At 33.2% G+C, this 72,089-nt stretch overlaps 1 protein-coding gene across 1 annotated transcript; it reads right to left on the minus strand.

The window, feature by feature from the left end:
• Positions 1–13,739: 13,739 nt before the first annotated feature.
• Positions 13,740–44,043, minus strand: LOC119638962 (probable serine/threonine-protein kinase DDB_G0276461). Its single transcript, XM_038036120.1, has 4 exons — positions 43,780–44,043; positions 35,038–35,150; positions 18,251–18,425; positions 13,740–16,350 (listed from the first exon to the last, which is right to left on the minus strand). The coding sequence occupies exons 1-4, from the start codon at positions 43,981–43,983 to the stop codon at positions 14,626–14,628; spliced, it is 2,217 nt and encodes a 738-aa protein (XP_037892048.1). The 5' UTR covers positions 43,984–44,043; the 3' UTR covers positions 13,740–14,625.
• Between the last annotated feature and the right edge of the window lie 28,046 nt (positions 44,044–72,089).

Here is a 72,089-nt window from a genome sequence, read left to right on the forward strand (position 1 = left end):
TATATGTAATGATATACAGTGATCACTGATCGATATTTTTGCCATCTAGTTTGATATTGCGTATAAGAACCAAAGGGTACTTGACTTTCTTCTTTCTAATTAATTTCAGGCAGCAGAACATTTAGAGAAGTGAGATCTCTAGGGCTGCAGGCTGCAAAGGACCTGCCTTAAAGTGGGCCACGCCTGCATAATAATAAATTTTATATTTATTTTTGCTTAGCGGCATAAACGGACATGCCAACGAAAATTATGTTTTCTTTCTTCTCTTTGAGCATGTCGCGGTCGGTTTAGCGTATTCGTTCTTTTCAAAGAAATTTCAAAGTTTGCTTCCTCCGAAGTATGCAGCAATTCTTTATGACATTTTCTTGCCTTAATAAACAAAACCACAAATTCTTAGCATGTTCCTTTGCTTCCATCTCTTCGTTTTTCTTTTCATAATCATATTTTCTTAGGTGCTCTGTGCTTTCAATTAACTTTATATAAAAATTTTTCCTTTTTTCTTATTCTCATTTATTGTACATTTTCGTAGTTTGTTTTATCAATTTCGCTTTCGAAAATATCTTATTTATTATGTGTAAACTTCCAAAATGTCTACAATTTTGTTTGTAGCTATGAGAGCAGAGTTTTACCGAGTTTAGAGAGTTTCGCGGAGATGGTTTAGCTGTTTATGTCGGTCGTATAACTTTGAGAATAATTTTGGAGAGACTTCGACTGGAATATATATTAACGCTAACATTTTGGCAATCTTGCACGTTGCAATCGAATGAAATTTATTAATAAATAAATAAATTAAAAATAAATCCACTTCTACGACTTACTACGAGAATGCCAAGGGCAAAAAATCATGAGTTAGTCGGGAATAGCTATCCACCGCGGCACTAAAGCAGAAAGTTCATGGCCATATAGTATTGCTGCACATATAGTGGAATCACGACGGTTTAAGGTATTACAAGGTGCTAAAACCGAATAAAACTGTTACTCCATGTATTGTCGCGAAAAATACTAGCAATAACGTTGCAAGAGCTGTCAAGGATACAGTGTTGCAGCTCGAATAAGGTGTTCTGCGGTACCCAACGTACTCGCCAGGCATAGCGCCTTTTGATTACCTCTTGTCCAGATCGATGCACCATGGCCGCGGTATTCAAGTGATAAGAAATTGAGAAAACAGATCGAATGATTGGATCGCTGCCGAATCAATTTTACATGGTGTCGCCATGTTGCCAGAAAGAGCGAAAAAATTGTAGAAAATTTTTTTAATAAATGACTTTTTCAATTGAAAAAATACGTGCTAGGTAGCACCTTTTGTCAAAAATGATGTAGTATTTTGATCATTCAGAACAAATCGGTTAGCCAGTTAGACCAACTTTTGGATTGGAGTCTTTAACGATTCTTGTAAACGTCTGCAGTAAAGTTTAGAACAATATTGTGTTAAGCTTATAAATTGCAAATTTTGCGCCTATTGCTACTGAATGCGTTGCAGAAAATGTTGTTTTTTAGCGTTGTATTTGCTAGCGTCTAGCTTCCATTAATATATGAGGGGCGGATATGATATATATATATTGACGCACATCGAATATGTATACCATCCTGTACAACAATAGGCGAATATAACAACATTTGGCGGAATGTGAATGTTCTAATAAGACTAACGAAAACAATTTCCAAATAATGACAGCATCGTATATGCTTTCATTGGTAGACAGCAAATATGGAAACTTTTTGTTAAACTATACTCTGCGTACTTTAATTATAACTAACTGATAAAATTTCGTAGAAAGGAAAACCACTTTGTAGGAAAAAAAAAAACAGCTAAATACATATTTTCAATGGTATCTAAATAACTTTGAATGAACTGTTCATAGACGCCGAATGTATAGCTAGATTAGTAAACACTTTCAAAGTATAAAAGAATCGATAATACACGCGTTTGTAATGTACACGCTTATTGCTTATAAAGCCGTAAGGAAAAGAATTTTGCGCCGAGAGACTTATTAAATCGTAAACAGTCATGCGCCCATGAAGTACGTGTTACAATTGCAACTGCCTCTGTTTGGTGCGGTTTAGAAATCTTCGATTTAATATCCCTTTTGTTTCAAAATCATTTTTTGAACCATTTTTCTGTCAGTCCGCCCCTCTTGTGTTCTTGTACTCAATCTACAGGCCTGAAGTTTTTTAGGCAAATTGATCAAATTTGTTACATCGACATGTTTTGGCTCTAGGACGAAGACCATTGAAAACGATTCGAATCAAACCACTTCCCGATCACCCTACATTACTTTCAAATGTCATTACATGAAGAGCTTCACTCAGAGCAGTAATGCAGGGTATACAAAGCAGTGAATGTGAAAAACGCGCCCAAAAATTCGCGTTTCTTGTCTTCCTAAAGCGAATGATAATCAGAATAAGAGAGACAGTAACAGTAAGAAAGAGCGATTGGAAAGTATTGCCATACGTGTATGAAAACATATAAATTCTACTCATAATGTTCATCTTTACTAAAAGACTGAAGCATCTTTGCTCACCTCGTTTGCTACTCATTATGCTTACACTACTCATAACAATCATGTAAAAAGCCGCCCTCATATGGCTAATTCGAGAAGTAAAGATAAAGAAATGAAAGTAAACTTAAGTAATCAACATATGAAGGGTGAAAGAATAATTAAAAGTGATCATTTGCTTTTATTACTTATCGTAAATAGCAAATTTATCCTCTCAACTGAATCAATTATTTTAACGCCTATTCATTTTATGAAATACGCGGTTTTCGTAATAATATGTGACGTAAATGAATATGCAAACTAATATATATTATAAAAACAAATTAAATCGGAAGTAACGCCAAATCGTAGTGGGTAGGATTTTATCGTTAATTGTGGACGTCGGAGCCTTTTTGTACTAAACATGAAGATGATCCTGATGAATATTTGAATTACAGCTTCTCAAGAGTATCTTCATGGGATGGCGAGCAGTAGACGAAATGATGAAAATATTCATTTGAAATTTAATTGTAAGTAGGTGGAGAAAATCCTAATGTGGGTTAGAATAAACAGGAAATACATTGGAAATAAGTTGGAATTAAAATTTTGCCATGACTTATCGTGGTATTAGTAAACTGATCGGAACCGAATATGCAGACGGTCCTGGCGAATATTTGCTTAGCAATTTTTCAAAAATATATTCACGGGACCGAGAGTTACACACGATTTATTTTTTTCTTACATTTTCAATGTTTTTGTGAATAAATCACGCCCATTTTTCAAATTTTTACCTATTCCTATCTGTTTACGGAAACTTTGTAACAAATTTCAGTTTTCTCTCTTTAATTTTGCGATTGTGACCATTCATAAAATCATCCGTCAAACTGACAGGTATAAACAAAACGTCGATTAGTCTAGTGTTAAAGTAATACAATGTAGCAATAGAATTCGAAGACTAAAACTTATTAATATGAATCGCCCTTACCTCTTCTTATTTTTCCTTCTTTCTTCGCAAAACGATATGATTGCCAAAGGTGGCGAATTTTACTAAAAAAAGGTGATCAACTTTCCAAAGGCTATTAAGCCCGGACAATATATTATGTGAGAAGAAGGAGTAAGGAGTAAGACGACAACGAAGTAAACAATATAAAAAGTCTGCGACGTGTTGCAGAAATATTCCAGACCATCATAGACTGACGACTATCAAAACAATGGTTACGCAAAGCAAATAAATTGGTTTTTATACAAAATTTCTGCAAGAATCAAAAGCTTTAAACTCCTGTAGGAAGAAACGAAAAACTTTGCCTCATGGACTTAAATATAGCAAGAAAACAACCGATTAGCTCCAATCAGTGATTTTTCCATGCTTTTCCTTCCTCAGCTTATGGTGAACAGAGAAATACTTAGCATATTAGAAATAGCTAGCGAGAGAGAAAGAGATTGAAATATCATTTTTATTACATATTAGATTGTTTTATTATTCGCTTTAATTTTAATAAAAGAAAAAAGAAACTTAACAGAGAGCAATGATAAGTAAATGCAAGTAAATTATTAAAAATGTTGTCTTTAGCATTTTTCTTAAATGTAGGATAACTTACATGATTGAACACTTAATTTTAAAAATCCAGACTATCGTAAATATAAATTCGATTTAATCGTTTCTCTTTCGTTTATAATTAATTCTTAGTGTTTTTTGTTTCTTTTGTTTTTTAAATTAAAACATAATTTAAAGATAGACACATACTGAGAGAGAAAAGTGTGAATCATGTTTTGTCGTAAGAAAACCTAGAAGAAATGTTCGCTTTGTTTTAATTATTTGATATGAATAACACCTTGTGTTGTTGTTGCTTTTGTTGTCTCTTGGCTGTGTTTCATTTTAAGGGGAGTTTTTACGAGTTCGTTTGATTAGAATTGTTTATTTTTTTTTACAATAGATTTTAATTTGCACTTAAAATTAATGGAAGAAATTTTGTAAGGAAGAAGGGTTTTTTATTTTTGCTTTTTTCTTCTAATTGTAATATTTAGTTTACGCATTCATATGTACACGTATTTGTAATATGCTTATTTATATATACAGTTATAAAATATCAGAGAACATGAAATCGAATTAAGTGAAAAGCGGAAAAGCGGAAAAGCGGGAAATTTACGATAACTATAACTTTCCACGAGACAAAATGAAAACGCGAGGGACTTTTTGTGGTCTTTCTCTTGATACAAGCATTATGCAGGAGTCGCTTACCACGTGTTAGAAGATCTATAAATAACACTTATGTAAAGAAGCGCCAGTCAAGTCTTCGCTCTACTGTTGAAAGAAGAATAGTACACCCAACACCTTTTTACACGCATTTATTACATGCATTACAGAAATTCGTACAAAAAACATCCTGCAAAAAAATACATGCGAAATATGGTAAATTTGGCGCTATGTTGCACAACTTTAAAAAATCGTGTAAGATGAAAAATTTCTAAATATGCTCCCTAAAACTGTCCAAAGCAAGTAATAATGAAATCCCTATTGTACATCTATGTAACAAAACCCATTCATTTATATTACAAAAAACAAAAGTAAAATTAGTTCACAGATGTCTTTGGTGGTTTAACGTGGGTACATACCTTGTCGGTTTAACTCCACGATGCCTGATCGCACGGATTAATTTAGCGTAAACGGCGCCCTCCCGAAAGTTAGACAATCCCTATAAACTAAGGTCCTAAACTACACTGGAGAATCCAGATATGTTTATTGTGTATGGCTCAATAAACCCACTGTGGGGAGTGTTAAGGCCTGTCATGTTTGGAATGATAGAAGCCACAACCACAACGAAATCTCGCTGAAATTTATCTTCAACTGTTGTTGTGAGACACTGTCAAAATCGGAATTAAAAAAAAAAATGGTTTTGGTGCTCGTGTTAGAACAAAGAATTCATGTAAAAAAGTATCTTGGTGAACCGTGTTATTTCAAATCGTCTAAAAAAGAGCGCGTAAAATAGAATTGAGTGTAACTCTTCTAAATTTTTGTTATAAGGCATCAGAGAATGACCTAAATCGAAATATAAAGTTGGGCGAATGTTCCTTTTGGAAAAAGGATAAGGATTAGATGTCGTAATCGCAAAGTAAGAGAAGGGACTATATCAAGTGACAGCGCATTGGAAGTTAAATTGCCATAATAAGCAAAAAGAGAGACGGTCAGAATTGGCCAACAGGAGAGGTGTCGTGTTCCACCAGGACAACGCTAGGCCACACACATCTACAGTGACTCGCCAGAAACTTCGGGAGCTTGGTTGGGAAGTTTTAATGCATCCGCCATACAGTCCGGACTTGGCACCAAGCGATTATCATCTTTTTCTTGCATTGCAAAATTTCTTTAATGATAAAAAATTGGAATCTAGGGAGGATTGTGAAAATCGACTACTAGAGTTTTTTGCAAATAGAGACCAGGACTTCTATGGGAGAGGCATTTTGAAGTTGCCTTTAAAATGGGAACAAATCATACAACAAAACGGTGCATATTTGACCCAAATCGGACAATCCGAAGCATGTTAAATAAAGTCCTGAAATTCATATAAAAATAATGGATTTCTTTTTCCCCAAGCTAATATAATAATAAATAATGTACTTGCGATATGTGCCGATTTATTTGATTTCCGTTCTTAAATTGGCGTGGGGATAGAAAGAAAACATGCGATCGGAAGGCATAAGTATATAACACACTTATAATTTAAAGCTTAACGGGAAAACAGATATAATCAGATCACACCAATGAATCCTATAAACGAAGGCTTCAAATTTACAAATGTATAGAGGATAGTGATCTATAACTTTAGACAATTTAGAAATGGTGTAAACTTCACCTTGTTCTGGCGTTCTAACATCAAGCTAACAAATTACTTATATTATACCTGACTGAGAATAAGCTACTTTAGTCCGTTTTCTTATGGTAAAAAATGCAGTAATTTTAGAAAGAAATTGCATGGCTGGTCCTCTCAGGTAATTTTCGAATTCCATTTCGAAAATATGTCTCTTCATTTGAGTGTCTCTTGTGAATGCAAGCCATGCTCGAATAAAAAATAAGTCATAGGATAACAGCGAGTGGGTGGGATACCCAAAGTTTGAACGGCAAACATAAGCCTGTTGAGCGAATTTTTCTACCATGATTTTTCGCATACTAGGCCCATTTCGTATCGCAATTGCATCAATCATGTTTGACGGCGCAACTTGCTGATGGTTTAGCTCAAAGCAACAAGCTGACCTTTTTAAATGAGGCTGTCGTGGATATTCATTCGGCTTTATCGTCCATGTTAACGGCTCGCTTGCTCTGAATCGTTTTTATTCACACAGCTTTGGAAATCGCAGCGCATAACCTGTGATCACCCAGAAGGATCTAGCAATTTTATCCTTCAAATTTAGCCGGAAAACTCAAGTTTCCCGTAAGTACCTTTTTTTGGCACGACTCTACACTTTTTTAAAGGTTCAATTTATACTCCCATTAAAATAGAACAAATTTAAAAGTAGGGATTAAATTCCTTTCTCTTCCACGCTTTTCTTCTCTTCAGCTACCGTCTGTTCTCTGTTACAAGATAATTAAAATTTTTATATTTTTCTATTTACATAAATTTTCAACTAACGACGAATTAATCTCTCATTGTTCTAAAGTTCTTACGCAACTCTATTAAAATTATGTCAATAATTTTTTCGTTTAATCATTAGTTTTGTGGATTTCTCTGATCTATTTATATAATATAGTCTTTATTATTACTATTCTTTGTTTTCTCTGAATTTTGCCACAATACTATTAGCAATGATTGTTCAGCTGCAATGGATACATTTGATACATTTCTCATGTAATCCCAAAAAGAATTTAAAACAGTTTCAATTTATTTTGATTAACGAAAGGATGATAAAAAAAAGACAAACAAAGTATTTTAAAGCTCGTCTCATGTAAAACAAAGTCAAAGAAGACGAGAATTTAAGTAAGTAAGGAACTCATGTATACATATGTATGTATGTATATATTTTTGAAATGCTTGCTACACCTTAACTACCTCCATTTATATAAACGTTATAAACGTTATTCGTGGAATATTGTATATGTCTGTCCGTATATAGGTAGGTATGTATGTATTTATCATTAGGATACATGGTAATGTGCTCATTTTGTTTTCATATAAAAAGGGTTTAATTAATTTAAGTGAAGTCTTTTGCTTGACCAAAACAAGTAAATAAGTAAAAGCCAAGGAAGTACAAAATTTTCTTATATTAAATTTAATTATTCAAAAGTATTTATATTATATATTAAGCTAAATTATCATCATTGGATTATATACTTTAGCGATAATATAGAAAATATTTCTATTTCACAAAAATCACTATGTCTTTCATGCTATTATACAACTGTTTTACAACCTAATAGAGTTCCAGGATTCGAGTTTTAAAATTACTCTTAATTTTAATATTTTTCTTTTCTCTTTTATATTTTCGTAATACAAAAAAAAGAGATATTTAATTATGATAATATAAGTGTAATGTATATGGGCGTTTGTACATTAAATGAATATGAAAAGATGATTTAGGAGATATGAATGCTATCTAAAGATTTCTTTAGAAGAAATCATGTAAAGAAAACATTATTTATTTCTTTTTTTTTACATTCATCACAAGGAGTACATTAGATGTATCGATTGGAGATTCCATAAAGGAATGTTTTTAATCAACATGAACAACGGATATGATTTAGTCACGTTTGATAGTCTGTACATAAATCTGGATCGGGATTACCGCGCAAAATTTTGGCTGGAAAAAAGACATCTTGGTCTCAAGTTTCTTCTCATGTAATCTAGCAAACACCGACTGTTTCTCTCTTTTCCTTAAGTATTCTTTTCCAGTATTAAGTTCGAGTTAAGTACATTTTGCCTGCTTGGAATATTTCGATAATCAGGTAAAGCGGTGCAAGTATTCGCTTGTAATTATTACGATATCATTTTTAATTCATACGACTACCCATAAGATGCTGCCAAGTTGTATCAAAGTTTACGCGATGCACAGTATCTATGAAAGTAAACATACTCCATCTTGTAATGAACGATCAAACGTGATTTCCTTTTTTAATTTGGCGCAAAAATTATACAATAATTGTTGGTATTTAAGTGTCAGTTAGCAATTTTTTGTTAGTTCTTGTTGGGTTGTACGCGTACGCTATAATTGTTATAATTATTTACTGTTATACGATAACGGGAGGAGAAAACCTCGCAAGCCCTACGGTATGCAATGAAAATTGAAAAATATCCTATACCACGTGCTTGAAATTGTTCGCAACAAAAGAATTTAAAGAAAATTAAATGCGGGCCTTGATAAGATGCATATGCATAAGCATACACAGGCAATATAAAGGTGGCTTTTTTCTTAAATATAATAATATAAAAATAATATGAAAAAATGAATTTCTAAAATAAGCAAGTTACTTATGTGATTCAAAGATTTTATGACAACTTCGTCTATGCTTTGAAGAGGTTTTGCTCTATATTTGCGACCACATACGTCGCCAGAGCTAAACGGTCGTTTGAATTATATATATGTAAACTACCGTGCATAAATCAGAGGGACATATATATAACAATTAGTTGAAATATGTTGTATGTGTAGGGAAAACTAGAACGACGCCAACCGCATAAGGGTTTTATAAGTCGAAAAGCATTGAATTGAAAACATCGTAAATGCGAATGATTAGTAATTACTGCAGGTTTGTAATGATGACGATTTGCGTTATATGAGCAGAACGATCCATACATTTTTAAATCGGTACGCAGCAGCTCGCCTGTAATCTTTCTAGAAGATATCATAATTAATTAAAAAAAGAAACTAATAAACTTCCGACTTGTTTCTCTTCGACAGTAAAACTTTGCAAATACTTGCTGGCCCTTTATCTAATCGCTTCCTTGAGTTGATACCAATGTGGCGAACTGCGTTTTTCTTGTGTTTTTTCGCGTTAATATTTCATAAGACGTGTAATCCTTTTTCTGCTGTACTGTTAACAATTTCCGGCAATTTACACTACATAATAATGTGATCAAAAATTTAGATAAATTTTCAAGTTAAACTGCGCAGGTATACCGAATATAAGAAATTTTTTTTTTCTAAATTGGTAGTTCTGTGGCAGACATCTTTCCCAAATTTCACACTTTAAACGTGATCGGTGTTTCAGCTGCGTTTTGTACGACACAAAAATTATTTTTTCTGAATTTTATAATGTGTAACTTTGTGAAGGAAAGGAGGCGAAATGGAATTTCCTGTGCAGAAACGTTTAAGACGTTGCAGAGAGCTTTTGACTTTATCGGAAAAATATGTGTACAAGTGGTATAAGGAGTTCGAAGAAGGCTGAGAACAGGTTGAAGACGAAGAACATCTCGGACGACCGTCAACCATCAACTTTTATGGATAAAGTTTACGGTGGGTTCAATTCTTCAAAGCCGCGGATAAACAATTAGAGATTTTGCTGGAATTTTGTGGGAATATGGACGGTTGGTATTTGAAATTTGAATTTGTTAACAACATTTTAAAAGACACTTTGAGTCTGAAACGTGTCAAACCTCCAAAACAACTCAATTTCTGCCTTATCTCTTCACGAGCACCTTCTTTAACCTCATGCCTTGACGCAATTAAAGAGATACAATGTCAAACGAAGAAAATTATCAATATTAATTTAACCAGAGAATAGATATTCAGACTAAAATATTAAAGCACTAGCATCTAAGGAAGCTCGAAGAGAACTTTGAAGGCCATTCCGGAAATCGGCTATAACAACTGTTTCGAGGATTGGAAAAAACGTTGGCATAAGTGAATAGTATCTGACGGGGGAAATAAATTTGGGATAGTAAATAGATTTAAAAAATATACAATTAAATTGATTTTAATTCTTGATCACTGTATGAGGTTTCTCAAGCGTTTGTCAAAATTACGCTTCAGATTAGAACTTTTAAATGATAGTCAGTCCAACAAACCCGTTATACTAATGAGTGATCATTGAATCTTGTATCTGTTATTTATATTCAATTACATCATTCTTAAAATTATTTCCCCCTAGTGGTCGATTTTTCACTCGACGCCTTATTTAAACCATTTACTTTTTAATTTATACTCTCATTTTCAATTGAACCCTTCTCTTTCATTGGTTTATATCGGACTGATGACGTTTTTATTCCTTCCAAAATTGAAAGTAAATTTTGCTAAATTAAGCATTGTAACCTACATAGGAAATTAAGTTTAGTTTTCTTAAACGTGTACGTGTGTGTTATGCCTCCAAACCATGCATTTCATCATGATGTCTAAAAAGATTTTTGTACTTTGCAAAGTCTTTGATGCATACAACTTATGTGAAAATGCTTTACGCCGCGTTCCGCATAACTAACATTACAAAGGCAAGGACTATTAGCTGCGATGGAATCTGCTACTATAACACTGCAAGAAAGTAAATAAACTGTAAAGAAAAATTTATGAAGAGCAACAACTTCACTACTTCACTTCACTCTTTCAGGTAACCACTAAGTTTATTTTTGAACATCATTTGCGATTATTAGCTGAGAATACTTTACCCAATTTCGTTTATCTATTTACAAACTTACTTACGGTCTCCGTTTTTACGAAACATAGTGTACACATGATGGACGGACAAATGGGTAGACGAAGTTAGCAATGCAGAGACTAAGTCTAGCGCTAAACAAGAATGTGTGTTCTTTACGCTGGTTATGATATCTAGGTGTTGAAAACTGTAGGACAAATCTATAAAGACTGGCTCTTAAGAGAAGCAACACTCTCCCATTAGTAGATTCTGCACGCCCTGCGAAAAAGCGTATATACATGAGAAACTCTGCAAACTATTCTTTTTTCTTCTATGAGATAACTTGTTTTCAACTTGGCTGATATAATATTGCCTGGCTTTAAGAATTAGAATTAGAAGTTTTTCTTGGCCGGCCATTTATCACGTTCAGTAATTTCAAAACATTTCGCAGCATTCTTTTTTAAAGACTGAGTTTGATTGAGGTTGCTTAATTGCTTCCATCAACATATCAACTAAGTAGAAGGTGTTATGAAAGCTATGTGCCTTACGGGCAGCGCATTTATTAAATACATCTCGAAACTCGAAGGAAACACAAATTTCCTACGAGAGATCACAATCAGTTTTAAACATTCGTTTATGAACGCTCGGGAAGCTGTTGAAAAAAGTAAATGCGCTTAAAAAAAGCTTGCTCTAGGCAAACTCTCTCTTTATATTATCAATTGGTTTTAGATTCCTTGCGCTGATTTTAAACATTGGAATTTTAATTGTGCCCCTTTTTTTGGTTGTAGGTTACAAAACTAAGTGATCTGGCGACACGACATGATACGACTTTGCATGGTGTTAGAGAGGTCGCTTGAAATGTCACCTTATTACACTTGTTATATTCCTCAACTTATACCTACGCTTTCTTAAAAGCGAGAGAGATCAATTATTTGATAAACATTGAAAATATTAGTAAGAGAGAGAAGACACAGTTTTTTTTTAGCAATGTGCAGTGCTCGTTACACTTTCTCTTGGGAAATGGATGCCTCAATCTTGGGCCCAATCTTATACGCCAAATATTTTTTGGAGCAATCATAATTTTAAAGCTGGGCAAGGACAAGCGTGAAACATCGTCCTGCTACTACTATTACTGCTATGTGCTTCGCAACAGCGTTTTATAAAGACTAATCGCAGAAATATCTCGATCTAAACCATTTTCAATAGAGATTGTTCTTAAGTCAGAATATTTCAAACTTCTTAAATGAACTCTCGATAAATTGATTCAGAATAGGTTTCTATATCGACCAAGTCTTTCTACCTTTGAATACTTACGCATAAGCCGTGACCCGCGCGCTGTGGATAAGGCATTGTAAAAACAAAGAACTGGCATTCAGATAACACTGTCTTGACATAATCAGAACTATGAATAAATATTTCGTGTATTTCGTCTACAAAAAATATAGAGAGAAAATTTTATTACAAGGTTATCTGCTGTGGACTGAGCTATACGACTTCAGAAATTCTCTTAAGGTACTTTCGCAGAATTTCTAGCTAGTAAATGTTTGAATTCAAGATGACATCTATGCGCCACTTTAATTTTGCACGATACCCTATACCACTCGTCTTACAATGACTATATTAAGTTTGTGCGGTTGTATACAAAAGCCAGAAGAAACTGAGACAGACTGAGCTCTTATTATGTCGATGGATCCAGAAGCGCTTTCTGCATCGACCTAAGCTTCCTTGCCAGCGGAGTCTTGTTATGTTGTTTTCAACATACAGGTTGCCATTTTTGATATATTTTGATGAAATTGGATACACTGACGTGCTTTAGCACGTCGGAGCACTTCTTCGACTGCCTGTTCATATAAAATCGCACTTTGAAAAGTCTAACTCTATTAAGCGATGTGGTGTACCCCGTGGTTTAACTGTTATACAATAAACCAACTGTGGGAAGAAACTCCTCTCAACTAAACAAGTTCTTAGAAAACTTAAGGCTTCACATTGTCAACAAAGTTTAAATTTTACGTTTGCGATGGAATTGATCCCGAAGAGTGAATTGATATAAAGATGTAATGTGACAAATTTCGATTATATTAGCATGTTTTTCCTCCCAAAAAAGTTCGATTTTTGTGGCAAGAGCAGATGAAAAATCGTGTTACTCGGCTTTGCCCGGACACAATGTTTTCACTTATTCCAATATCAAAAGAAATCAAAATATATTTTTTTATATAAATATATATATTTTTTAAGGCAAGGAAAAACGTTATCGGTATAAAATCGGGCAAACGCATTGGTTTCGCGGAATCTCCAAGTTAACTTGAGGAGGTTGACAAGAAGAAATTTGAGATTCACTTAACGGCTTAGTGTTTCTTGAGCTGAGAAAATGAATGAGAAGGATCTTGAGATCCTAATTACTACGTTTTAAATGCAAGTTTTCCAAACATTTAAAAAATCGAATCTATGTTGAGCTTAATAATGAAGGAAATTAATTCAAGATTGCAATAATTCTGTTAGAAAAGAAAAGGGAATCTTGTGGTAAAGGATAGTGTTGTTAAATTAAAAATTGAATAAACACATGAACAGAAAAATAAAAATTAATTGGTTTTTAGTAATTAAAACAAAAGTTTTTCCTTTGTTATAAACTTGGTTTTTTAGTGTATTTTTATGTTTTTATTGGTTTTAAAGGAATTTTTTTTTTTTATTTAACGGTTTCAGAGTAAATAAATAAGTTGCCTTTTTGTTTGCTTTTCGTTTACTGATTTACGAAACTTAGAAACTAATATAACAAATCATGATTAGGGCAAAGAAGAATAAAAAGATAATGACCTTGTTGAAGTTGGGTAAGAAGTAAAACTCATAAAAAATTATTATTAATATAATAATAATGTATTAAGTTGGTATTGTTGTGGGTGGGTGCGTGTGTGTGTACGCCTAACAAACTAAAAATAGAAATATACAGAAGGAATTCTATAAAATAGTTTAACAATCACAATAAAGTTTTCTTCTTTCACTTTTAGTTTAGTTTGATTGGCTTTTACAGCCATAGACTAAAAACCAAAATATAGTTTTTCTTATGCATTAGTTTGTTTTTCTTAAGGAAATGGAATTTAAAAAAAAAATTAATGCTAGGGATTGATAACAATAGTAATTTTACTTTCCAAATAGTTTCTGTTTTGCTTGTAGTAGCTTGTAGTTTATTATTGCTTTACCGTTCGTTACATAGTTGCACGTTTGCTCTCTTCTTCGGCTATATAAACTTTTCTATATACAAATTGCGTTAAATGCGCTTAATGAAAAGATACAAAGCTCCTCGTTTGTCGAATTTTTAATTGAAAGTATTTACAATAGCTTTCCGTTTCAGTTAAGGTATTCCTTTTTATTTTGTATTTAATTTAATATTTTCATTGTTCCAGAAATTATTTACAAAAATCACCTAAACACTAATGATACGTTGTATTCTGTTGCGTTTATTTCCCCTAATTTTTTAAAAGTTTATTTTATTGTTTATTAAAGTTTTGGAAAAGGGGGTACGGGGTAGAGAGGGACACGTTTACTGCCTTTTTACAAGTGAATTGTCTGTTAACCCACGCTATAGTAAATCAATCAATTCAACTCTCACGTCTCTCCATGACTACTGCTGCCACAGACGTTACTACTGTTGTTATTGTTGTTATTTTTATTGTTACCAGTTGGATTATTTGCACCACTCGAGCAAGACGATGAGGAATTCGTGGTGCTAGTCGTATTCTCTAGACCTGAAGTTATCGTTGAACTGGCGCTGTTGTTGTTGGGACTTGAGACTTCTGCCGGGCTAGTGCTCGACAGTTCATTTCTATGTTTAGTCTCGGCTGGCTGCAAACACAGCAAATTGCTGGTATTTGTTTTTTTACGATTCCAACTGAAACTCAAAGCGGTAGCTAGTTTACTGGGCGGTTTTTGAGTGGGCGCCGGTGGGGCAGGTGGTATGGGCGGCATGGCAACGTCATAGTCATGACGCCCTATAGAAGAGGCAGGGGTATGATGACTGTAGCCCGAATCGGAACCAAAACTAGAATCACCGGGCGCGTATATTTGTGTAGAATTCTGATATGTGCCGGCTGACGTATGACGAAAACTGTTTATACTACCACTGCTATACTCGGGCACTATGTAGGCAGGATAAGCTAGAGTTTGTCCTAATCTTTGCTGTAGACTTGATGGCGTACTACAGGATTCATAGTGATAGTTATGATGATAGACTGGCTCGGCGTAGCCATAGGTTGGTTCTACGGTATCTGCCGCCACTCGTCTTCTACGTTCTATGGAACAGGGATTGGTGCGAGCACGCATAGAACTTGCTAGTAAACCATTACTGCCATTCGTTGCATAATAATGTTGAGGATAACGTCCACTGCCCGGATATTGTATTCGTTCGCGGAAAATAGTGGCTACTCCAGAGGTATTTTTTAGCTGAACATTAATCCGATTGCGACGTTCTACTTCACTTTCGATGGTATTGTAGAAATTAGTAGGTGTGTGATCCATTTGACGGTTGTTGTTGAGGTGTACATGATGCAGACTATGATGATGATAGGCTGGAAGTTGCGTTTGAGCGGTATTATAAGCGTGACCGGGTTGGTGTTGCTGCCCGTAACCCAAAGACATTAAATTACTGCTATTATCGTAGAGTTGCTGTATGGGACTTATGTCATTCGGTTCTGTTGTCGAAGTGGAAGTGTTCAAGTTGTCTGGATTTGTCGCTAAGGCCGGGGGTTTCCGTTCATTTTTACTACGTGCTCCGTTATTTAAATTGTGAAATTTACTACGAGCGGTAGTATGTCTTAACATTCCCGTTAACAAGCCGGCAGAACCAGTGCGCACACCGGACGATATGGCCGCGCAAGTGCTACTAGTGGATGCAATACCATTGCTGTTGTTGTTGTTGTGTGAGGAACTTGAAGAGGCGGCGGTGGCAGTAGAAGAATCCTGATTGGAGGATGATGATGACATTACACTGTGCCTTTCAGGAGCGTTGGCATTTGAATTTTGACCTATTTGATCCGTGGCTAGAGCCGGCGCACGTTCATGATAAATAGTGGACGCGTTATTAGCATTTTCTGGGTTATTAACTTTATTGAAAGAACGTTCGCCTGGCAAAGAAAGTTCGTCTTCAGCGAAATCATCATCCGAATGCAAGGGCGGCTCGCTTTCGCCATCCGAATCTCTACTTGGACCCAATTCTTCGTAGACATTATCATTCGAACGGTAAGGATCCGGACCAGGCGAAGAACTTACTAGAAATGGTGGCGAACGTGTCATAGGATAACCGCTTGGATAGTGTATGCTCTTGGCATGCAACATCTGCACAAAAAGGAATAAAAAATGAAAGATTTAAAAGTTAACATTTTCCGTAAACGATATAGTCAATGAAAGGATGTAGGCAAGCACATAAACACTGCATTATCACTACATCTGATATCTGTCAGAAAAATCACAACTTGCTTAATGTAATGGCACTCATAGATGGCACAGAGTATGACTACCGTTCAAAGGGTTATCCATACTTACTTGACAACGCATGTAAATTATTTAATATTTACATTTTCACTATCAGCACATTTCTCTTTGTCGATTCAACACGCATACACATACATCCCAAACATACGCATTCCACTTTCACACGAATGTGACGATGTTTGTTGTTGATGTTGCGATACTGCATAAATGCTAGCAACTTAAAGGTCGTTGGTGAAAAACATGTGTGAGCATGCATAAGAAAAACATATTTTCACTCGATTTTTTATAAGCCATACATAAACCGAAGAGATTTTCGTAAGGAAATATGAAAAAACTCTTCAAAAAAAAAAAAAGAAGAAGAAGACGAAAAGAAAATAAGCAAAAAGGTCATAAAAACCTTTCGTTCATACAATGTTTGGTATGTAAAAAGACTTTCATTTGCATATTAAATGCTTGGTACCAGCAAGAGCACATATATTGAATAAGGAAAACATGTCCGCATGGCCTTGCTGTGTAAATTAAATCCAAATAAATATTAAGCGTAAAAATATGAAGGAGAAAAACGGACAAACCGCTGAAAGAAAAACTCACAACAAGTCAAATGAAATAAATAAATGAATAATAATGGAAGAAAATAAGGTGTCCACCCTTAATGAATTACGCAATTTATAATGAAGAAAAAACAAAAGAAAAATTATATGTTTTACATTTATCTGCGAGAAAATCCTGAAAGATAGGCTTTATTTTCAAGAAAAAAAAAAAAAAAAAGGAAAAAAGAAAACACCTAAGAGATAGACTTTAATATTCACTGTTAAAGGGAAAAGTCGAAAAGTCGGCTTTTGATCAACAAAAACTTCAGCTAGTGAATAAGAAACTGGATTGCAAAATGAATTTAATTCGAAATTCAAGCAAAATACTTAAAATTACTTTTAAGTGTTTTTGAAATCATTGCTTCAAATAAATATGCTTAAAAAGTTTACTTTAAAAATAGAAAGAAATAAAACTTATTTTAGAAAATTCAAAGCACAAATGTTTTTATTTGCAGCAATTCAGTTCGTTTTCTGCTTTGTTTCTTTCATTTCCTTGTTTAAGTAGAGCAACTTAAAGACCAATAGACTAGAAAACTTGAGAATAAATGAAAAAGAAAAATTAAATTGAGTGATGAGTGGGCATTCAGGAAAAGAACTTTTCTCAGATGCTTGCTTCAAGATTTAAAAAATTTAAACAACAAGTAATTGGATATTTTATTATAAGGTAAGCAAGAAATAGTTATATATACAAAAAGCAAAAACAAAAAAAAAGGAAGACAGAATAAAAGGAATCTTTAAAGCGGTAAGAAACAAGAAAAAAAAGAAGGAAGAATATGACAATGACTTGACGCTTAAAAACCTGTAAAAAGCTTACGGAAATACAAATGTCATTATCGTTACGAAACCCTCAACATAATACCTTAATTGAAGAAAGATCTCTTAAATTAAAAGCGTGTGTGCAAGGAACTCAATATCTTTTTAAAGGTTTCCTATTACATTCTAACGCAAACCTGATAGACAATATTAATACCACAAACAGGATGTTGTACATTAATAGCAAACAAAAGACCGCTGATGACAATTTTGCTTCTTACAGCCTGACACTGAATAGACAACATTATCAAGAATACTGACATTTATTTTGACAACAATGTCGTAATGTTTTGAATAGAAGCAAGTTTGTTTTTTCCTTTTTTGTAATTTGGTGCACTTACCTCGGCATTGTGATAATGACGCATTACTAGAGGTCGATGGTGACCTAAGTGAGCGTCTGGATCTTCATAGGTGACAGCCGCATGGCCCGAACCTAAAGTAGCTAGAGCTCCGCTTATATGAGGTCCTCGAGTAGGTGTCTTACATGGCAAGAGATTTTGCACTTTTCGTTTGTTTCTGTAAATAGAAAGCACGAGAAGAACTCATTCGATTAGTTTTAATTTCATTTAAGGAAAGAAATTGCAAAATTAGAAGTGGAACTTAGTTTGTGGCAAGAACCCGGAGGTGCAACTTAATTTGTGGAGAGAGCCCGGAGTTGGAGCTTGACTTGTGGAAAAAACCCAGCAGTAAAATTTCAATTGAGGAATATTTAAACTCTGAACATAAAATGCTTTCGCTTAAAATTGGCTTTTCACAAGCGTCTGAAAATGAAAAAATTTAAACTCTAGCATTTTTTAAATTATTTTGTATAAAGAAATCTTTTGGCTTTTAGATTGTAATGAATCTATGCTACGAGTTGTCTTCATTCGACAATTCACTGTGTGCTGTTAACGAAGAATGAATTGTTTCCGAATTTCAGAGAAGAGTGACCACTGAAGATAAAAAAGATACATAAGTATCGTAATCCTTATAAAAATAACTAATGTCATTGTGCAGGTTAAATAAACATCATTCATAGAAGCTCGTTCACAACTCGTTCTAAACAAGGTTTTCTGGGCGCAATGAAATATGCGTTATTAAATTCCGAGCAGTGTATAGAGATGAGATTTAAAAATTATATTACCAAAAAAGGGCGACTCATTCCTGGATTATTTAATAATACGCAAACGATAAAATGGACAAAGTACCTAGTAATAACGCTGAACTGCTAGGACTTTGGATAAGGCACCACTTTGGTAAACTTCCTTAAGCAATACTTTGTAACAGTTTTCTCGGTTTTTTTCGTCGTCTCCACTGAGCCGAAAACTTAATAAAAATATATTGAAATAAATTCAACAAACGCCTCTGAATCGGGTTAAGTCTGTGCCTTCATCTGTCTGTTTAATAGATTTCCATGTGTTTTCTGCCTGCATAACGCAGATCGTAATTTCCGATATGCTCTGATTAAACTTGGTTTACTGAGCCCCACGGACGAACCTTATTCAAAATGGATTGGATCGAACTACTTCTACAACTATTTCTCACATAACGCGCAATCTTGAAGTCGCAAGCTGTTCACAACACTGTTTTTTTAAATGTTTATGTCGACTACTTTAGCGCACAGTATAAGAGTGGTAATAACTGAATAAGTGGGAGTGCATGGTACATGCCTACCGCAAGCATTTCAACAGCTGCTGCGGGTAAAAAATGCAGACACAGTGAAGGAAAAGAGAGAACCGGCACGAGTGGTAGCTGTGATGCTGCCAATGTTGGTAACATAGCACATCTGCAAACTGAAAAGAGCTATTGTGACACAAAATGTGCTACTCCATCTTATATCGTAACAATTTTCTCGAATTATGAGGTTATAAGTAGGATAGTCGCAAAAATTTTCCGGTAGAATAGATATTCAATGGGTTTTGTCCTTGTAGCAAAACATAGGGTTAGTGCATCCAATTATATGAAAATATCTCGAAAATATCTATCTGAAGTCACATATCTCTACATTGGAAGGACACAGGAAGAAAAAATCGAAAAGTATAATGAAGAGATCTACTTCGCTACGTCGTTGTGTTACCCACATTTGAAAACAAATTAAGGTAAAATATAAAAATTAAAAATATTGCAGCCGCGCGAGACCGAATGTTCAATGCTCTACACCACTTTGAATAATGTAATGTGCTACTATATAGCGATTTTTGAAGGATAACGTTAGATGAGGAGAGATCGTAAGAATGACCCAAATTCATTTCAACAGGATTTATTTTTTGACCAAAACACATCATTGAGATCGTGAAATCTTAAAAGTTGGGTCCTATAGACTGAACATAAAAGTACATTGTCGAATATAAGAAAAAACCGATTGGTACAATAAAAAAGTGGATTTATCTTAGGTTCCTGTTCGTACCAACTTAATATATCGTGTAAGGGAAGCACTTTAGGATATAAAATTTTACGAAAGCAGCAAGTTATCTTTGGTGTCATCACCACTTTTCTTGCAAGGATATCATGTATATATTCAATATTTATATAATTTTATTTATAAAACATTTCACAATGATTACCACGTTTAACTGTGAGTCACAATAAGATAGTTAAGAGATTGGCAGAAGACATAACGGACCGTCAAGAAAAAAACTGAAGTCTATTGCTTACAATAAAAAAAATTACTTAAGAGATTTTATTTGCTCGAAAAAGAAAAAAAATATATAAAGAATGTGCGCCAAGTCAGGAAGATAACTTTGCTCCCGATGTTCAGTGTTCGTCAGATCGTTTAAATTAATGCATTCCTTAAGTTATTTGTTTAAATTTTGTACAGTTTGAAATTTCAAACGTTTTAAGAAGTGTTCTCTATTTCGTAATAATTACATCATCCAAAAATTATGCCAGCAAAGGCAACGAAGAGAAGTAACAACAAACACTTGTTGCTACCAGAAAAGTTGACTTGCCTTGACATTCGCTAATGATTATAAATTTTCAAGAACTGTTTTCTCTTTCCTTCGTTCCAATTTCTTCTTGTTTTAATTTTACTTTTTTAAAATTAGCTTGTTTCTTATTCTGATCATCTTAAAGTCTATGTGACACTAATACTCATAAAATATTAACTTTAAGGCAAATATATTTACAAACACGTGCGCTCTCAAAATACATATGCTTCATGTTTCCTTCCTTTTTTGTTTTCTGCAACACCCTCCGGTGACATAAATAAAGCCCTGCTGCACTGACTTATAATTTATCTGTCAGTTTAGAAAAGCTCAGTCTTTTTCTTTTCCTCTGCTCAAGATATGCAAACATAATAAAAATTTAAATGTGCCAAGATGTGTACTTCACAAAAAGAAAGAAAGTGACTTGACATGAAAAATTATAACAGTCTATGCTTAGTTCTTGCGCGTAAATGTACCCTAAAAGGTAACGTATAGCATAGAATAAATGTTAAAGTGTGACTGACTGACAAAGACGTGGGATAATGACATGTAAAGACAATATTAAAATATACTACAAGAGGCAAATTGTTTCACAAATATTACATAACTTAAGGCAAGCAATTTAAGGTAACGTAGTCCAATTCTATTTAAAAAAATCAAATATTAATTAATCAGCAGGAACTTAAATTGTTTTTATTTGAAATTGTCCCGATTTTTAAATACATTCTGTTAAACTTTGCGATATTTTCTGTTTCTGTTTTTGTAAATTTCCACAATTGTACGCAATAAGAAAGAATGATTTGCTTATAAGTATTTGTGCGTTGGATATGAAAAGTAAAAATGGTTGAATTCCCATGAAAAAAAAACTTGTGTGCTCCACATAAGAAATAACGTTCAGTTTTTCATTGCTGTCAGATATGTTCGCTTAACGCCTTTTACTAGAATTTGATCTACGTAATCTTTAAGCAGCAGCTGATCACCATCACATCGTGATCATGTATTTGAGAGAGAAGAAGAAGAGAAATCCCCTTTTTGCAGCTAGACGGGTTCCCGTTCTTCGCATAATCCTTTGTTGCATGCAGTAAATACAAATGTACGAGAGTAAAAGAGTAGAAGATAGTTTTGGGAGTAATGGTTAACAAAATGACTTAATTGCGGATGAATCTTTTTGTACTTCACAAAGAGAAGTAGCCACGTTTCTACCACAGGAAGTATTTATGATTCCAATTTATTATTTAAAGCTTCGAGTAGAAAATAATTCGTTTTAAGCGCTGTGTAGAAAATTACCCGACAGATATATGGTGCACCCTTTTCATTGCTTAATGATGCAGTATTAACAATTTATTCATTTATACCTTACTATTGAAGGATATTTTGACGAAGGTCACGAACAATCTCTTCGCAAAATTAAAATCCTGAGATCACAGCTTAATAAATACTAGTACATATCTAGCTTGATTAATATAGAAGTCGATATGTAAATTAAAATGAAGTTTGTTATCGAACAACACCCCAAGATCGAGAAAGGCATTGACCTTCGCTAACATATTCAGATGTCAGAAGACTTCTTCTTCGACCACTTACTTAAGTTTACTTGTAAACAGCTTAGAGGGCAATGCTTAAATTACATTACATCATAATAATTTCCGCAATTAAACACAGATACCAATCTACTTCTCTGCTACCAGGCCTACTGGCCAGAACGAGGGTACGGCTGAAATACAAAAAATTCGAACATGAGCAAATGTAAGGCTACGGCAAGTTCTCCAATACAGCTTTTTCATTTAGTACATATAAATACCACGGGCTGTAATAAATAATCGGGCTTAAAGGGATTTAAGGAATCCTATTAAATAAAATTTAAACTTAATCCAGTGCCGTTATTAAATTGAAATCATTTCTGTTATAATTTGTAAATATACTGCAATGAGTTACGTTTACCTAGGTTCTTAAGTGTGTTTATGTGTAACAAGTTCACAAAAAATTTGATTCAGGCTGCAGTGTCTGTTTGCGCTTATACATATGTAGTAAAGTGACCGTCCGGTGTTCTTTTCTCATTGCTAAGGAATTCATCTTACATATGAGTGAAGAAAAAAAAAACATCGAAAACTTCAAATTTTTTAACGGCAGGAAATTAGCTAAAATGGTAGCTAAAATAAAATTTAGGAAGATTTTCGTCCATCTAAAAAGAGTAGATATCACCTATTGTGCGTATTCTCTTTCTACATAAAAATTCTGGTCACCTTAATTCAAATGTGATTGCATGAAACTTTCATTATCATAAAAAAAGCGGTTAAACATATACGTTAACATTTTTCCTTACATGACATGAAGTTCGTTTTTATGTTTACAACTCGAAAGTCGGGTGTGCTGAGCGTTTCGTACTGTTCGTCAACCACAAGAAATCAATTAGGGTCACGCCATAAAGCTTGAGAGGGGTTTTGAGAAAAATATGTGCATTCTTCTTGTCTGTTTGTTTATCCATTAGTTGTTTGACACGCAGCAATCATAAAAGTTGTGCTCCTTTCATGGACCGAACTTCAAAATTAATTAGAGATGCTGATAAATGCCGGCACAAGGGGTGAAAGATTGTAATCACTTTGGAAAAAATTCTGATGGCTAACGTCTTCTGTCTACATTGTAGGTTTCAATCGGCCACCTGGGCAGTGACATACGATTAACCAAACACTGAACGTCTATCATATAATTTTTCATATTTGTCGCATTGTTGGGCATTCAAGATTCGTGCTAAGGCGGATATATCTTTCTTACTTAATGTATTTTCCATTAATATCATTTTTATTACAATTCTTTTTTATAGACAGCGAATGTGTTGGCATCTAATTAGCATACATTGAAATGCAGGCAACATTGATTATTGACTAGATTGGAGCGGAGTGTTTTATTTCTTTTTTTTTTTTTTTTTTTTGCTTTCGTTTTTTCAATAGCATTAACCATACATACATAAAGGCTGATTCCGAATCTAAGGTACATGGCATAGATACGGTAACATATATACATGCATATGATATATAGTATTATCGTTTTTGTATTAATGTAAAGATTATGTTAATTAGAGTGGCAGCAAAATAAATTTAAAAATAAATAAATCATTAAAATATTTAGTTGTGCCAAAAGAAGAAAAAAAAAAAAAATATTAAATTAAAATAAAATATAATATAATATGGTTACTTTTAATTATGGTTTATCATCAGATGGTTTTTTATAAAAAAACTCCCAGGAAAAAAATTATTATTAATAAACTCTACAGAGAATAATTAAAGTAATTATGTTGAAACAACCGACAACTACAACAAACTGTAACTGATTTTTAATAATAGCAATTTTCCTACGTATTTAATATATTTGTTCTTAACTACAAAAAAAAGGAATTCACAAATACACACATTAATGAAATTCGTTTACCTGCCGTTATATCTATCAAAGCGAATGAAATGAATTTCATATATTTACCTACGTATGCACGTGCTTGTATATATGTATGTGTGTATGTCTTTTTGAACATTTTGCATGTATTAATAATTAAGTCAATGATTTACTGAATTGCTTATAGCGTGGGAGCCGCTTAATGCGTTCATTTCATTTCATTTTATTTCATTTCATATTATTTCGAGTTTTTTCCTTTTTTAACGTATTTAACTATAAGCTCAGGCATATATGTGTACGTATTTTTTCATTATTTAATTTTTATTGTATGTTTTTAAGTAAAGAGTATTTCATTTCTTTTTACTTTCATGAAATTTCAAGAGACTATTAAATCAATATCGTCTTCCTCTACCACAGAAGATATATTAAATTTGCGAATTAAATGAATGAATGTATGCAGAAGCATGGCAACCATATACATGTCTGATAAGTGCACATATTGAAATGTATATAATGATAATGTAAGTGTCTGCCTGTTGACGTCATTAGCAGTTTAAATTTGCTGTTCAGTCGTTTTATTTAAATGTTAAGTGGCCGGGATGCAGCATTTCTAATTTCTCAAAGCCATGTACGTATCAGTACGAAAACCTTATGAAGTCGGTAGGTTGGCTTAAACTTTGTCACAAAACGGTTAATGAGTGCCTTATTATAGCAAATATGCCATAAACAAACGCTAGAGTGCCATCAATGTAACGTTTCCCTGATACAGCACAAATTTGACCAAGCGATTTGAAATATTTAAATTCAACTATAGACTAAAAGTAAAATACGACTTGACTTCAAAAGAAATAAGAGAAAGGCGGACGGTTTTATCAAGTAAATCTGTTATGTGCGAACATTTAAACATTCGGTTTAAATAAAAGAAAAGATTTTGATTTCGTTACATTTGCTTCGATATCTAAAAGTTTGTATATCCTAAATCGTTTATGATACAGAGTATATTAAGTTTGTGCGAATGTATCTGTTGCATTTCAAAAATTTGAGACAGACTCGTCTTTTGTTACACCGATCGATTCAGCATCACTTTCTAATTAAATTTAAGCTTGCTTGCCGGTTTGTCTGCCAGTCAGCTTATGCCTTGGTCTAATTCTGTCTCTCTATCCATCCGATGTTTGAATCCCCTTGCATACAACCACTCCTACAAGTTCAAATATTTAATGGTCAGAATTGATCTATAGTAACAATTTGGCATACACATGAACTCTTTCAACGAAGGACAATGAGAATTTAATTTTTCATCCCGTGAGGGAACTCTCGCAAAAAAAACCTGCGTATAAATAATTTTTAATATTTTCTCAGAAAGATAAATGAAGAAAATTATACTAAGCGTATTGTTGTGGGCTATTTAATAGTTGGCGTCGTCCGGCTTTAGTGTTTTTACTTGTTTTTTCTTCCCTCCTTAAAACTACACTTAAGTGACTTTAATAGCATAAGTAATTGAAAATTAACATTTATCTGGACGTGTTCAACAACATTTACACTTTGTTCTTTCGAAATATGTCTTTGGATGAAATTTGAACCAACACTAATTAAAGTGAGTAAACAAACCGCAACCCCTTTCACGTCAATTGTAAAGGAGTTGCTCCGCCTGTTTTGTAGCTTTGATAAGTAGGCAATCATTTGTGCGTTGGAGTTACTTTACTTTACTGTTTACATCTTAATACATGCCCACGCTACTTATACATATATATATATGTATATCAAAATTAAATTGCAACTTCGAAGCAATTGTTTTGAAAACACCATTCGTTTGCTTAGCTCTAATAGTTCAGCTTTAGCGAATACGCGCATGGGCAGATTCAGCTCTTCCTTTTTTTTTCTTTTATAATATATATTATGAAAAGAATCTATTAGATTTGTTATATTGCACGAAACACTTAGAAAAATACATCATATCAGCGTAATTAAAAAAAAAAATTGCCTAAGCTTTTTTCAAAATTGTCCAACTTTTGTTGATTGTGGTTTTCAAATTGAACATATTAGCCGTTCTTTTCAATACCCAATTATTTTGTGAAAATATCTACCCATATCATTTCGTCGAATACTATTACAATCTTTAACTTATTATGCATTCCTTTATCGACGTACCTAAGCAAATTTTGGAGTGTATTCAACGAACTAAGTCGCAAAATTTAATGCAAAGTCGCTTTTTTCTATTATTTCTACGAATCCAAAAATAAACGGATAGACGGACTACTGCAACTGAATCTAATTAAAATCTTGTTTCAATAAGGATTGCACAGAAACAGGGGTTTCACTGATAGATATGTCGACGGCCTACAGACAAGGTGGCATAACATATCACTCGCTTCGGTGATTGGCACGACAATAACCATTTTGTTTCGTTCAATTAACGCAGACCCTATAAAAAGCGATTGCTAGACAACGATAACAACAAATAATTATGCTTCAGTTGAAAATCGCTTCGGTTTGAAAATGAAGCAGAATTCTGAAAAAATGTCCTATGTTTTTTATTTATTCGTATCTGCCTGCTATATACATTCAACCGAATTGAGCGACTTTTTTATACGCGCCATCAAAAGACGGTGCGTTTGCTGGTATTGTCAAAATGTTTGCAACATCCAAAAGGAAGCTGCAGAAATCGTATAAAGTAAAGGTATTCTTGGTTAGAAATTCTGAATCGATTAAGCCATGTCTATGTGATGTGTGCTATTGAAGCTCTTTTGATCGCAAAAATGACGTTATCGACTTGAAATTTTGAAGTTTCCGTACGCAGGTTGGTATTGAAAATGGCCGCATTTGTCCATTTCATTGCCATTGTGCATTTGTTTGCGGAGCACAAATCCGCTGTAAAGCGTAAATTGAATGCAATCTCGTTTCTCTAAGCAAAATGATTTGTGGGCTTTTGCGCGTTATTCAAAAATTATAAACGATAGAATGCTGAAATTTCCTACATTTTCTATACTAATTACAAGCGATTAAATTTTTTTCTTTTACTATTCTGAACTTTTATGCCTATTAAATAAGCCGATAGCCTTAGATGTTAGCGGTTTAAGACTCTAGCCTTAGAATTTATTCCTCTGGCTAAATTAATAATAATAATAGTACGTTTAAAAAACGTAGGACAAACAAATCAAAATGTTTGCAATTATTTTGCTCATTGCCCAAGTAAAGATATATTATCTGCGTTAATTCTTGTCCTAAGAATACGAACGCCGGGTATGAAGTAAACGGACTTGGAAGCTAGAATACAACAAGCTAAGTGTATTAATTCTAAATGGAGGACGGCATGACGTAGGATTATCAAATGAAAGCACTTTAAGGATAGAATGCGAAGCTAAGTATATTCACTATTAACTAGTTATGGTGGACGTTTACTACAAAAAATTTTTGTGAAATTGTGAAAATGACGCGCTTAAGATTTTAACGGTGATGGGGGTGTTCTAGCCGAATATAACTGTTTAGTTTCTTTAAGGCCAAAGCTACGATATTCTATAATAAGGAGAACGTCGATCAGAAGGATAAGAAACTATATACATACACATGCTACAACGTGTGGTTCACCGCTCTGACATTCTAATCCGCGAACATCAAGTCGGCCGTCGCGAGTTGTATTACCTTGGCTGCGCGCTAGCCCGAGGCCAAATTCCTTGTGTTTTGATAAAGCTTTTTATTAAAGTAATCAGATTGCGAATGATTTCCTGGTTTTCGCTCTTGAAATTTTGATGTTCACATTCCATATAACGACAACGTTTTATATAACGGCATCAACATTTTAGAGTATAAAATTTTAGAAACGGAATTTGCGCCTGTGAACTGCAAACGGAAGAAAATCGAGCCTTTTTTAAAGAGGTTAATGACGGGCAAGGTAAATCGGTTACTCACTGCAATACTGTGCCCAAAATTCGCAGCTTAAAACGGATAAAACTACACAAACTGTGACAAAGTCCGGACTAATTTGACTTACGATAATGCCTTCCGTATTTATTGAAGGCTGCTCTAAGAGTCCAGATGATAGATTAAATTTTTTGCTCTCAAAAACTAGTCCAACCGAAATGTAATTAAAGTAAAGCGTTCAAAATATGTGAACAGGAAAGATGTTGTCCCTTTTTACAACCAGGTCAGACCACAACCTTGTTCTGGAGCTCGACAATAATTGATAGAACTTAGTTGCGAATTTCCAATATACTTAAAGATGTAAAGCGTACTTGGAAAGAGGACTTTGAAGATGACTTGGTTCAGTGACGACATAATGAATTTACAAGAAAAATAGCAAACCTTTGCAAGTTAAAATGGCAAAATATTGAGGTAAATGATATTATTTTATAATATAAGAACGGCTGTTGTAAAGATTTCTAAGGCAGTCAGTTGTGGCGCTGTCTACCGGCCTATCAAAACTGTGCAATAGATTTATGAAGAGTCTAAAGTTCGCATTAACTCTATTCGTGTGGTTGGCTCTTTTTCTGCTTACGTGCGTCTCTCAAAACCTTTTTTAATAACATGACTCAGTTGTTTATGTCATATGGATCTCTCTGGATACTTTATTTAAGTTTCCTCTTTATAACGGGTTTAGAGTAGATGAAAAGTTTGAATAAATCGATCCATCAGTTTCGCGATAGATAACAAATAGATGGCAGTAGTCCCGTCATGTTGTTTGCATAGCGGGATTACATCATTACATGTTGCCTGTGAACAATTCGGTAAAAGCTTGTCCCTAAGTTATTCGTGATTCAAAGCGCATGCGCGATGCGCTATTGTGGAAAGTATGTGAGTTGTTCAAATATCTAAATATGTTTCATTATCACGATTAATCTCGGAGATGTCTTGTCTTCTCCGTTGATGTGGGACATTGATATCCGCTAATACCACAGTTCACACAATCTCTGCAAATTCACAAGATCTCTGCCAAACTAAAATGAAAGTAAGTTGATCTGTTTAGTGTACTTAAATTAACACTTGTCGTTAGAAATAGGGTTTGTTATAAAAGAAAGTTCGATATTGGGATTGTAGTGAACTTTTCAATTAAATGAACCTGTACTACATCATTATGTGGAGAATAAGACGTCTACGGCGCAACCAGCGGTTCACTACATCACAGTTTGTATCAAGCAATTCTCTTAAGATGGGAGATCCATTTTTCTATTGCATGCTATGCTTAGGATAAAGACTAGGTATAATGCAATCCTTTTTTTTTCATTTTAGGAGAGTGTAATTAATTTTCTCACTTTTCCTAATATTAATTACTTAAGTAGGTGATCTATTTAAAAGCTTTCCCTTTATTAAGTATTACCCTTTTGACATTGCGCTCACTTTTTTCGCTTGCGCTGCAGTATCGTCAGCTCAGCACTGAACAGTTGTTGCTTTCATGAGATTTTTAAGATGTTTTGCGTATGAAAAACTGCCTAGAACAAAGCGCATCATCTGACCTTCGCTGAAGTTCTTTGCTGGCAATGCTGCGTTCCCACGGACCACACACGAGCATATAAAATCAAAAAAGCCCGCAATGCAATGAAACTTTTATATATAAACAGTTTAAGATGCTAAACTGAACAAATGCAATAATAATAATAGAAATTTTATTTATTTTTTCTTATTTACATTTTTTGTCTTTTTCCTTAAAATTCAGTTGCATGGCATCCTTTATTACTTTTGTTTACGTTTTTAAGGACAACCATTGTATTTGATGTTTTTTTGTTTTGCTTCTTTTCTTTTTTCTTTCACCTACATAGATGGAAAACAATTCAAATCATTTACATATGAATACAATGCAATAGAAATGCAAGCTTTTGTTATTCCTGTTGTTGTTGCTGCTGCCTTAGTACATTATATCGAAGCACCGAGATATGAGATTTTATTTCATTTTTCACTTCAGTTATATGCGTCAGAGATCGTGTAAAGTACTTACATTTCCCTATTTTAGTTGTTGTTTGGTGATCGTCTTGACTTAACACGATTTGTGGACATAAATATAATGTAATACATAATTTTTTCATGATTTGAACAAGCTTTAACATGGTTAAAATAGATTTGTAATTTAACTTCCAACCATCAATCTTTACTGTCTTGAGTTTTTTTTTCTTTTTTATCCTTCCTTCCTTCCTAACTCGTTAAACATCCTACCTCATAAAAATCAATGGGCAATCTTAACACTTGGCATTTATCTCCTTAGCTGAAATGTGCGCAATGGTCAAAAGTTGATAAAACTAAAAGTTCTTAAATGATATCCTTAATAAATTGTTATTAATAGAAGGTATGGATGCAATTGCTTCTTAGACTTAGGGCAAAGACTCCTTAGGACTTCTAGGTTTATTCCGATCAACCAAAAAAAAAAAATTTTTATTGCAGGGGTGATGCGAGAACAAAATTCGTCTGCAGTCGCACATAACTTTCGTGCTTGTTTTATATTCTCTTCTGTTTTGCTCGGTGCATGTGGTAGGTCTTTTTTTTTTCAGTCTTTGTTATATTTTGTTTGGCATCTTTTACAGAAAAAAAAAAAAAAAAAAAAACACGAACAGCATTTTAATAAAAAATTTTATACAATGACAGATAACGAAAGTCTATTGTGTTTTTTGAGCAAAGCGAAGAGGATCCTTGTGCCGGTACACAAGGATTAAAAGAGAGAAAATTAACTTTGCCTTTCATATGTAACATTTGGAAGCATACTTGAATAACTTGATAAAACAAAGGCTAGGCTTTGTAGTTCACCGGGCTGCGTACATCTGCTTGTGTTTTGATTTTTGTCGGTCAGCTAACCAGTAGCGTCTGCTGACACTTAATCATGTACAAATATTATTAGTGCTAAGCAGGACATAGTTTGCTTTTTTAAGCCCATTGCTGAATGCATTTGGGTGGTAGCCTCTTGAAAACGACGACAAAACCTACTAAGCTCTGCACATGCTTCTTCGTCACAAGTTTTTCGAGTAAGCTCCACCCCGCCAAGCCTAGAACGTTGTTCCAGATAGTCCCAAAGATATGGATGAAAAATTACAAATTACCGCATATATTCCTAACAGTTGATCAAGAGTCTCGCTTAGAAATAGATTTCCGGATGTCCGCATGAAAACACCTTAGATTACTTCATATTTTGTAATATACTTTAAGTGTCTATATAAATTGAAACGGTCTCGTTTTCTCGACCTTTGCTATAAAATAGTTGTTAATGGCTTTCCTTATTTAAAATCATATGGGACAAATTGAACATGACAATAGATACGATCTCACATTTATTCCGGACTAGTAGCCATACTCGTAGCCATAATCTTTGTGACGGATATCCAAAATTCGGTCGAAAGCTGGTACAAAGTATCTTTCTTGTTTTTTTAAATAATAAATGTTTGTTTAGGATTGTTTTCCTTTTTTGCAAAAGTAGAGAACCTACAGTTACATTAAATGTTGTTTGAAAAATTTTAAAAATTTATTGCAATATACATATATAATATATTATGTGTAATATGTGCATACAACATGAAAATCATACCGCAAAGTCACGTAAAGTCATATAAAGCCATTGTATTTTTATTTTTTTTCGTTTTAATCCCAAAAAAAGAAAAAACAGACCTGCGGTTATCATGAAAAATAAATAAAAAAATTGGAATTAATCTTTTAAAACTTAATAATAAATTTTTTATTACGATTCACAGAAAAAATAAACAATGAAATTCAAATTCAAATATTACTAGAAACTAGGTTGTGTCCATAGAACATTTCATTATATTTGCATAAAAAGTTGCGAACATGCAATATTTTCCATGCGTTTATTGAGCAGCAGCAAACAAAAACAATTAAAGATAATGGAGATGACAGCTTTCTTCATCGCACTATATTTTCAATAATTCGTTCTTCTCATCCTTTGTCTGATTGTAATTTCGAGGAAGATATCCGAAAACTGATTTTAGAAAAATGTTCCTTATCAATAACATTTTATCAGCAACGTTATACCTACAACTTCAATTGGCTGATCTAATTCCCTGCAGATTCGCGTGTTGCTAATATTACATTTTATGGTAATCGAAACTTGGATTGGGATGCAAAGCCTAATCTATGCAAAGTTACCTCAGCTGAATGAGGAGACTTTGAGTAACCAGCAAACATTCCATGATGAACAAATTTCGATAAATTTAAAGTTGAAAAAAATAACAGTAAACGTGGCGACATGTTATAATATCAAGGGAAAGAAGATTAGCGATCCGATTATAAAAGCATTGCAAAGAGAAGCAATTCAAAGTAGGTTAATTCAGGTTTTTATACAATTCTTGGAACTCCCAAACAGCAAGTGACAGAACGAACAAATGCCAGGGAGAACAGTAAAATGGATCGGTGAAGAAAAATCAAAATATGAGTACTCAAGCGTTCACCGAAAACGGAACGATGACGAGCTGATTAGCAAACTAATGCTTAGGAGAATACATACGAAGAGGAACGAACATACGGCTGTACAAATCAATAGCTAGAGGAGTTTAAGCGCGTGCGAGGAAAGGATAATGTAACCGCCACATTACATGTAAAGATTAAAATGATAATAATAATTCAATATATACGCATACCATTAAGAGTTTCCGATGAATGCCTTTAGGTTTACACACTTTGACGACTACAAACGCCGTAATTAATTTAACATACATTTTCTAGCGAGAGGTGAGAAAAAAAGATAATGCAAAAAATGTATTTAAAATGCATGTAATTTTTTAAAATCTGAACAATGTTAAAGTTTAAGCACCGAAAACTAGGCCATAACTTCATGATATATATGTGCATACACATATATACATATATATACATATATATATATATATATATATATATATGTATTTTTTTGGAATAAATTCCATTAAATTCATGTTATATGATTACGGTGGGTTTACAGGCGTATAGTAAAAAACGTGAGAGTTTTTACTATGCATATAGAGAAAAATTATTGTTGAAAGCGAGAGAGAGTGTGTGATTTTTGTTTGAGTTCAACCTATTCTTAAACACTGTAATATTTTATTTTATTTACTTTTAAAAAAATTTAAATAAGAGCGATATATTAACAATACGCAGCGATAGTCAATCAATAACATAATTCAAATTTCATACTCTCACATAATTCCAAATTCAATAGTTTCCTCGCTTGCAGCTTGCATTTGTCATCCCTTGCTGTGGTCGAATATTAGAACGGTAGTCGAACATTAAAACGGTGCTTACCCCGATGTCCTTGCACTAAATATTTAGTACCGGAAGAAAATATTGTAATACATTTGAGAGATAAAAACCATCAGCATTGCGTTTATTCGGAAAACTTGGACGCCATACAGCATAGAAATCAGACGGACTATTACACGCACAGGAGTGAGGAATTTTAGTATTTTTTAATATTTTAGCAAAAATATGTTTTTATACATTTCACGAATAGCAATTACCTGAGTGATATTTTAATTTAAAGTATTACCTAAAGTATTGGCTGCCCACAATTTTGTTCTCACAGCGAAAAGCTCTAAAGGCTCTAAACTTTGTACAGCTCAGTCGCTGCTTAAACATCCACTTCATTCATTCCTCTTACCATTCTCTGCTCTTCTGAAGTTTGAAAGATTAAGTGTTAAAAACATTTTTGTGAACGGTACCGAGGTAGACACGCAAATTATTGCTTTCTTTGCATTAAAAAATGCAGCTTGGACTTGTTGACGCTTATACGACCAAGGTAGTCTTAAAAACCACATATTTGCTTTCTACGTACAAGAGTTTGAGAAAATAAAATCACTTAGGAGATGCCTCACCAAATACAGTTTTCCAATTATTCAGCAAGCTTACTAGCGACTTACTATAACCTTATGTACTTATATTCAAATGTTTCGACGGCCTATCGCATTAAGGTACTTATTAGATCTTAAACATCAGAGACAGATTTTCACGTTTTCAGGTTTAACGTGCACAACTATCACTCCCTTTTTTCCCCTTCTCTACTTATAATTTTTCCTGACCGCTATTGTGTATGTGACAACTTTTCAATACCGCGACATGTAGAACAAAAGAAGATACAAACTGTTTTGTTTACCTTCGTAACGCAACTATTCCAGTTACCTCTTTTAGGAGCACCACTTTCTGTGTCGGAGAAGATATTGGAGAAGTTATTACTTTGTCAGTTCTACAAAAGCGTATTTTTGTTACCTTTGGGGATCATAGACGAAGACGTTAAAGTACACAGTTCTACTAAATTGATTTCGCTCTTAGATTCAAAGAGAAGATCCTTACCTAAGTGAACATTCGAGACCATAAAATAATTCAAACCAAAAACTCGATCACAGGTAGGGAATTTTAAAAGTCTATGGAATTTTTACAACATAACTTTTGACTTACACATGGTTGGTTGGCGGTGGGAGGCATAGTTCACTGCTCTTATTCTTGTTGAGAATCGTATTGAGTAAATGTTACACTAAACAAGAAGAGCTTTGCAAATATTTGAAACATGAATAAAGAATTATTTAGGTCTGCAGAGACCATTGTGTTTTGAGGGATTTTAAAGAAAAAGCACCTGAACAAAAATCGATACATATAACGTATGTAATTTAAATGTTGTTTGAATTCCCTTCGCATTTACCATGAAATGTCTACGGCATTATTTGTTTAACATGAACTGAAACAATTTTTTTTTTTTTTTTGTGCTTTTGCAGTCGTAAAAAGCTTGTTTCCTTCTTCAATATTTTGTTTACTTAAAAAAATATATTATAATAAAAAAGAAACTGGAAAAAGCAGATGTTTTGTGGTCTGTTCACATATTATGACAGTTATGTGATATCAACATAAATTTGTGTATAAATAAAATATGATGAATGTGTACTTACTTCCACACGAACAGTGATGAGATCAATACAACCAAAATTAATAGTAAAGAGAATACAGCTATCATCGCTGATGTTTGCAGTGATTGACTGCTGTAAAGACTAGCATCGAGTATCTGAAAAGACATATAATAAACAAAATTAATAAAAACTCAAATGTCTTCATAAAAAAAATAAATAAATAACTAAAATTAAAACCAAGCAAAAAAACATAATTTTTAAATATCCTGTGAACTATCATAAACAAGTGAATGGTAGTCAAAGCTTCATGAATAGTTTCATCTATGAATAGTTTTTTAAAACTAAAGAGAAATTATTTTTGATCTTTAAAGATATTCCTAACCCTAGAGGTCAGCAGCGAAATAATTTTATGCTGAAGTGTGCTGGTGCTGTTTTCAAAACTTACCGACCATATACATGTACGATAGATGGAGATCTAAACGTTTTTTAAAATACACTTGGTATTAAACATAACAAATAAATCATAGAGTTTGAGACGGAAGCTTTCCACACAGTGCTGCTTAAATCTATTTTCTAACCAACGTAAATATAATCATGCTATTGGTGGGATTGCATGCAATAAACAAAACAAAACCGTAAATCTAGCCTATTTTGTTTACTACTGTGTAACGGTGAATAGAAAAATATCATGGCATCGATTTTCCATAAATAGATCGTTGCGTACATACCATTTCGCTATTTCCCTGGTGGGCCATTCAACAAGTGCCGCTAAAATCTGCCAGACGTTTGGGGTTTGGGTGAAAACTAAGTGTGAACAATAGGCAAAGAATCTGAATATGGCTGCATTAAAATTAGCCGAAAATGCTTATATTAAAATAAAAAAAAAGGCAAGGCAATTACGCCAGGGCTGTGGCTCAACCCTCTCTTACCCGTCACTTCCATCTTTCGAGGAGGATGTGAAGATAAATTCGAATTTAACTAACAAAGACACTAACCGAGCTTTTTAAAAACCCTAACGGTACTGTGTTAAATAGTTAAGATCAATATATGGTTCTTTGACTTTCCCCACACTTCTCCCGACTTGTGTGGGCGGCACGGAGGAAGGCGAGGAGGGAGCCAATGAATACGGCAAAACAAAAAATAATGTTGATCTTAAAGTATTCTTCTACAGCCTTTTTTGCTAACACACTCAACTTCAAAAAATTATTAAACATAACCCGGGAAAGAAAGATTTGAATTTCGTTAGCTTATACGAAACGTCTTTCCACTTGGATTCACTCGTCCTTGTTAATCGTTACAACCTGCCTGCTTTTTATGTTTCACGCAGGAATAGATATTTGTAATAAATATACGGCCGGCATTTTATTAATAGAAAAAAACGAATTCGAATCTACTAGAAATGGATTTAAATTCGCTTTTCTCTTTTAAGGGCGTTAGTCGCCTGCAATATCTTCTTAGTTTCAATAGATTGCGTGGAGAAGAAATGTTGCGAGCGTTTACTGAACTTCAAAATAGCAATTGAATGCTATTTGATGGTCCATTCTTTTTAGTTTAAAAATTTTGTGTATCTTCCTCCTCGTATGTTCATAGTTTCATATAAATATATTATTCATGTGTACTAATTCGAAGGCTTGAGACTTTCTCGAGCTCTCTATGTTTGCTGTTTGAAGTTTCAAAACCTTCGATAAATCTAATATACTTTTAGTATTGGGTACATTCTACGAACAACAACCTTTTAACAAGTCACCAAAAATAAAATCGTTTAATTTCGTTTGATTAATGCACGTAATCAAAAAATCATTGGCAGCTATTTAATAGAGAGCATACCCCGTTGTCTCTGACGCGATTTGATTTTCATTTGTAAAGCAGAACATTGACAAACGGCAATCTGTGCGGCATACGTGCTTGATTGTATGTCGTTACTCTAAGCTTATCTTTGGTCTAGATTTTGAAAGTCGTTCATCATATTTACAGTTTTTTTTTAACAATTAATCACTTTTTTAATAAATTAAATAAATAAAAAAAATTTAATAAAAGTGGGACATAGCATACACCTCCTGGTCTCCTACTGTTTCCCAGATTTAATCGCTTTCTTACTGACATAAATGAAGAAGAAGAAATTTACATCGAAGGATTGAGCGACCACAGTTCTCCCTTTTTAGAAAGCGCCTTTGAAATCATCGAAATGAATTGCTGAGAAGCAAACTCTTAGGTACAATTTGCTAAATGAAATCACCGACAACCAAGCTATAGAAAGCAACTAAGGTAAACAAATTCATTGTCTTGCTGGAACGCTTCATAATTCTAAGTACGATATGGTAAAAGTCAATGCTTATGTTGATTATTTTGAATGCCCATGCGATACACTAAGAAGTTACAAGTTCTTTGTATTCGCCTTTGTAGTTCGCACTCTCTCCTTATCCGCAACATCTTGTAATTCTTGTCAGCTGCTAACTATTCCATTTATTCTTAAATGATTTACGACCATTGCGTAACTAAATAACTAGCAGAGCGGAAAACAGTCACAAATTTTTATTGATTTATTTTTATCTAATCAACAGATATCAGCTTTATTTTATCACATACGCATAGCGTACTTAGTTTCTTCCTTAGGCTTATTTACATAAGAAATGTTATGCGTTATCTATATTATGCCGTACTGGACCACTGTTCAAAACTAATAAATAATAAATTGTCATTTACGTAGCACTCTATGATATTATTGTTTAACAAGCATTATTGCCGATATCATATCAATAGGAAAACAATAAAGTATAAATATTACTGAAACTTAATAAAATTGTTCCCAACGGATTTGTTATACAAATCAAACCTGGTGGTGTCATTTTCTACTGAAGAGAAGCAATCCTTCATTTTTCTTCATTTTATACTTAATTTAACTTGATTTGATTTATGACACGCGTTATAAAATTTTTTAGAAATTTTTTTCCCTAGAAAATTGTCACTAGGTACGACTAACACAAGTCTAAATTTATATGTTAGCTTTATAAGAGCATGCCGCGGTCTCGCTAAAGTGATTGAAGAAGAGTTTTTATTGAAAGACAAAATTAGCAAATCGAAAGCTAATGAAAAATATCAAAACTGACAAACATACCGTTACAACATTTTTTTTTTCTTTCTTTTTTATGAACTGTAAGCACTTTATCCAAGTTTTATAACCATTATGTTTAGTACATATATTCCTTTACAGGTGCGCTCATTAACTGTACTTGCTGTGCTCTATTCTTTACTAATTTGATGTTAGCGGCTCTGCCAACTGAACCTGCCAATTATTTCGCCCTATCCCGGGGGCTTGTTACCATTTTGACCCGACAATTCGATTATTTTTCTTGAAGAAAAGCTTTTCAATTACTATTTTACCTCGAGGCTGTGAAAACTTGCCTTCTCAAGCCGGTTCGCATGAAGCAGACTCGTCAAGGATAAATACTCAATTTCTTACCACAACTACGAAGGTTTGACCTTTTAATCATGCATCCATCTCGTGTACTTTTTTTTTTTTGATATGGGCAATCATCCAGGAGAACGGAAGAGAAAGAGATAGAGAGTGGCACGGACGTATGCTTAATCGGTCAGGGATTTGAAGGCGTAAACACAGGTTTGGTGCTTATTAACTCGGGTATTAATGCGGACTATGTAAGCTCTTGGAGAATATTTACGCGAGTTCTCATCTAGGCTACAAGTTCGATAACAGTTACATCATTTCGTGCCCTACGACTACTTTTCGATAGTTGCCCTACTTTCTCGGGCAATGCTAATAGACTTCCCGCCTTAAATGCTTATTTTTCGACTATTACGTCTTCTTCTCGCGTCTTTTCACCTTAACAGCTGCCTTTAGGATATCTTATTAAAGCACCAACAATCGATTTGGCACCTCGAGTGTAATCTCTGAACATGTTTCGAATATAAAAATATCGTTCTAGCTACTGCCCGATCATTACGTCCTTTCCTCTACCACACATTAGTAGGTACTTCCTGATAACTATGTTTCCTCCTTGAGTATAACGGCCCGACTCATTTCCTCGACAACAGTTTTCCCACTATTTTGTTATCTCCCCAAGAGTGATTAATGCGCTTTTCGCCTATATTCTCGCTCGCTGCTTGTCATTCGTTTTGCGACGTTACCTTGATTCTTGTAGGCAGCGAATCAAAAAAGCGTCCATCCAAATCACCTAACTAGCTTTCGTTTGTGCAAAACTGTCATAGAGTTAATAAAATTTATTATTATCTGAAATAAATATTTTACATTTATTAATTTGCTGGTTTTTTAAGATGGCGGTCTTGGCAAACCGTTTAAACGAGTTGATATCTTTTGTAGTAACTGAAAAACTTTAAGCATGAAATACAGCCGAGTAAAATAATTTTCTGAAATTTGTTTATTTATTTATGCTTGTTTTATTGTTCTCTGCGTTTCTTTCAGAAATTGTTATTAATTTTGCATTTGTTAGGGAAGTTTTAGGTTCTCTTACTATTCCGGAAAACTTACAGTTTATTACTTTTTTTTTTCTTCTTCTTCTTCTTTTTTTTTTTTTTTCTTCTTTTAAAGTTATTAAATGTAGATGTGTTTCTTTATGCTACAATCAAGTTTTTATGTTTATAACTCTCGGAAAAAATTTTGCTTAGTTTTTGTTCTCTTTGGCCTTTCACTTAAACAGGGTTTAGTTGCTGGTCAAATAAAAAGTGCGGCAGTCAGACGTAGTAGGACAACTAGGATAAATGTGCAAAATATATTTATTGTGCGGTTGTAGTTTTGTTTTATTTCATTTCATAATCAAGCAAAGGAAAATTTAAACCGCTCCAGAGAAACTGAGAAAATTAAGTGCCGTAAATGAAGTGAATTGTTTTTTCTTTTCCTTGTACATTTTTCTGCAAGTGCTTCTTCACAAGTTGTCTTAATATTTAATATTAAAAGAGAAAATATGCTAAATAACCAGAATATAAAGGTAAAGCTAAGATAACTGCTAACGAAGTCAATGTAAAGAAAAGGGAAAGAACACTAAAAGCAAGAAACTGTTTTCGCTATGAGAGACGTCTTTGTTGGTTAACATCTAAGGTGGCCGCATAAAACTCGCACCTGATTAAAATTTAGAATAAGAATGTTTAAGGAATTTTTTTTGAAATATTTCGGAATTCCATATTAAATGGTGAAAAAACTTTGGATCGGGTAGGGTAATTGTTTGAACTCCTAGCTCTGAAGCCGCTTCTACGGAAACTGAGTTTTTACATTGTAAAAAGGCGCAAATTTCAATATTTTTTGATGGACGTTCGTTCATAATAATAATTTGACATGAAAATTAACTCGGACTACGTAGGTTTATCTTCTGCATCCAAACCTCATAAAAACTAGCCTTTATATACCAAAAAGTTTATTATTTAGTCATTTATGATGAAAATTTGTCCTCAGTAAATCAACCATAGAGAGTGTGGATTATATAGGTCTATCTTTGACACCGTCTTTTAACGGGCCTCTGATGAAAGTAAGCCTTTTTGTGGCGACAAAGTCTAATTTGTGGTTTGCTATGACAAAAGTAATAGAATCTTTGACAAGTAAAGTCAGTGTGTCTGGGTGATGTATGTCGTTGTCCCTAGTCGCAAGAATTGAGATACCGGTCAAGAAATCGCTAGGGGCTCGCCTACAGTAAAGCAAAAACTGAAAGCAACTCTAATTTGCTAATTATTCATAAATTATACAAGAAAGAAGGCTGAAATTTTCTGAATTTATTTTATGGAGAAAATCGCCTACGACCACACAGAGTTACAAGTCATAAAGTTTTAATTTTTTTCACTTTTCGAGGTTAGCCCTTTGAGTCTGTCTGATTCACTGCGAGAAAGTTATCTCGTTATCTCATATATATACGCTCTTCTCCTAAGTTTTTGAAAACTTGTTTGTCTCTCATCTAAAAATTTTATTTTCAGGGAAAATGCTTTTAAAGCTTTAATATTCTAACTTAAAAACTTTAATCTGTTTTTGAAAGGGAGACATATCAAAATTTATCTTTTTTATTCTTCGTCTTACATCGTCTCTGATAGAAAATTCTTCTTCGAAGAGAAGACGAAAAAAAATTTATATTCAATTTGCTATTGTCACGTCATTTTCGTTCTTCTGCTACGCTCACACATAGATACACAATTCGATTCACATTTTTGCGTTTATTTGTTATAGGATTTCTTAGCTATTTTTTTTTTTACTTTTACTTTGCAATCGAAATAGAAAAAAATAAAAAAAGTTTCTTGGAAATAATGCTAAACTGTAGAGCACATCTTTAAGTGAGGAAGGCATATGAGTATGCATGAGTATGTATGTGCAGAAATATGTATTTCAAATGCTAAGACGTGTGTGTAAAAATATCTGTCGTGTGGAAAATATCATAGTCGGGATGATGTATGTATTCAGAAGAACACATAAACTCGTACATGCAATTGTAATAATGCAGGCATGTGAGCATTTACAAGAAATGCAATTCGAACCGAATAAAAGAAAAAAGAAAACAAATATCATATTTTGTGGTAAAAGAATATTTAAAGAATATGTAAGACTGTAAAGCAAAAGTAAATATTAATCTTTTTTCCTTTAATTGTATTTTTTCGATACAATAACGATTTGAGGCACTCTGCCGTGTAAACATAAATCTGGACTTCCTTGTTCCGATAAAAAAGTTTATTTAAAGAAGGCACAAGTTCGCATATAACCCGAGTCGATTATTAATAAAGCTCAATTTTTTTCATCTGTAAACATTGCTTAAAAAAATCTCCCAACTTGGTCAACATTATTGTTTTTTTTGCGTTTGCTTCTTTACAGCACTTTTCTCGTCTTAAGGTTAGTTTATAGTTGGCGGTGTCGTTAGCGTTTTTGCACACACTCACATATTCGTGATGCTATTAAGTGAGCTGCTCAGCAGTACCTTTGCTTAACCGCTTATCATATTAAAGTATCAAATCCTGTTTCAACTCGGTTCCTTCCTTGACTTTCTAATTTTCTGACCAGTGCTCGAGTTTTTGATGAAAATTTTTTCGACTACTGTCTCTTCGTAAGAAAATCAACATGAAAAGCGGACAGTCAACCATTAGGCCTATTAATAAATAAGTACAATTGTCTTTAAGATTTCGGATTCAGAGAAGGAGAGAAAAGAAAAGAAAAGCAAAAGTAAGCTGGAATAGGGTGAGCCGAGCTAAGACAAACTAAAATAGCCTAAAAAGTGATCGAAAAATTCTATATTACTCGAAAAGTTGTTGAGGAAGTAGCAAACTAAATATTGATCTAAAAGATTTCAAATTGGATGCAATAGCTGAAGCTCTTAATGACCGGAATGATTTCTAATGAAGAAAATTTTCGATATTAATTATGTTAATGTTGACTCAGTATATTTATTCATCGAGGTTTAGCTTTTCGGGTGGATTGTTTGAAATTGGAATCTTGTTATTAGAATCTTGTTATTAAGTGTGGACGCACTGCTAATTGATCGGGATTATTTTTGCAACGAATGTGCAAGCGAACATTTGGGTAGCAATGTTTCAGAAAAACATACTCGGAGCCAAAAGTTATGCCTAAAAATTTTCAAAAAATTTCAGCTTGCTGTCTTCAGCTTTGCAACTGTCACTATTCACAAAGTTCACCCGCCAAATGGACTGAATTTCATAAAAATAGTTGCATGCAAAACTTACGTAAACCTCGAGTTAGGGATGTCAATGGTATTTACATACTTCCATGAGCCCTCTCTAAGCGAACATATGTATTGTCTTATTTGATGTCTACCGACAAGAGGTAGAAATACTCCTTTGATTCGCATGCATTACCCAACACATTAGTGAAAAGTTAACAAAAAAATCTGAATATGAGAATAGGAAAGCAGTTTAAAAATTTCTTATAGAATTTATTTTGATCGAACAACAGACTTTCGTACAATTAACAAGAGAGCGCACAAACATTCTTCACTTGTCTCCTAAAGAATTTCTTTAGTGTTTACCAAAAGCAAAAAATCATTGCTGAGTTTTAGCAATTTGTTGCCTTATTTTTTATATTGACAGTAACAGCTGTTGACAGTCGCCTTTTTGCTTTTCATCTTACACTCCTTTTTCTTCTTCCTTTTCTTCATATTGCTTATTATTGCTATAGTAAATCTATGTTCATTTGGCTATTGATCAAAAGTTTTTTCCCAATTGTTTGTTAGAGAAAAAGTTTTTGACGTCTGAGCTAAGAAAAGTTGTTTTTTTCACAAAAAATTATTATGACAAATGACAACAGCATTAAATTGACAGATGTCATAGCATATATTTATTTACCTTTCCATTACACTTCGTGTAATTTAAAGAAGTTTTTAAGTTAATTTTTCAAATTCTATTAAATCATAATGACAGTTACATCAATAAACTTTTATAAGAAAAACTCAATTCATCAATAATTTTGACTATAAAAACGCAAAAAAAGAAAAAAAGGAAAAAAAAGAAAAACGAAAGAAAAATTATGACAGTTGACATTAGCTAAAATATGACAACAGATGTGAAAGTTACCGATGAAAGTAAACGCCTGTGTGTATAGTATACACTTAAGTATGAATACTACCCAATTCATAATTTTCATAACAATTTCTTTGAACAATAAAACTAATGAAAAGTAGTAGTTTTTACACTTACAATAAAAGCCCCTAAGGTAATATTAAAACAACACCCCTTTAGTTGCCTAGTGTGTTATTTTTTTTTTTTTTTGCTTTTATAACCTAATAAAGCAGAGAAAACAACCCTCAAAGATATACGCATTTATACGCTTACCGGTATAGCTTCGCACATATCGTTGTCCCAGGCTTGTTGCGCTTTCAAAGCCATTTCTTCTTCGTTGCAATTATGAGCGTTCGACGGTGTATAATCCGATATGGCAGGCGGCCTTGGTGGTGGTGGTATCGTAAATTTCGGAGGTGGTCCCAAAGGACCTCCACACTCATTACATTCTATCATATCGTCAAACATTTTCCACATTTGTTTAATTTTTTCGATCTTTTAAACGTTGAGTATAAAACTTTAAAACAAAAATTTGCTTATAAAGCAAAGTAAAGGTTAAGCGAAGCAAAAAAAAAAAAAACCAAAAAATAAACGATTTCAAATTAAATTGCTTAAAAAATTATTTGAAACAGTATTTGAATTTTCTTTCCAAACGCTTTTTTCTTTTGATTTCGTTTGCTTGGCATTGTCGGCAAATATCGAACATTCTTCATATTTGGTAATCTGGAAGAGAAAAGGAAAATGAAGATTATTTAATAATTTCTCTGTCATAGGATGTAAAATAACATTACTTAAGGTTAAGATCGATAATAAATCTTCGAGCAAAAATTTTTCTTAATTTTTAAACCCATAACTCGTAGTTTAAACAAAAACCATAGTTTAAACAAAGACCTGTTAAATAAAGCTTCCTGCAAGCCAGCAACGATTGTCTTAAGAAAAGCCCCCGACTTTCATTACCACCAAACAATATTGACGATTATCTTACGATGTAAGTAACAGTTTCTTTTTTACATCTTTCTCAGTCGAAGTTTTAAGTGCGGTATTTTCGAACCATATGATTTTGAGAATGGTGTTGAATCGGAATTTTTATTCCCTACAACATTCGCGATACAAGAGCATATTAACTTTGTGCAAACTTATGGTATATCTCAAAGCATTTAAAAGTGCTTCTTCTCGTTTTCCTTGTCCATGCGACTGTCCATCCGTTTGTCATCTATCCTTGTGGTCAACATGAAAGTTCGCATTTTGGAAGATGCCCTAACATTTGAAGCAATATAACATGACGTAATCAATATTTAGAAGACTTAATTTTCTAAACATAAATTTTATTATTTTTCCGTTAGAAATTAGACTTTTTATCCCTATACGGCTTGTTTTTCATGATTACCTCTGTATATGCCAGTAAATAGACCTACGTGATCCAAGTTTTTTACTGTTAATTGTGTTGGTTTTTTTGCTACTGTGGACCAATTTTCGTCGAAAGTATTAAAAATTAAATCTTTTTCTGAAGAGTTTAGTATTGATGAGACATCTTCTATGGTGTGGGGTTCGGTAATGTTGACTTCTTTTTTCAATTTACTATTATGAACCAATTTTCACCATGAAATATTGAAAAGAACACCTGTTTAGCACAGCGAAATACAGTTTTCGTAGGAACGGTTATATGGATAAGTGTTCAAAAAATTGTCCCAGACCGCACCTACCTAGAATACCGGCATACTATAACTCAACGGCTTTTGTTGAGATATTTTGAAAATTGCACTTTGTTTCCATATAATGACTTTTCAAAATAGCACGTTACGTGTGGTGTGGTCGAAAAAGTAGGCCGATTCGATTCGTTTTTGATAGTCCCCGTCCTTGGGTCGGCACGTATCAATAGACCAAATTTTATTAAAATATCTCCAAAATTGCGACCTGTAGCTTAAACACAATAATCAATGGACAGATGTCAGATGGCGGACGGACAGACAAGCTTTTTTAAGCTCTTTTAATTAAATAATAATTCATGTATAAATAAATAGGAAACGAAAAAAGCAAAAAAACAATTACACAACCAGTGCAGATCGAAGTTCCAAGCGAACCCCAAAGCCATTGCAAACATGCAAAAGCTAGGCAACCAATAAAGGTAAACAACGCAAGTTAACTTCCGAATCATGGTAAGATGTTAAGATTGCAAGTTAGTTTAGATACGACATAGGCAAATCACGCGTATTAGGCGTAGTTGTTTTGAGAGACTTTAAGATGCCGATATTGAGATTAAGTGATTGAGATCATTTAGGTTTCAGTAACCAATTCTGAACGGGTTAAACAACTCATACCTATATTTACATTGGCTAATCTTCATGAAAATTGAGCGCCTAGAGAAGCGTTTATGCACATTAAAGCTTATCTTACCAGGTAATATGGGCGAATCGACAGTATCGTTAATTAACCTAATTAAGAATATATCTATGTTTCTCAAGTTACGGTAAGGATAACAAGAGTAACCTATTTGCATAAGGAGGAAGAAGGACAAACTAATCCCAACCAAATTCTCAAGGGCAAAGAGGAAGAATTGCATTTGAACGGATTCAATCAAATCTACATAACCCTACAGGAAGGAGACTACACAACAGAAGCATTCTCAAGTGGTGATCTAAGTAAGCACATGTACAGCCTTTTTGTAATATAAGGATCGTTAAGTTCTTCGGACCACCTTTGAATGAAACCTTTACTAGCTTTACTTAAATAGAGCCCAACGTGCAAATTAAAACATAATCTTTGGTCGAATAGAGCCCCAAAGTCGATATACGGTATTCCAACTTGTGTGAATCAGCGAAATAATCAGTATTGAATGACTTCCTCTCTGAGAAAGAAAGTTGTATTTTTTTAGATTTAATTTCATAAAATTTAGCGAGGACCATTTAAAAAAAATAATTTAAGTCAATTTGAAACTGATATGATTGCGATGCCAAGGAGAAGGAAGAAAACAATTTCAAATCACCAATATACATTAAGATTTAAGAGTGGGGATTATTAATGCATAAATAAAATGAGGGTGGGCCGAAGTAGTCAGTCAATTTCCGAGCTAGCCATTTTTGCCCCTTTTGGACTGTTCCCATCGCATGTAAACGTCTAGAAACAATTGATTCATCAATTGCTAAAATTGTGCAAAATCAATCAATTTTACGAAACTTCTTTTAGAGTTTAAGATAGATTTTCGTCTGATAAGACTAGCCATTAATTGTTTTGGAGCATTTGTGGTCCTACAGGCTGTTTTTTGTCGTTCACACCGCTGAAAATCACCACTTTTAAATCGTTGAAAGCGAAATTGACAATTGGATTTCGATGGACTAACATAACCATAAGCTGCTGAGCGGGTTTGGTGGTCTTCGCCAGCAGATTGCTTCAAATTAAACAACAAAAGTAATCAAGGTCGAAAATGCAATTTTGAGCGCTACATAGTTAGCGTCGGAATACTCTGAATAAATGAAAGATATTGTATTCAGAACTGTTATTTTGTGTAGAGAAAGGTGCAAAATGATCGAATTCAATCGTTATGTATACCGGTATCTCCCTTTTCTTTATAACGTTTACCAGCAGAAGTCGCCTACCAAAGTTAACGCAAACACCTAACATATTTCTAAAATAATTTGCTTATGACAGTCTTAATAACCATCTGAAATATTGCTATTCCATTACCTTTTTTTCTACTGAAACCACTTCGACAAAAAAACTCTCTTTTTAAACTGTTATAGTGGTCTGCCTCCTTAGGTCTCTTTAATTTGAGACCTTTTTATAGAAATTTACAGATAATCGTATCTTAGGGACTGAAATATTCGGAGAGTTCTCTGGGATCGACAAAAACATGTTGTCTCTCGTTTTTGAGCTGACGAAGTAAAAGCTTTAAAAATGTAGTTATTGTTGGGATTATGAATAACTACTTTTCAGCTAGATTTCAAAGAGTTTTCGATGCTAACTGTAAAATTACCAATTTTTGTGTATCGCTATAAGGAGCGAAGCTATGCTCGAACTTCAGTCATTGATTCAAAACACTGATGTTCCCTTTCTCCGTGCAGCTAACACTTCTTAACTATGTTTGCTACGTTAAGATGATGGTGAGCATGTTGTTTTTTGGTTTCAGTTCCTACAGCATGTTGGTTTCGTTGTTTGAGCAAATCCTAACTCTATACTATTGTCAACTAATACCATCAAATAGGAGCACCACCAACATTCATCTAGCTTTGTTGTCGAGTTTCATTGTTCATCAAATCTGTACAAACGTTATTTATATTTTTAATACAGTTACGCACCCATTGTTGATCATCGTTCACGAGCAGCAGCAGCTCTATCCGTCGAATTAAGCAGAGTCACAATCCACGCAACATTAAAAATTGATTGATACAGAAATCGGTCTGTTTAAACTTCAAAAATTTACGTCGTGTACACTTCGCAGGAACTTGACTAACACTGTTGCTCTCTTCGATATCAGCATGACGACAAAGTTTTTACGAATTTCGTGTACCCAGTTAACAAACATTCTTATTGTTTATTTTTTTTCTTCACCATCTTTCATTTCGATAGACACGATTTCATCAAAGACCAGCGAAGAAAAATTGCAAATTTTACACATATTTCATTTAAATCCCTTTTAACATTAAGGCGATGAATTGAAACGTAACAGCTGTTCCCTTGCAGCTGTAAAAGGAAAATATGCTAAAATTCTTTATACCATCCTTGGAAATGAATAGAAGTGCAATGCGTAACCTCCACATAGTAAGTGCAGCAATAATAGAAATCGTGTCATGGTCATCGCTGATAAAGTACTGGAACTTCTTCGCGTAGAGAGAGGTAAATTGAAACATTACTCCTTAAAGCTTATGTGCATAAATTAAGCCTTCAATTACTATAGAAAAAGTAAAAATTAAAAACGGAATTCGTGCTGTCGTTAGGGCCCACCAGGATAATAGTTTTATGACATCAGACCTTGTACTCATTAGTATTCTGATAATTTATTTTTCCCGAAAAGAAACCTAAAGTGCAATAACGCTTTTTGTTTTTATTTTTGTAACCGTTGATTTGCTTAATTCGTTTAATTTATTTCATTCACTTTCGTTTATTTGCTTTTCCCAGCAAGAGTGTTTGAACAAAAAAACCCTCCCCATGAACCTTTTCCTTTTTACTCTAATACCAAGAAGTTAAACGTTTCTCTATAGTTTCGAGTTTTTTTCGCTTTTTTTTTTTATTCATTAGAAAAACTAACCCTGCGTCTAACATAACATAACATAACAAACAAGCCTCTGGCAAATGTTAAATGAGTATTTACTTTTCTTTGTTATAGTCATTGTTGTTGTTGCTGTTGTTGTTGTTGTTGCCGATTTATAGAGTTACACAATCTCGCTGATAAATTGTGTACGACAGACAAGCAGCGTTTATATCAAGTTTTTTGAACTTAAATTCAACATATGTTTGATGTGTTTGTTCGCTGATGGTATGAATACACAAATCAGAACTAAAGAAGGCAATGAAAGAAAACAATTTATTTGAAATTTTCAACAACATTTGGCTTAAAATCTTAGGCAAAGTATAGATGAAGCGTTTGGCTTCAATTTGAATTACGATAAGAAGAAAGGATTGCTGTTCTTCGAGTTTTAACTTAAAAGAGAGACATTTCCTAAGTCTTATGTTGACATTTAAAGATTAAAATATATTTACAAACTTAACGAGAATTCTCCTCTCTTATGTACTGTACCAGTTATCAATGTGTACTGTATCAGATATCAAACGAGAAGATATGCGTTAAGCTGGTTTAACTCCGTTCCCTAACATAAAAGATGGAAAGAAATGAAGGAAAAGAAAAAGGAGAAGAAGGACAATTTCATATTTTTATATAAATACAGATATAATCCACTAAGTCAACAAGAAGGATAACGATCTGAATATATTTATTGAGTTAGCCAGTCTATCGATACGATAGCCAATAGAATCGTTATCAAATACTTAATTTCCTATTAAATGATTTTGAAAATGTTTATGGAATATGGAAGATAAGTACAAACTAGTGAAATTCAGGAACAAGGAAAAGCAATCAATTTGTTTTCAGATTAAAACATGATGATGATGATGATGATGATGATGATTATCATGTTGTCGAATTATTTGAGAATGTTGAGCTTAAGCTTGTTTAGAAGTCAAAAAAATATTTGTCTTAACAACCCAAACTTAATGACAAGCAGTCGCGCACACACACCAGCACACGAATAAACACATCAATAAACGATGATATACGTCCAGACCTTAAGATGTAACTTGCTTTACAATAACAAAAACTTAAGAACCAAAGAAAAGACATCTAAAGAGAAGAAGCAAACAAAAATTAATCAATTTTTGAAAAAAAAAGTTCAAATCAATAGTAGAATCACTTACACAGCAGAACTAAAATAAATCCATTAAAACGAGAAGATGGGCAATAAAAGAGAAATTTTATGATTGATTTAAAACGAACTGTTTGGTACCCATCACTAATGTTCCTTTTTGGAAGAAAAAAAAAATACAGACTATAAAGCAATGCATTTGCAAATAATCTACAAGTTAGGTCGTTTAAAGACTTCATACTTGAAATAATTTGTTTCGCTTCATTCAAAGCTCGTATATACATAATTATAGATGTCAATAGCAACAACAAAATCAAACATGATGACCTATGTCAGATGCAATTAATTAAGTGTATTGAGAATTTTTCGAGCCAAATAAAAGAATCATGGATAAACATTGTCGTCTATGACGAACATTGGAAATTTAGATTCCTACAATACGCAAAAAAAAAAACGCTAAAGATTTCACCACAATCAAGAGAGAAGAGAAACCGAAAAGGTTGTTATGCAGGAGGTATATGCGACTTATCACGGAAAAAAAGAAGGGAATTCACACTCAACAATCTGTTGCTAAGACACCGATTGCCGCTTTTCACCTACTTTACTAGAGTTTGACACCAAGTAAATCGAAGTCAGCCTAAGTTTTGTATTAATTGATCTTATTTGAGGAAGCCGCCAGAAAGAGACAAGTTCTATTATCCAATTACTGTTATGTAATTTTTAACGTTGTGCACTAAACTTAAATTGCGTAACATACATTGTAACTGAATATTTTGGCTTTGTGTGACTTGCGGTCTTCTTAGTAATGACAACTTTTGCAGAAGAAGCGAACATGCGAATCAGGAAAAGTCTCGTAAATCTTCTATATATCTTTGTGTGTTTCTGGCAAAGGGCCGTTTTGACGTTTGGCTCCATCAAGCTTTCCAAGACGCTGCAATTAATTCGGCTTTTTATAAGTGACTGTTGAAAGTCTACCTACAGTGACCGTTATGAAGACAGTGTAAGATCGTCTTATATCAAGCGAAGAGAAAATAGAACGTTCTAGATCACGTCAAAAAAGACAAGTACCAAAGTTGATGTTTGTCATTCGAAATTTAGAATCTTGTTAAGTAAGAATACGGTTTTTTCGGATAGCATGTCGAGACTTTATGTTGTTATATCTTCTGCGAAGGTGGCCAGTGACCGGACATGAAGGTTCCACAATAGTACATCGTCTCATGATTGCTGCTATCAGTGACGCTTAAATGTTCCTCTCATTTCTAATTTAATCTGCAGGCGAACCTTAACATTGATTTTCCTTTCTTCTTTCCCTACATCTGTAGAACAGCAAGCTATGTTGCTACGTTACAGCAATAAATTTCTTTGCCGCTTGACAAAAGCAGGTAACTGTTTCGAATTTGGAAATCTATTGATTTCGACATATAGTCTTTGTTTTCTTCTCCTCTTTCGGTAGACAAAACAGCCAATTAACTGTCTTCAGTTACCAAAGAAACATCTTTAACAACTCACTTTTCATGTGCCTCAGTCTTACGCAGTTATATGTATAATATTGTGCTTTCATCTTTCCTTTTTTTTTTTTAACCTTCTCTCGAATGCCGTGTCCAGATAGCCAATATCTTCAAAGTTTCACACCCTCAGGTGAATTATTTTGATTGTGCTGCTTTCGCGTTTTAAAATCTATTAGTAACCTATCTTAATATAACACAAGAGTATTCTAACCTCTGTACTATTTTATGCTGCTTTCATAAGCAGGACAAGCATATCATATTTTTCGTTGCAAATTTCACGACAAAGCTAACATGCCTTTCGCTAATGACCATAAACGGAGAATGATAGCGTAGAAAAGAACTTTTGCTAAATCTATAGAAATTGAATATTGAAGAAGAAAAAAAACTATTTTTCAAATGAAACCAATTAAGTAATTGCTAAGAACATTTAAAAGGGAATAAATTCCTATACAAGTACCTAAAATTTTTTTTTTTCTAGAGAAAACATTGGGAAAGAGGATCAATCCTAAAGCACATGAATGTGAATCTCTTCCCAAAAAAGAAATCCATTTTATTTTAATCAAGTGTTGATATCCAGTATAAGTAGTAGAAGACCACGTTTTATACAAATTTTAAAGTGTTTTTCTTCATTGCTCGCACTCTACTTGAAATTCTTAAACTTATGCAATTAAGCAGCTGCTTAGCTGCTTAGCTGCTTTATCTCCCTACACTCCATACCCTCCTTATTCGAAGCGGCTATGCAATTGTCATTTTTAATTAAGCTGTAGCCAAAATGCCATTTGTCTGGCTCTTGTACTTGAAATTGAAAATTAAGAAAAAAAAAGAGGAAAACAATCCATAAATTTCTATATACGTAAATAGGTTCAGATGTAATGCACACCCAGCCGCATACATATCGGTTGTCGCTGTCTCTATTCTCCTTTTCTTTCCTGTTATTTTAATTGTTTTCAAACTAAAGTTTATATAAAAAATTTTTGATAGTTTTGTAGAACCAAAATAAAAAAAGGTAACGTTTTCATTCGTACAACTACAAGTATTGTAAAAGCGTAGTGGCGTGTTTAAATGAATGTGTCTGCTAAGGCACCCTTAAATTAGGATATCTTGGCGTAACAAATGTCTTAATTCTTTTCTCTTCTTTCTTTTTTCAAAATTAAATTGATAAATTGCCTGATATACGGCCGTGCGACTGACTGGAGGGCTGGGTATCATCAAAGTGGAGTTGTGCCAAAAAGTAATAAGAAAAAAGGTAACAAAACACTGATATATATGTATATGAATTTATTTGTTTGTGGCTTTGTAGTGGTTGAATGAGTTTAAGGAAACTAACAATTAAAGGTAAATTGATATGTTTTTGTAACTTTTTCTCTTTTGGCTTTGAAAAGTCATTTTTGGTTTTCTTTTTTTTTTAAGCAATTTATCTTGTTTTCTTTTATTAATAATATGTTATTATTTATTATATTTTATTGTTTGAAATTGAAAAAAACCTGTCTTTTTCAAAGGCTTTCTAGATTTAAATGCATAAAATTTTTGCCGATAACTTATGATTGAGCGTAATTTAAATGGCGGATCTACTACGCCATTTACTCTTTTAGAAAATTCCCCCAATCTGTTAATAATATATCGTTTCCTGCGGTAAGATTTGACGGCTATAGATGTTTTGCTAGATGTTTTCCTGAAACCTATCATTGTATTGCAAACGTAGCTCCCCACAAAATTGAATAGCCGGTATTTCTTCATGAAGTTGTTCAGGCTTCTCAAGTCGCCAAAATCTATAAGGTAAAGGCGCTGACCTCTATTTGCAAATGTTATTATTCAACAACATAGGTTAATTTTATGTAAACGCATTCCAACGTATTTCTTGTTTAATCTAATAGACGTTTTATTCTGTTGGCACTCTCAAGGATACGCAGACGAACGGCTATTGTTCTCATTTGCTTTTAAACGTCGAAAACGATTTTAATCCTATGAGATACATCGACTTGAAATGTTCCACGTTCCCTTTGTCAAGCTTTAAAATACGGGAGGATACAATAACTTGTCATGTGGCTATCACTAACTGAACGCAAGGGGAAATATTGTTATTTTTTAAATCGCGTTTGTCGTCGCTTACGAAGCTTTCTTATCGCGTGTTAGGCACTTTTTTATTACAGTCTTATAATACCCTTTTAGAAAAATGATTATCGATGCATAACACGATCTACTTGTGAACGTTTCAAAAACGAAATTTGCGCAATATTGAATGAAGTTCACCTCACCTTAAATCAAATGAACTATGTTAAATTTCTTCATTTCAAAATCTAGTTTGCCAAGCCGAGGATATGGGATTTGCCATTTTTTTTTTTTCGAAAAGTGGTCTATTCTGAAACGTAAATGAAAACTTACAGGCTAACTGGATTTTCAAAGGAGAACTTTTGGAATGCACGAGCATATGTAGCGTAAATTTGTTAATAATTAACAATAAAAAATTGCGAAAGGTGTAATTGTATTTTCGGAGCAACATAGTCTTAATTTTCAAAATTTAATAAGTCTGTTTAAATATTGTGATATAATGATAAGTGTAAATAATATTTTCGGAAAAAAAGTGAAATATAAAAGTTTAACTATACTTTTCAAAGGATAGAAAAAACTTCTTTATGAGCGTTTGTAATATAAGGTGCATGACTTCGTTGCAAATGAGAATTTCAGAGAAATTTCTATTTGCATTTGTTATGTTACCTTTAACCTAATAAATGTTGAACTTCATATATATTGAATATATACGCATATATTTTGAACATTTTCTAATACATTTATTTGAAAATCGTATTTAATTAAAACTTTTTTCTTATTTCTACAGATTATGGAAATGTGAAGAATCGTTCAGACAAATTTTTTTGTTCGCCTCAAAACGCATATATAATATAGAACGTATGTCGTACGTAAGAAATTTCGTTTATGAAATCAATAATCTTCGTAGAGAGGATTATTTCATAAATATTCATAACAGATTTTTTCCGTTACATTTAAATTCATTTAAAAAATATTTTGCACTCTCCGAAGCTCCCTTTTTTTCCTTCTTGCTTGCTTTACAGACGACATCTTATCATTGACCAATGCATACAGTTAGATCCCTTTCTGTTTTATTTACATTTTTTCTCGTTTTTTTTCCTTTAAGCTTAACGTCCAGTGACATAGTTTAGTTTCCGGTTTCTAATATCTTACAGAGTTTTTCACACAGAATCCTTTCTAACAACAATGACAATGACTAGAACAAAAAGAACAACAACGAAAACAAAAGCTGCAAAAAACGAAATGCTTGGCTTGTTTTGCTGCGGAAGCAGCAAACGCTGAACGACATTGATGTGCGGCTGCGATGTGATGTATCTGTCTGTAGTGAGGGATACGCTCTTCTTTCGTCAATTTTTAATATTAAGTAAAAAAGTCAAAAGCAAAAAACAAAAAAAGATGTTCTTTGACAAGTAGCACAAGCGCACACAGACGCAATACTAAAAGCATATTAAATAAAGTGAAAAATTCAAATAAACTCCAACAGCACACAACAATGCTTACAGTTCAAACATTAATATTAAAATCAGTGAAAATATGTTTTTTTTTTTCATGATATTTTTCTTGTTGTTTTTCGTTTAATAAATGAAATGCAAAATTATACAAATACCGAAAAAGGAATAGAAAGCACACGGAAACATACATCTCTAGCATTTTAATTTTATTTAAATTTTATTTTATCTCCTGAGAATTAGTTACATAAGCAATAGGAACGTGCTTAAGTATGCTAAGCTCAAGCGAAAGGAAAATAAATTAAGTTAAACATTTTTAATGAAACATGAGAAGAATTGTTGAGCCCTTTTAAGAAAAAGAAAAAAAAAAGACAAACAAAATAATAACAAATTTGTGACAAAATTTAAAGGTTGAGGAAAAACATGCTAGAAAATCTTTACATTATTTCATTAATAATTTCTAATAAAAAATAATAAAAAAAGGAAATTTGTACGGATTTTATTAGTTGTTCCCAGGCTTTTGATAATAAAGACATTTATTTTAAAATTCCTATGTTTCTTCATGTATTTGTCAATAAATAAAATTTATGAATTTCTTACTCTCCCCACATTATAATATCAACGAACAACATGTGCATATTAATGCAAGTATACGTTTACGTTACTACCCATACACATACGTATACCTTTTATCTAAATGCTAGCAAGTTTTTGAAAAAAAGGAAATTATAGTGTTTTTTTGTTTTATTTTATTCTGTTCAATTAAAATGGGGTAGTAAAGCGTTAACAAAGTCTTAAGAACCTATGAGAATTAGGTCCGACCCGTTTAGCGTCACGTAATAAGCTAAAGTGCCATTGACTTCTACAGAAATGTAAATTTATACATGCAAGGACAATATAGAAAATGTGTACGGTCATCCTCGTATAAATATAGCAAGTTCAAATTAGCTTTATCGTGCGATGGTACGAATTGTCTTCAAAATGGTTTGTTTGTGTCACCCTCTGTTCTTTAAAAGTCAAAAAACATTCCATTCCGAATTACCAGTTGTGAAGTAGAGTGAGAAGACTGTGCGATCTTTTATGTTATGTGAAAAAAAATTCATATTATTATCTATGCCTTCTCTTTTTTTGGAAAAAAATAAGAAGAAAACATGACTCCAATGGAAGGATTTCATAACAAAGCAATATGTTCACAAGAATTGGATCTTTCGGATCTTTACCTGCTCCCAGCAAATGATTTTTACTTGATTTATTCGCTTCCACATGACAATAAATATCTGCGGATTATTATCTTGGATGGCAGAGACCATCATATCACTGAATGACATTATTCGAAACTAGAGAAAATTGTTTTTTATTTATTTTCCTTCTTTTTTGAATTCAAACAAATCTAAGATTTTTAACTTTTCTAAAACATTTTGAAGGGGCTTGTGCCGTTGCTGTTGGTCTTAAGGATTTATTACAAAACGATTGCCTGGCTTTTGTGTCTAATTTGTTTAATACTTAAGCCGTTATATGTTCGAACTTGATTATTACGATATGTGTGTTGGAAGGGATACAAACGGACATACAAAAGGGTTATCTGTTATTCGCGTACCATGAAATAGATTTGAAATTTAAATGGTCATATTCTTCGTAAAATCGTGAATCTAAGATGCTCTATGTTAGGTAAACCGCAACAAAATATATGCCTTCGTTGTAAGCGTTGAAGTAATTTTTCATGAAGATGATGATTGTGACTTTAAATGGCCGATTTAAAATATTTTCATTTCGCTTTTATTATGTTTTAAGTTGGAACACTTTGCTCGTCGATTTATGAATTCCTCCGGAATTGGGCAATACAGGTAAACCTGCGTTTGTTCGACAGATAGGAACGGCTGCAAAATAATCGCAAACAAAAATTCCAAAACTCCATAAACAGCTGCAATAAATGCCTTTTCACAACATATTAAAGATAATTTGCTTTTCTGCGGCGTAGAAGGACCGCATGAAAAGTCTGCCCGAACAAAATAAAAAAAATAAAAATATTTAAAAAAAACTTTAATTTCCCATGTTAAACATGGATATGTTCCCAAAATATACATAACCCAATAGGACTCGTCGCCTAAAACGCGCACTTTCTACCTCTTCTCTCTCTATCTCTCTCTCTATCTCTTTATATTTATACACATTCATACACGTCATATTCCTGCACAAAACGAATCGCGTAAGCAGAATAAATCGCATAAAATCAATCCCACAATGAGAACCGCATAAAGAAACACCGCTCCAGAGTGCCTTAGCTATATATAAAAATACGAAATTTAGTTCGTAACTCCTTTATTTAATGACATTTCTTAAGGAACGGCAGCAAGGGATGTTTACGAGCAGTAAAGTGTTGACGCAATAAAATTTTGGTATGCGATGGTCAAATATCTATGCGTTAGACACTTTTGGTATTCAATAATTTGAACTAAAAGGGATGAGTTGAAGTTGCGATTTTTGATCAAAATATTTGCATACCCTATACAACTTGTTGCACACGGATATATTAGGTTATTGCCTATGTATGCAACACCTAGAAGAACTTGACGCATAGCTTTTGGTTTACCAGAATCACTTTCTGAGTCGATCTAACCTTGCCTGTTCCTCTGTGTGTCTTTTTGTCCTCTGTTCGACTTACATGCTGCAATTGCTGAGATACTTCGATGAAACGTTGCATACTGTCATATTATAGCTCAAGGACGCTATTGAAAATGATTCGAATTGCATTACTTTTTTAATCACTTTCCATATAACGACTCAATTTGAAAAGTCTTTGCATGGATATTTGTACGGTGGTTTACGATATTGAAAGGTTGTGGCCCGCTAAAGTGCTTTTACCTTTTATACCCATCACCGAAGGATGAGGGGCATATTCATTTTGTCAAAACATTTGCAACGCTCGAAAAGACGCATCAAACGCCCACATGCCTCTACGACAAAAACTTTTATTTTGAAAATATAAGGAATCAACTACGCCCGCTCCATACATAGAGCGTGAGAATTTTATTCTTTTACTTTTTTGGCTTTTTTGGGGGTAAACGGTGATGGGTTTTAAAGATTCGGTCCCGGCCGAATTTAATTTTCTTACTTGTTTTTCCTTATTTGTTTAATATTTACATTTATAATTTTTACATTACTACGCATTAAAAGAGTTTAAATGTTAACTTTACATATTTGATCCCACGAGGACGACCACACGTAGATTGCTGAGTTAGCTTACTTGGATGACAACATAGTCCATACCGCAAAGACCATATCTTGTACGAACTATTTGTGTAGTTCATTAGGCTCATGTTCAGTTGTTGATACTTTAAGCCTAAAAACATTGTAAACAATTCGCTATTCGACTTTCTTCCGAACGGTGTTTTCCTCTATAATGTCATAGTAGTTACAAAACAAAGTCTTGCTTAATTCGGCGGAGTGTATATTGTAGCCAGAGAAGGATAAATAAACTTCCTAAATTTTTAAAATGCAATGTGGGAACAATTGTGATTAAGTGCTGTGATTAAATGATGCTAATGGCAACGAATAACTTTAATGAAAATGTAGAATATTAATTTATTATGCTCGTCGGACGTTTTACCCTACAGCGCATTGTCTCCTGGTGAAATACTTGCTGAGTCGCAATTTTTTCATCCTTTTACTACATGCAAACGTCATATACCTTAAGTAAAATAAAACAGCACGCAAGTAAAATATATTTTCTTCGTATGCTTTATTTTCAAGTTGCATCAATAGATTAGATATTAAATTAATTGAAAATTGTCTAGAGCAAGTATAATAAAATAATGATATTAAACAACAAATCAGTTTACTGCCTACTTTACTCGTTCGAAATATATATTTTCCTTCTTATACTTATGACTTTAGTCAATTATTGTGATAACATTTTTAAAGCCAATCAGAATTTTCGTTAAGAGATTCAAATCAGAGAGTGCAAGTAGCGAAAATAGGACGAAAGCCTTTAATAAATCATATGTTATCCAAATCCCTCACAAACTATTTTTTTCACTTTCCCCGTAAATTTTTCCATTTGACTGAAATCAATCAAAGCAACATTTCTCTAAGCTTTTTGGTCGAATTCGACCATTTCAACTGTTTAAAAGTTTGGTGTTCAACTGCAGTTCATCTCTGCACTTTACTGGAACAGTAAGGGTTCTTTACGTTAAACTCAGATCCAATTTTATCCAAATCCGACATTGGCAGCAGTCAAACTCATACTAAGCATAGAGTTAATTCTTGTTTGCATAAAACCAATCGTATTCACAGCAAAAGGTTACCGTCTTCTTTTTATTGATTTTAGCCCCCGCTTTTAAGGGAATTCAGCCATTGTATCAGTCATTGTTAAGCGTAAGCAAACCACTGACACCACCACTGCTCTGAATTGATTTCGATATATGAACAATCTAACATGCAGCTTTTTACACTTATACATATATATACATATACAGTTTCAGGAACACTTTATATAGCCTATCGTTGCTTGAGAGTAGCATTAGAAAATAAATTTAAAACACATTTGCTCCAAACTTTCAACCTTTTGCTTTTCTAATATCTATACGGCATATTTCCAACCATAAGCAAGCAAAGTTGAAAAATTTCTACGGATTTTTCTACAGAAAGTTGATTTTTTCCTTTGTTTTCTTGCAATTCGTCCTTCAAACTCTACAGAAAATATAGTGAACCATTTTTTTTTTAATCCGACGAAACGGCTCCGAGATCAAGAAATGATTTCTTTGTTACGTAGTATAACGAACAACGCACAACAACAAGTAGGACTTTTAAGATATTTTGTTTGAGAGATTTTCCTGTTATAAAATGATATGGAAGAGTAGTAGACGCGGAATAAAAAAAAGTTGCATACAGTGAATATCGTGCAACAACACATAAGACGAGATCTAAAATCAATTCTGTCATTAATATATCGACTAACCCAAATAGAAATATTTACGGTGCTGCCAACGTAAGTAAAAAGCACGGTATGTTTGGTTAAGTCCGTGCGATTGAGAAGAAAACGTCTTACTACAATTTTTCCAGATGTTAGTCTAAGACAAAGAAAACAACCAAAAAACTACATTCAGTCGTGACTTCGTGAATCTTGTATACCCATAACCGCTACTCTAAAAAAGACCAAAAAAAATTGAAGTAAATTTTCATGTTGTGGATTGGACGGCTGATTTTTTCTATTTTCAAAATACAAGTTGTTTTCGCATAGGCATGTGGTCTCTGTAGGCATGTTTAGGTCACCTCCAAATTCCTTTGCAAATTTTTGGCAAATATCTTCATTTTCGTTGATGAGCAAAAAACCAGTTTTTATTCCTTTTAAAATACGGAGGTGTTCTCACTTTATGCAGCACTGTGGACGTGCGCTTTACCTCGTGACTAGAAAAATTCCTGTAACCAGCACCGAAGAATAAAGGATGCACCCATTTTGTCAAAACATTTGCAACGCCAAAAAGGACGCATTAGAGACTACATAAACCTGCATATTCTTGGTTAGCATCAAATTCTGAATAGATTTAATCATATTCGTCTGTCTGTCTACACGCCTGTTCGTGTATGTAATGTCTATTGCAAACATTGTCCTGACCGCAAGATTAAAGCTGCCGACTTCAAATTTGATAGAAACGTTGGAAGTTCTTACACTCGGGTGGATATTGAAAATGGGCAAAATTGTTCAAAGGACACGCCTGCAGTGAAAAGGAACATAACATTGGTTTTTGCTCATTACCCCTAAAATACACCAGGTAAATCTACAAAAATTTGAACGTACATTCTATGAGCGATTCTTCAACACCTGTACAAAAGTGGAAAAAATTTACCCCACATAGCTTACATTATAATGCATCAAATTGTTTTTTTTTTTCAATGCCTTTATAACGTGCAGAAAAAAGGTTCTTAAACCCTATGAAGTATATAAATTCTTGGCTACTTTTAAATTCGGAATGCACCTAAGCATGTCCGTTCAGTGTAGTATGTATAGAAAACTTTCTCCCATTCGCATATACGTAGACATCGCCTAGGAACTTGGACCAAATTGTTTCACACTTTTCGAAGAACATGGTTATGTGACAAAAACTGTAAGCTCTTTTGCTTTTCCTCTTTTTTCCTGTTACTCATAAAATTCAACATATACATCATATAAATTTTCACTTTTATTTTGCAAACAGAAAAAATCTGCCGCGCCTCCCGAATATTACTCAGTATGGTAACTTAGTTCTTTTCGTTTCTTTTAGGACCACGGTAATGGCAATAAAACATTCGTTTAGGACCCAATATAAATTCTTAGTTGTGAAATTTACAAAACATGTAACAAACGACACGAGATCTACAATTGATAAACGCTATAAAAAGCCGAATTGGATTTGTGAATGCAGGTTCTTGTTCAGAATTTATTTTATAAAAATAATAAAAACTTAATTTTGAAAGGTTAAATATTGTTAATGATATTCATATCGTTGTTATGTTAAGCGGAACTTAATGGCAATTTTTAAAAAAATTTTATTAAGTTGTCAGTTGAACCTTTTGAGTAAGCCTTTCGGCCGGGCACTAAGATTGAGCATCGTGCATCAAGTCAAACGTAAACAACAAGTTCAAGAATATATAAAATAAAGGCAGAACAAGAGGATTTTAATGCACACGTACATACACTTTATAAAATTGATTTGTTACAAAACGTTACTGCCGTACTCTGATCATGGTCTCTCCGAACAACTGCACTAACTCGTACCCTCACCCATTAGGTAAGAAATGTTCACTTGAAACCTTGCTTGGCTCTAGATCTTTTTTCCCTTCTCAATCATGAACAAATATAACTTTAAGCCCAACATTAAAGAGCTTCAAATTTTATGGATATATGTGAAGTGATACATCAGTTATTCCATGCTTATAAAAAGAAGAAAGGAAAAAAAATTATAGCTTCTCGTCATATAGCCGCAAAATAAGTTATTATTTATCTTGAAATCATTTGATAGGCTTTTACGGCTTCATCGACTTAAGGTACATGAAAGATGTTGATAAAGACGATGATGAGGATGATGAAGAGAAACGATTTCTTTTGATTTTGTATTTGTTTGTTCGGCCGGGTATACGTATACATGTTTGATTTGATCCCAAAGAAAGAAGAAATAATTTTTCATTTTTTTTCTTTGCTTTTCGTTTCTTTGAATAACATCCTTATATTAAATACAAACAAAGAAACAACGACGCTATGGTAAAACTTTTAAAACAACATTATTGTGGGCTTTAAAGTGATGGCTTCGAACAAGCCTGCGTTTCTCTCTTTTGAGTGCCGATCTAAAGTGTTTTACATACTTTGTGGCCATTGTATTATTTAAACATGTATATATGTATATGTTTATTTAGGGATTAGCGTGGTTATTAAGCGACAATACTGCATAAATAACTCGGTACTCGGTACAAGTAAACAAAACATCATATAAAAATCGTTGTCTATAAGCAATAAAAGCACTTGTTGCTTAATACGTAAATATAAGAACAACGTTTTATTCATTAAAAGCCGCCTTTTTTCTTCTGCTTTGGTGTCTCATTGTTGGCTGCAATAATTTAAGTAAATTTACTTAGCAATCACAATAGCAGTAACAAAACAGAAAAGTGGAAAAGACGAAAGCATCTCTTAGTAAAGTTTTTTATAACTTGTAGACAAACACTTTGGGTTCCCTGTTAAGTTTGTCATAAACATTCAGTAAACAAAGGTGTTGGTCGATAGTATGCATCGTATTTGCCTTTCTTTTTTTTTGCATATATGAATTTCAAAAGAAATACGAAATATGTTCTCTGTTAATATAAACACACGTATATTAATAATTAAAAGATATTGTTGTTTTTTTTTTTTTTTTTTGATTAAACTCGCAACATAAGCAAACAAATTTGCTAATTAAAAATTTTTTTCTTATATCACAATAATTTTAACACATCACTAAGTTAAGTCTGCATGCACACTTGTATAAAAACGTGTGTATGTTTGTTTGTAATGTGGCTGTCAACGTTAAGACAAGTGTTTTGTAATTATGTCAATCAAAAAAAAAATATATATATAAGAAAGAAAAAAAATGTAAGAAAGACCTCAGGCTGGCTTTAACATGATTAGAAGCAACAAGAGAAGCAGACCTACACGTACGTGTACGCATACACAGCCAACGTATTTAATAAACGATTAACATGCTTATGCGTGCATCTAACAAGAGGCGAAGTTTAGTGTGATAAACTGTTATTTAAAACTTTTGCTTAAATTGTGAAAAACATTGAGATAATATTTTGTTATCATTTTTGACTTACAATTTATTTGTTTATTATTTAGCTAAAGTAACGCTTGCTATATAAGCAAACGTTTAAAGCATTGATTTTCAATTTATTGATAATCCAATCGGTTCAGTTTTAAACTGATTTATAATTTTTTTTTTTTTTCTTGCTTATGTGAAACACTCACTCACTCACTCATTGGTACATTTTGCTTATCTTTCCTCTTTTATTTTGATTTGAATGCAATTTAATTTTTCTTACGATTAAATTTTGTAAATTTTTCTTGTAATCAATCATATTTTCTCATTTTTTGTCGTTCTTTTTGACAATACCACAATTTTCAGATGTTAATTCATTCATTATTTTTTCTTTTTTTAATTTTGCTAAAGCAATTTTTCCAAAAATTATTTTTTCACGTTTAATTTTATTATTATAACACTAAACACGGCTTACGCGCCAACATGTCTTTATCCGGCGGCTTTTCTGAGGAAACTGAATGTTAAAGCGTTCAACGACGAGAGCCAGGCAAATGGTATACAATTTCTGCTTTTGCTATATGTATTAAAGCGGCAGCAACAACAACAAACAAAAGGCAACATAATAATATTTCGTGTGTGTACAATTTCCCTGTGGATGCTAAAAATGTTCAACCACACTCACAATAAACCAACTTCGTATAACAGCCAGCCATTCATGGATATATGTGTTCTCAGATATACAACATGCACAACATGCACCTAAATACACTTTGGTTTGCTTTGCTTTTGCTTAATACGGCTCTGGCAATATACGATTCAAACAAGGCACGGGTCTCGTTTATATTTCATAGGGGCCACATATCGCAGGTAGATAAGTATCTGTATTTGTTATATACATTCTGTTGATAAAGAAAATTCATAAATGGAAAAATTTATACTCTTTTTCTCTTTTAACTATGGGGTAAATATAATTTTAGTTAGTCTCTCTGTCTCTCTTTATAGTGAATGAAATGAATGATTTTTGAGAATATCTCTGAGAATCGCATAAGAATACTCCTTCAACCAAAGAGATTAAGAATTAGTTTTTGGTGAGCGTACCTATGAAATGCAAGAGAGCGTAAATATTTATTTGTTTAGTGTGCGTTATTAAATTTTTAAAAGATGTAAGAGTAAAATGATTATTTCTTGCGGTTTCGTTTCAGAAAAAAAGGTGTTGGCATGTGAAGGTTTAATTATGTTATTTACGCGATTATCTAGGAAAATTTTAGATATTGTAATGAAATTTTAGAAAAATTAAAAAAAAATACGTTACATCGTATAAAATATTTTAAGGACTTTAAAATATTTCAAACATTCCAAAAAAATGATAACACATTTCCACAAAAATATGATAATGTGTAGCAGCTTGTAGACGTCCTATAGCAAGTTTTTTCTTTATTTTTGGTTTTTAAAAATGGTTGCACTGATTTGTATATTCAACATAGATTATCGCAAATAGATTCACTTTCATTAAATTAAGGGGTAAGTTTTAACTTTTTTGGAAGTACAATAAAATAAATAAAAGAACTACAACGAGGGGACGGGTAGATAACTACACAAATAGAGAAATTTTAAGGGACCTATAGCAAGACGGCGAACGAAGAAGCAAAGAAACTGACGGTCAGAAAGTAGGATGTATGCAACAATAAAAAAAATGCCTGTCTAAGTAAAACGTATTTTCACAGCAGTTAGATCGAGCGACAAGTAAATGAAAAGATTTTCAGACGTATGGAGAGACAAATGATTAACCATAAGACTTGGGACACGAACAGAGTATATACGGAAAGAAAAACAGATCATAGTATAAACAAGTGACTGGCTAGTAATATAAGGCAAACACAGGCAAATGGTTGAGAATGACTGAAGCTAAACTGTTTCTTATTCTAATCAAGAACTTATTTATTTATGAACCTTATAAGTTGACGTAGTTACAATAAAAATTAAATGACTAAGATATAAAATGTAAGTTTGCATTAAATCTCTGCGAAAAAAAGGTATGAATGTTTAAATGTTTCAGAAAATGCGTTCAGATTTGTTATTTTGACATTTATTGTACTGTTAAAAACATCTGCAAAATACAAGAGCTCAACCACTAAATCTTGATTTATGATATCTGTAAAATCAAAATAAATTAACATAAATCTGGGTCAAATTTACTCTTCGTTAAGCTCACTTCATTTAATGAAATTTATAAACTATGTAATTTTAGGTAAAATCTTGAGAATTGCATTGCAATTAGCATTAAAGACGATTTTTTAAATGCAATGGATTTTGATTTCACATCTTTTCTAATAAGAAATCGCTGTTAATTGAATGTAACGACAATAATATAATAAGTTGACAAATATTTGATGCAGCAAAACAAACAATGATTAAAAAAAAGAAACTATTAATAATAGTTATCAACATTTACAACACTCAACACCAATGCATGGAAATATGAGTTTTTCCTTTGACGATTGCAATGCATGCAGAAACTCATAAAGTACATACATAAACACGAATGAACAACTGTAAATTTGTTGCAGTTACAGCAGCAACAGTAATAACAAAAGCGGCAGCAACAACAACGATGACACTTACTATGCGGCATTATGACGGTGATCAAGGTCAATGTCTTTACTCCTCTCTCTCTTTCTTTCACTCTTCCTTACTCTCTCAATAGGCAATAGCAACCAACTAACCAACCAACCAACCAACCAACTAACTAACCTCCCAGTAAGGCAGCTAAGCAGTCAAACCGTCAGCCATCCACAGTTAAATAAACGAAACGCAGTAACAACAACAGCAGCAAGAAAGAATGCTTTGGAAAAACTCGCACAAATATCTATTTTCTGTATAAATATTATGTATATAGAGAAAACTGTATATAAGCTTTGCAACACTCGCACAATATGTCCAGAAAACGGAAAATTGGAAAATTCTGCATGACAAACGGAAAAAAAACAATTTGTCATTAATAAAAAGCAAGCCTCTCTCTACACAGCGAGGTAAGGCAAAAGAGACAAAATGGAGAGACTCAGAAAAAGAGAGAGAGAGAGAGAGAGAGAGAGAGAGAAAAATATACCTAAAACTAGATGAGCGAATGAATTTTATGAGTTGCAGATATGTTTATAATCAAAAGTTGCCTGAACTTATCCTATGCGTATCTAGATACTAGTATCCAAAGACTCACATTGTTTTACATGTTTATAAGACGTTTTCTGAGATATGTTGTTGCAAAAAGACACGTATATTTTTCTTTGTCGGAGATTATTTATTTCGGTTTAGAAAAACAATTCCTCCGTTTTGTTATTTGTTTGTAAATATATGCATATATTTATACATAATGGTTTGTTATTGTTTTATAATAGCTTTTTTATTAAATTTTACGAATTCTTACGGCAGGTTTGGTTTCCTATTATCAGTTAGTATTTTCAACACATCGCGTCGGTCATTAGTTTATGTAATTTTATAACTAATTTGTTTATTGTTTTAAGTGTGAGCGGACATTTTTCAGGGAATTTCTGATCGTTTTTCATTAGCTTTCAACACTTCAATTTTTCATGTAAATATTAACATTTATAGTTACAGATATACAGATATACAGAAAGAGATCTATACGACCTTATGAATGCCCTGTTTAAGAAGAAACTAGTCGAAAGAGACGAAATTAATTATAAAATGATTTTCAGAGGCTTTACATACGCATTAAAAAATGAGAAAAAGTGTTATCAGAAATATTTGCTATTGCTCTGACGTTGACAATGTAAGAATCAAATTGTCCTTCCGTCTTAGCCCCTCCCCCCTTTTAAATGCGGCCTTCAATTACAAAGAAATGCAGACAAATGTTTAAAACAAAGATAATACAGAAATTATATTCGCCTAAGGGCGATTGTTTCTTAATCACCAGCTTGTCCTTAAATAGAATGTAAAAAGCGGAATTTCGATATTCCTTACGGCTGAATGAGTGTAGCTGGTTGCTTTGATTTTCGGACAAATACTATAAGGTCATGATCAAAAAATGTAGGTAGGCATTTTTATCGCCGCATATTTTTTAAAATACGAATGCTGGGCATGTCCGTTGACTAATCTGATTCGCAATACAGCTGCATGCAAAAACTTCCAATATTTCTGAAAAATTTAAAGCTCGCAGCTTCTTTTTTGCGACTAGGGGAAGGGTTACCGCACATTTTACAAAGGCAGACAAACGGAGACATGCTTAGATGGATTTAGAATTTGATACTGATCGAGAACACATATACTGTATAGTGCGTGTGAAGTTTCCCCATGAATGTTCGCAAACGTTTTGACAAAATTTATACACTCGCATCCTTCCGTGGTAGGTACAAAGAAATATCTGATGCGTTCGGGATATTTGCTGTTTATAAAATTTGTTTGTTTTTGCTTTGTTGTTTATTTTGAAAACATTTTTTCCTCTCAAATAGCTGCAAGTATGATATTTTACTTATCACCTTTTTTTTACAAATTCCAAGCAAGTTGTGTACGGTAGTTATTGTAAGGAAATCACTGGATATTTAAAGTGAAACTGAAAATGTGTTTCAAAAAGTTTAAAAACAGATTTTAAACAGATTTTCTACACATACGATTACGCCTTGAACTTCGTTTACAAAATTTGTTGGTTTTCCGTTCGTCCACTTATCAATGACTTTCTGATAATCAGAAATATCGATATCAGTTTAGCTTCCGCAAATTCAAACTTTGGTGTCCAATGTCTCTTTGACGGCCACGGCCGTTTATTACGATGTTAAATATTCATAGCGGTTATATGGTAATCCAGGCCCCCTTAATGCTGATTCAGGTAGAAAATGATAATAATAATTCAATGGATCTATCTTGAGCGGTGACATGTATGGGTGAAAATGATAAAGTTATGCGAAGTATTAATGTACGCAACGGTTAAATTCAATGATTTTGACTTTTCTCTATAAAAAATAACAGTTTTCCATTTAGTACTATTGAGTTATTCAGCATATACAGACACTAATCATGGGCGCTCAACTTTACATTTGCGACCTTCAATACTTTTGTTGTGTAATTTGAAGAAATCTGCTGCCGAAGGCCCCCAAAACGCTTCTAGAAGTTTATGATGATGTTGCTCCATCATCTCCCCGTTCAGACCGATGCAGCGTGGTTTGATTAGCACACCGAGTAGCAAAGTTGAACAAATGCGAAAATGGATCGATAATTGGATCACACCAATATCATTCTTTGGACACGGTATAGCCATCTTGCCAGACAGACTGGAAAAAGTTCTAAAAAGTGATCGAAAATATTTTGGTTTATATATGTATTATATATATTGAGGTAAATTGCTCAATAAATGCCCTCTTCAAGTGAAAAAATTATCAAAATCAATGCAAGCACCTAATATTTACAACATCATTGAATGTATTAACGGCTTTATAAAATACCTCAGGCATCCGCCGAAGTTTAATTGTCCATTTTCACTCTCGAATTACAAGAAGTAATAAGGTCAAGCTTCTCTTGGGAGCAATTTTCTGACCGAAATTAAGAAAATATAAAAACATAAGTTTGTTCCACTATTTCCTTTTTCGGAGTTTATGTAATTATCTAAGATATCGTAGAAATATTTGTAAGCAAATCAGCCTATTTTAAAACCGAAACAAAAAAGTACTCCGCTTTTAACATTTAAAAAATATAACATCAAGCGGATGGACAGAAGCATAAACGCATCCAAGTAATTACAACTTCCAAAATGTTTTTTTCCAATCCATTTATCCTGAAATGAAAAGTAGGAGGCCACTTTTCCCACGACATGCTACTTTTATACTAATTTGCATTACTCACTTGTTGTATCCAGACTATGGGAGATAAAGTAGGTTATGTAGAAGATGTTTATTCAGACAGACAAACGCACGACGACATGTCCGCCATTACTTGCGCTCGAACTCACACGGCGAAAGAATTTCGAAGGAAAAAGTTAAGCGTGACGCATACGGTTACAGTTTATGCCCACAATTCGAAGTTGAACATAGAAAGCTGAAAAACCAAAATATGTAAATAATTTTGCTTTGTAGTCTTAAGCAGGTGTGTTGCAAAGGTAGGTCCCAAATCTAATTTAACTTTTGCTTACTATAAGATATTGCATCGTAGTGCGATAATTTGCGCTAATGCTTCTTATCACTCACTAGATATTCAACAGTACAACGTTCTACTAACCGCAGGCCGGTACAGTAAGCAATTAAAGCTAATAGTTAATAGTCAATAGCTTTATTGACTCGTAGTACTCGACGCTTTTTTTACAACATATATATACGCGCATCAAAAACCTCATTCAAAAATCAAAATAAAGGCATTAAATTAATTCTATATAACATAAGTAAAGTTAAAGTGCTCTTTTATTAAAGTTACGTTTGTTGTATTCTTGTATTTGAGAGAGTGCAAAATTGCTTCCGTAATAATACTTATAAATGTTAGACAAAAACTAATTACTCGCACCCACAGATGTAATACGTACTCTGGAAACACCAGCAGCGTCTAATAAACTGGAGAACACACCCCGAAATGCAAAACAATGGGGAAGAAGTGTTAGTTTTGCACCAAACACCCAAAGACCATATATTAGTAAATTCAATAAATGCTTTGTTTAGTTCGTTTACTCACCCTTGCTCGACCCCTCGGATTAGGAACAGGAAACTAAGCAAAGCATAAAAACAAAATTAACTGCGATCCCTTAAAGCTTCCAAGTGTTACGTTATAGTTTATCCCAAACAAACTTAAATGCAAAATGTCCCTGTTCGTTTGTTAGATTGTGGGCGATTTAATGTTTTCTGTTTTCTCCTTAATGGGTCTCAAGAAATAAAAAGTCAATTTCATTATAAATAAGAAAAATTGTAAAGAATTGGGAACTAGCAAGCGGTCATCCTTCTAAGGGTTAGAAAATTATACTCTAATATAACTTTCTACTCTTGTTATATTCATCCAATGTCATTGGATGAAAGTAAATTAATTTTATTCGTCCGTTTGCATTATCGGGAAATAACAAATTTCTTATTCCTACAATGCCTGTGTTTCGATATATTAAACCTGAAAAAATGAAGCATTGTTTTTCTTATTTTTACTTTAATAGCCATAAACAGGTACCAATATTATGTTGGAACTCGGTGATTTTCAAATAAAAATTTTACGTTGCGCGCTAACAACAACAAAATTTATTTTTTCCCTTCCCTAATAAAAACTTGCATAGATATAAAGAGAGAGAGATAGATAGGCAGAAAGCGATAACAACAGGTGGATAGAGAGAGAAAGGTAGAGAGAGAGTATAAAAATTACCAAAAAAAAATTTTTTTTTAAATTGTTCTATTGAAGTTTTATTTATCCTAACGGGATTAAGAAAGTTGATCTCCCCGCCAGTTAACAAACGTACGTACGTACGTACTTTAAAACAAGTAGTAACCTATTTTATTTTCTCAATGACTGTAGCCGTGAAAGTTTCGGATAGTAAATTGACGTTGTCAACCATACTTCTAGATGCTTTGTAGCATAATCGACACTTCTACGCTGACTTCAATCGTTTCGTCAAAACTTTGCAAACATATTGACGAATTTAAAAACATGACCAATATTTTGAAAGAAGAAATTTAATCAATTAAAGGAACATCAGATATGTTAGCCCAAACTTATGAAACAATTTTGTTTCTTGAAAATATTTATTTGTCCATTTTTTAATACTTAACAACAAAAAATGCTTAGAACATTAAAGATGCTCGTAAGAGACTCTTTCGGGTAGATAGTCTGAATTTATGGTTGCAGATTCTCGGCTTTTTCCAGAAAAATTAAAAAAGTCATTCAAAATAGTTTCTTCAATCGTTTCATTTTATTCGAAAATCATTTCATTACAAACTGATTTCCAAAACTTAAGAGAACTTTTTTGGGAGCTCAACTGTGTTTTTACATAAAAGTCTATTATACGATCACATAGTTCTGTTTCTCTCCTAGCTGCGCACTGTCTTGATAATCGTTGAACGGGTTGGTCATTTCAATTCGGATCTAACTATAATAACTTTTCGGAATAAAACGTTTACTCCAGTCGTAGGGTATCTCAGATTCTACCTAAAGCATACACATCCTAACAGAGCAAGTGCTCATTTCATTTAGGTTTAAATTAACCCCAGAAATGTTAGTTAGTTTGTGGTAAAACGAAAATCCTTAGATGAATCAAGCTTCTTAAGCAATTTCCCCTAAAATAACGAATAAATGGTAAACTTCTAAGACACTAAAACAACAACTACAACAATAACAGCCGCAAAATTGCAATCCGTGTTGATAGCAATGCTTGTTACGCTGTTGCTATTATTGTTGTAAATGTTCTTGTCTCGAACAAAACTTTGTTGAATAAATTTTTTACGTTCCTCCGGTACATAAATGTCGGTTCGCCACAATAATTACAACAAAATTAACACCTTTTCAAGTCTTGCTCAGGACTTGTGAAACTACTTTTGATGTTCTTTAGGTTGACCAAAGGTAAATATATAATCATATATTTGTATATGTACATATGTATAGGTGTAGAATTTAGCATGTATTTGCCATAAAATGAACCTGTGAAAATATCTCACTTTTATATTTGTACGCCAGGATTACAAACTAAAGAGAAAAGTATTTACCTCGATATTTATTTTCATTTTTACATAGTTTTTGTCATTGCTGTTATTATTGTTGTTGTCGTTGGTGTTTTTGATAATATTTTAAAGAGGATGCTCATGCATATATCTAAATACACACAAATACGTACTCACGTCACTATACAACCACACACAGATATTAAATTTTATAAAATGCAAATTCTAGTGAATATCTGTAAACCGGAAAGTACGACAACAGAACAAACAAACCAGCAAAAAATGAAAAATAAAAAAGAAAAATAGATAAAATTTATTGTTTACATAAAAATTCCCC

Source organism: Glossina fuscipes, unplaced genomic scaffold, assembly GCF_014805625.2.
Source record: "Glossina fuscipes isolate IAEA_lab_2018 unplaced genomic scaffold, Yale_Gfus_2 111, whole genome shotgun sequence".
Lineage (NCBI taxonomy): Eukaryota > Metazoa > Arthropoda > Insecta > Diptera > Glossinidae > Glossina > Glossina fuscipes.

Coding starts and splice junctions, on each gene's coding strand:
- LOC119638962 (XM_038036120.1), bottom strand. CDS start 43,983: ATGTGGAAAATGTTTGACGATATGATAGAATGTAATGAGTGTGGAGGT. Junction 35,151..43,779: donor ATATGTGCGAAGCTATACCG/GTAAGCGTATAA, acceptor ATGTCTTTTCAG/ATACTCGATGCTAGTCTTTA. Junction 16,351..18,250: donor GTCATTATCACAATGCCGAG/GTAAGTGCACCA, acceptor CTTTTTGTGCAG/ATGTTGCATGCCAAGAGCAT.